Source organism: Electrona antarctica, assembly GCF_951216825.1.
Source record: "Electrona antarctica genome assembly, chromosome: 17".
Classification (NCBI taxonomy): domain Eukaryota; kingdom Metazoa; phylum Chordata; class Actinopteri; order Myctophiformes; family Myctophidae; genus Electrona; species Electrona antarctica.
The window spans coordinates 237,962-307,680 of record NC_136798.1 but is presented as its reverse complement, the minus strand read 5'-3'; the positions used below and the strand labels follow the sequence as shown (position 1 = coordinate 307,680).

At 46.3% G+C, this 69,719-nt stretch overlaps 1 protein-coding gene across 1 annotated transcript; it reads left to right on the top strand.

Annotated features, from left to right (window-relative positions):
- The first annotated feature begins 12,506 nt into the window (after positions 1 to 12,506).
- On the top strand, positions 12,507 to 36,641 carry fam189a2 (family with sequence similarity 189 member A2). The gene is made up of 12 exons (XM_079526058.1): positions 12,507 to 12,912; positions 16,161 to 16,217; positions 20,767 to 20,877; positions 21,210 to 21,329; positions 23,384 to 23,491; positions 27,666 to 27,802; positions 30,855 to 31,008; positions 31,567 to 31,609; positions 31,890 to 31,963; positions 33,434 to 33,557; positions 34,780 to 35,165; positions 35,958 to 36,641. Exons 1-12 carry the CDS (start codon positions 12,688 to 12,690, stop codon positions 36,330 to 36,332), a joined length of 1,914 nt encoding a protein of 637 aa, XP_079382184.1. The 5' UTR covers positions 12,507 to 12,687; the 3' UTR covers positions 36,333 to 36,641.
- Positions 36,642 to 69,719: the final 33,078 nt, after the last annotated feature.

Here is a 69,719-nt window from a genome sequence, read left to right as displayed (position 1 = left end):
TGCAGATCATTCAGTGGAGAGAGACCAAAGCATGCAGATCATTCAGTGGAGGGAGACCAAAGCATGCAGATCATTCAGTGGAGAGAGACCAAAGCATGCAGATCATTCAGTGGAGAGAGACCAAAGCATGCAGATCATTCAGTGGAGAGAGACCAAAGCATGCAGATCATTCAGTGGAGAGAGACCAAAGCATGCAGATCATTCAGTGGAGAGAGACCAAAGCATGCAGATCATTCAGTGGAGAGAGACCAAAGCATGCAGATCATTCAGTGGAGAGAGACCAAAGCATGCAGATCATTCAGTGGAGAGAGACCAAAGCATGCAGATCATTCAGTGGAGAGAGACCAAAGCATGCAGATCATTCAGTGGAGAGAGACCAAAGCATGCAGATCATTCAGTGGAGAGAGACCAAAGCATGCAGATCATTCAGTGGAGAGAGACCAAAGCATGCAGATCATTCAGTGGAGAGAGACCAAAGCATGCAGATCATTCAGTGGAGGGAGACCAAAGCAACCTGACCCTGAGACACATGAGAGACTTACAACGTGAAATAAGCCAGCTTAAGAGAGACAAAGCAGGTAAGAATATTAGTTTATTATTAGTATTGATTGATAACATAATTATTGTCATAACAAATGCGAGTAAAGTCCCCATATTGATTGATTAATAGATAGATAGATAGATAGATAGATAGAGTAGTTCAGCATACAGTATCACTATCAACTATAAACTATAAATAAATAAACATATATATTTATATATTGATAAAACTCCCATGTTTGATATTTAGTCATGTCTGATATAAAACTATACAACTGTGTTTAGTACAAATACTGTGTTTGTCATCTTTTCATCTCTGCAGATCATTCTTCTAAGAATGAGTTACTGACCAACCTGACCAGCCTGACCAGCCTGACCAACCTGACCAACCTGACCAACCTGACCAACCTGACCAACCTGACCAACCTGACCAACCTGACCAACCTGACCAGCCTGACCAGCCTGACCAACCTGACCAGCCTGACCAGCCTGACCAGCCTGACCAGCCTGACCAGCCTGACCAACCTGACCAACCTGACCAGCCTGACCAGCCTGACCAACCTGACCAGCCTGACCAGCCTGACCAGCCTGACCAGCCTGACCAGCCTGACCAACCTGACCAACCTGACCAGCCTGACCAGCCTGACCAACCTGACCAGCCTGACCAACCTGACCAACCTGACCAACCTGACCAACCTGACCAACCTGACCAGCCTGACCAACCTGACCAACCTGACCAGCCTGACCAGCCTGACCAACCTGACCAACCTGACCAGCCTGACCAGCCTGACCAACCTGACCAGCCTGACCAGCCTGACCAACCTGACCAGCCTGACCAACCTGACCAACCTGACCAACCTGACCAACCTGACCAGCCTGACCAGCCTGACCAGCCTGACCAGCCTGACCAACCTGACCAGCCTGACCAACCTGACCAACCTGACCAACCTGACCAGCCTGACCAACCTGACCAACCTGACCAACCTGACCAGCCTGACCAGCCTGACCAACCTGACCAGCCTGACCAGCCTGACCAGCCTGACCAACCTGACCAACCTGACCAACCTGACCAGCCTGACCAGCCTGACCAACCTGACCAGCCTGACCAACCTGACCAACCTGACCAACCTGACCAGCCTGACCAACCTGACCAGCCTGACCAGCCTGACCAACCTGACCAGCCTGACCAACCTGACCAGCCTGACCAACCTGACCAGCCTGACCAACCTGACCAGCCTGACCAACCTGACCAGCCTGACCAACCTGACCAGCCTGACCAACCTGACCAGCCTGACCAACCTGACCAGCCTGACCAGCCTGACCAGCCTGACCAACCTGACCAGCCTGACCAACCTGACCAGCCTGACCAACCTGACCAGCCTGACCAACCTGACCAGCTTGCAAAGTGAAATAGACCAGCTGAAGAGAGACAACACAGGTGTGTGAGATTACAATCCTTTTTGAAGGAATACTAATTAATATATTATTATTGCTTTTCAGTTGCTACTCAGTAACTTATTTTTGAGTGGTGTAAACCACTCCTACGACTGGCTTTGTTAGTTTACGTGTCTGTCTGTCTGTCTGTCTGTCTGTCTGTCTGTCTGTCTGTCTGTTCGTAAAAAATGAGCATGGTTGCTACGGTCACCCAGTTCACCCGGGTATGATTTCATTACGTCAGACATTACGTCAAACCACAGCTGATCAGGCTATATAAGACCTTACACCACTCACTTCACACGGGTGTGATTATTTTATATTTAATCTAATATAAAGTCAAATATAAAATTCCATTTTAATTGAGTCTAATATAATACTACAGTTTATTGATTAATCATTTGATGTTTAGTGGTGTGGTGCCACAGTGGGGGACAGGAGGTTGGATGCAGCTGTTATTACAGATCTAAACTGTGTTTAGTGGTGCGGTGCCACAGTGAGGGACAGGAGGTTGGATGCAGCTGTTATTACAGCTGTTATTACAGATCTAAACTGTGTTTAGTGGTGCGGTGCCACAGTGGGGGACAGGAGGTTGGATGCAGCTGTTATCACAGATCTAAACTGTGTTTAGTGGTGCGGTGCCACAGTGGGGGACAGGAGGTTGGATGCAGCTGTTATTACAGATCTAAACTGTGTTTAGTGGTGCGGTGCCACAGTGGGGGACAGGAGGTTGGATGCAGCTGTTATTACAGATCTAAACTGTGTTTAGTGGTGCGGTGCCACAGTGAGGGACAGGAGGTTGGATGCAGCTGTTATTACAGATCTAAACTGTGTTTAGTGGTGCGGTGCCACAGTGAGGGACAGGAGGTTGGATGCAGCTGTTATTACAGATCTAAACTGTGTTTAGTGGTGTGGTGCCACAGTGAGGGACAGGAGGTTGGATGCAGCTGTTATTACAGATCTAAACTGTGTTTAGTGGTGCGGTGCCACAGTGAGGGACAGGAGGTTGGATGCAGCTGTTATTACAGATCTAAACTGTGTTTAGTGGTGCGGTGCCACAGTGGGGGACAGGAGGTTGGATGCAGCTGTTATTACAGATCTAAACTGTGTTTAGTGGTGCGGTGCCACAGTGGGGGACAGGAGGTTGGATGCAGCTGTTATTACAGATCTAAACTGTGTTTAGTGGTGCGGTGCCACAGTGAGGGACAGGAGGTTGGATGCAGCTGTCATTACAGATCTAAACTGTGTTTAGTGGTGCGGTGCCACAGTGGGGGACAGGAGGTTGGATGCAGCTGTTATTACAGATCTAAACTGTGTTTAGTGGTGCGGTGCCACAGTGAGGGACAGGTTGGATGCAGCTGTTATTACAGATCTAAACTGTGTTTAGTGGTGCGGTGCCACAGTGGGGGACAGGAGGTTGGATGCAGCTGTTATTACAGATCTAAACTGTGTTTAGTGGTGCGGTGCCACAGTGGGGGACAGGAGGTTGGATGCAGCTGTTATTACAGATCTAAACTGTGTTTAGTGGTGCGGTGCCACAGTGAGGGACAGGAGGTTGGATGCAGCTGTTATTACAGATCTAAACTGTGTTTAGTGGTGCGGTGCCACAGTGAGGGACAGGAGGTTGGATGCAGCTGTTATTACAGATCTAAACTGTGTTTAGTGGTGTGGTGCCACAGTGGGGGACAGGAGGTTGGATGCAGCTGTTATTACAGATCTAAACTGTGTTTAGTGGTGCGGTGCCACAGTGAGGGACAGGAGGTTGGATGCAGCTGTTATTACAGATCTAAACTGTGTTTAGTGGTGCGGTGCCACAGTGGGGGACAGGAGGTTGGATGCAGCTGTTATTACAGATCTAAACTGTGTTTAGTGGTGCGGTGCCACAGTGGGGGACAGGAGGTTGGATGCAGCTGTTATATTACAGATCTAAACTGTGTTTAGTGGTGCGGTGCCACAGTGGGGGACAGGAGGTTGGATGCAGCTGTTATTACAGATCTAAACTGTGTTTAGTGGTGCGGTGCCACAGTGGGGGACAGGAGGTTGGATGCAGCTGTTATTACAGATCTAAACTGTGTTTAGTGGTGCGGTGCCACAGTGGGGGACAGGAGGTTGGATGCAGCTGTTATTACAGATCTAAACTGTGTTTAGTGGTGTGGTGCCACAGTGGGGGACAGGAGGTTGGATGCAGCTGTTATTACAGATCTAAACTGTGTTTAGTGGTGCGGTGCCACAGTGGGGGACAGGAGGTTGGATGCAGCTGTTATTACAGATCTAAACTGTGTTTAGTGGTGCGGTGCCACAGTGGGGGACAGGAGGTTGGATGCAGCTGTTATTACAGATCTAAACTGTGTTTAGTGGTGCGGTGCCACAGTGAGGGACAGGAGGTTGGATGCAGCTGTTATTACAGATCTAAACTGTGTTTAGTGGTGTGGTGCCACAGTGGGGGACAGGAGGTTGGATGCAGCTGTTATTACAGATCTAAACTGTGTTTAGTGGTGCGGTGCCACAGTGGGGGACAGGAGGTTGGATGCAGCTGTTATTACAGATCTAAACTGTGTTTAGTGGTGCGGTGCCACAGTGGGGGACAGGAGGTTGGATGCAGCTGTTATTACAGATCTAAACTGTGTTTAGTGGTGCGGTGCCACAGTGAGGGACAGGAGGTTGGATGCAGCTGTTATTACAGATCTAAACTGTGTTTAGTGGTGCGGTGCCACAGTGAGGGACAGGAGGTTGGATGCAGCTGTTATTACAGATCTAAACTGTGTTTAGTGGTGCGGTGCCACAGTGAGGGACAGGAGGTTGGATGCAGCTGTTATTACAGATCTAAACTGTGTTTAGTGGTGCGGTGCCACAGTGAGGGACAGGAGGTTGGATGCAGCTGTTATTACAGATCTAAACTGTGTTTAGTGGTGCGGTGCCACAGTGAGGGACAGGAGGTTGGATGCAGCTGTTATTACAGATCTAAACTGTGTTTAGTGGTGCGGTGCCACAGTGGGGGACAGGAGGTTGGATGCAGCTGTTATTACAGATCTAAACTGTGTTTATTGGTGCGGTGCCACAGTGGGGGACAGGAGGTTGGATGCAGCTGTTATTACAGATCTAAACTGTGTTTAGTGGTGCGGTGCCACAGTGGGGGACAGGAGGTTGGATGCAGCTGTTATTACAGATCTAAACTGTGTTTAGTGGTGTGGTGCCACAGTGGGGGACAGGAGGTTGGATGCAGCTGTTATTACAGATCTAAACTGTGTTTAGTGGTGTGGTGCCACAGTGGGGGACAGGAGGTTGGATGCAGCTGTTATTACAGATCTAAACTGTGTTTAGTGGTGCGGTGCCACAGTGAGGGACAGGAGGTTGGATGCAGCTGTTATTACAGATCTAAACTGTGTTTAGTGGTGCGGTGCCACAGTGGGGGACAGGAGGTTGGATGCAGCTGTTATTACAGATCTAAACTGTGTTTAGTGGTGCGGTGCCACAGTGGGGGACAGGAGGTTGGATGCAGCTGTTATTACAGATCTAAACTGTGTTTAGTGGTGCGGTGCCACAGTGAGGGACAGGAGGTTGGATGCAGCTGTTATTACAGATCTAAACTGTGTTTAGTGGTGTGGTGCCACAGTGGGGGACAGGAGGTTGGATGCAGCTGTTATTACAGATCTAAACTGTGTTTAGTGGTGCGGTGCCACAGTGGGGGACAGGAGGTTGGATGCAGCTGTTATTACAGATCTAAACTGTGTTTAGTGGTGCGGTGCCACAGTGGGGGACAGGAGGTTGGATGCAGCTGTTATTACAGATCTAAACTGTGTTTAGTGGTGTGGTGCCACAGTGGGGGACAGGAGGTTGGATGCAGCTGTTATTACAGATCTAAACTGTGTTTAGTGGTGCGGTGCCACAGTGGGGGACAGGAGGTTGGATGCAGCTGTTATTACAGATCTAAACTGTGTTTAGTGGTGCGGTGCCACAGTGGGGGACAGGAGGTTGGATGCAGCTGTTATTACAGATCTAAACTGTGTTTAGTGGTGCGGTGCCACAGTGAGGGACAGGAGGTTGGATGCAGCTGTTATTACAGATCTAAACTGTGTTTAGTGGTGCGGTGCCACAGTGAGGGACAGGAGGTTGGATGCAGCTGTTATTACAGATCTAAACTGTGTTTAGTGGTGCGGTGCCACAGTGAGGGACAGGAGGTTGGATGCAGCTGTTATTACAGATCTAAACTGTGTTTAGTGGTGCGGTGCCACAGTGAGGGACAGGAGGTTGGATGCAGCTGTTATTACAGATCTAAACTGTGTTTAGTGGTGCGGTGCCACAGTGAGGGACAGGAGGTTGGATGCAGCTGTTATTACAGATCTAAACTGTGTTTAGTGGTGCGGTGCCACAGTGGGGGACAGGAGGTTGGATGCAGCTGTTATTACAGATCTAAACTGTGTTTATTGGTGCGGTGCCACAGTGGGGGACAGGAGGTTGGATGCAGCTGTTATTACAGATCTAAACTGTGTTTAGTGGTGCGGTGCCACAGTGGGGGACAGGAGGTTGGATGCAGCTGTTATTACAGATCTAAACTGTGTTTAGTGGTGTGGTGCCACAGTGGGGGACAGGAGGTTGGATGCAGCTGTTATTACAGATCTAAACTGTGTTTAGTGGTGTGGTGCCACAGTGGGGGACAGGAGGTTGGATGCAGCTGTTATTACAGATCTAAACTGTGTTTAGTGGTGCGGTGCCACAGTGAGGGACAGGAGGTTGGATGCAGCTGTTATTACAGATCTAAACTGTGTTTAGTGGTGCGGTGCCACAGTGGGGGACAGGAGGTTGGATGCAGCTGTTATTACAGATCTAAACTGTGTTTAGTGGTGCGGTGCCACAGTGAGGGACAGGAGGTTGGATGCAGCTGTTATTACAGATCTAAACTGTGTTTAGTGGTGCGGTGCCACAGTGAGGGACAGGAGGTTGGATGCAGCTGTTATTACAGATCTAAACTGTGTTTAGTGGTGCGGTGCCACAGTGAGGGACAGGAGGTTGGATGCAGCTGTTATTACAGATCTAAACTGTGTTTAGTGGTGCGGTGCCACAGTGGGGGACAGGAGGTTGGATGCAGCTGTTATTACAGATCTAAACTGTGTTTAGTGGTGCGGTGCCACAGTGGGGGACAGGAGGTTGGATGCAGCTGTTATTACAGATCTAAACTGTGTTTAGTGGTGCGGTGCCACAGTGGGGGACAGGAGGTTGGATGCAGCTGTTATTACAGATCTAAACTGTGTTTAGTGGTGCGGTGCCACAGTGGGGGACAGGAGGTTGGATGCAGCTGTTATTACAGATCTAAACTGTGTTTAGTGGTGCGGTGCCACAGTGAGGGACAGGAGGTTGGATGCAGCTGTTATTACAGATCTAAACTGTGTTTAGTGGTGCGGTGCCACAGTGGGGGACAGGAGGTTGGATGCAGCTGTTATTACAGATCTAAACTGTGTTTAGTGGTGCGGTGCCACAGTGGGGGACAGGAGGTTGGATGCAGCTGTTATTACAGATCTAAACTGTGTGTAGTGGTGCGGTGCCACAGTGGGGGACAGGAGGTTGGATGCAGCTGTTATTACAGATCTAAACTGTGTTTAGTGGTGCGGTGCCACAGTGGGGGACAGGAGGTTGGATGCAGCTGTTATTACAGATCTAAACTGTGTTTAGTGGTGCGGTGCCACAGTGGGGGACAGGAGGTTGGATGCAGCTGTTATTACAGATCTAAACTGTGTTTAGTGGTGCGGTGCCACAGTGGGGGACAGGAGGTTGGATGCAGCTGTTATTACAGATCTAAACTGTGTTTAGTGGTGCGGTGCCACAGTGGGGGACAGGAGGTTGGATGCAGCTGTTATTACAGATCTAAACTGTGTTTAGTGGTGCGGTGCCACAGTGGGGGACAGGAGGTTGGATGCAGCTGTTATTACAGATCTAAACTGTGTTTAGTGGTGCGGTGCCACAGTGGGGGACAGGAGGTTGGATGCAGCTGTTATTACAGATCTAAACTGTGTTTAGTGGTGTGGTGCCACAGTGGGGGACAGGAGGTTGGATGCAGCTGTTATTACAGATCTAAACTGTGTTTAGTGGTGTGGTGCCACAGTGGGGGACAGGAGGTTGGATGCAGCTGTTATTACAGATCTAAACTGTGTTTAGTGGTGCGGTGCCACAGTGAGGGACAGGAGGTTGGATGCAGCTGTTATTACAGATCTAAACTGTGTTTAGTGGTGCGGTGCCACAGTGGGGGACAGGAGGTTGGATGCAGCTGTTATTACAGATCTAAACTGTGTTTAGTGGTGCGGTGCCACAGTGGGGGACAGGAGGTTGGATGCAGCTGTTATTACAGATCTAAACTGTGTTTAGTGGTGTGGTGCCACAGTGAGGGACAGGAGGTTGGATGCAGCTGTTATTACAGATCTAAACTGTGTTTAGTGGTGCGGTGCCACAGTGGGGGACAGGAGGTTGGATGCAGCTGTTATTACAGATCTAAACTGTGTTTAGTGGTGCGGTGCCACAGTAGGGGACAGGAGGTTGGATGCAGCTGTTATTACAGATCTAAACTGTGTTTAGTGGTGCGGTGCCACAGTGAGGGACAGGAGGTTGGATGCAGCTGTTATCACAGATCTAAACTGTGTTTAGTGGTGCGGTGCCACAGTGAGGGACAGGAGGTTGGATGCAGCTGTTATTACAGATCTAAACTGTGTTTAGTGGTGCGGTGCCACAGTGGGGGACAGGAGGTTGGATGCAGCTGTTATTACAGATCTAAACTGTGTTTAGTGGTGTGGTGCCACAGTGGGGGACAGGAGGTTGGATGCAGCTGTTATTACAGATCTAAACTGTGTTTAGTGGTGCGGTGCCACAGTGGGGGACAGGAGGTTGGATGCAGCTGTTATTACAGATCTAAACTGTGTTTAGTGGTGCGGTGCCACAGTGGGGGACAGGAGGTTGGATGCAGCTGTTATTACAGATCTAAACTGTGTTTAGTGGTGCGGTGCCACAGTGGGGGACAGGAGGTTGGATGCAGCTGTTATTACAGATCTAAACTGTGTTTAGTGGTGTGGTGCCACAGTGGGGGACAGGAGGTTGGATGCAGCTGTTATTACAGATCTAAACTGTGTTTAGTGGTGCGGTGCCACAGTGAGGGACAGGAGGTTGGATGCAGCTGTTATTACAGATCTAAACTGTGTTTAGTGGTGTGGTGCCACAGTGGGGGACAGGAGGTTGGATGCAGCTGTTATTACAGATCTAAACTGTGTTTAGTGGTGCGGTGCCACAGTGAGGGACAGGAGGTTGGATGCAGCTGTTATTACAGATCTAAACTGTGTTTAGTGGTGCGGTGCCACAGTGAGGGACAGGAGGTTGGATGCAGCTGTTATCACAGATCTAAACTGTGTTTAGTGGTGCGGTGCCACAGTGAGGGACAGGAGGTTGGATGCAGCTGTTATTACAGATCTAAACTGTGTTTAGTGGTGCGGTGCCACAGTGAGGGACAGGAGGTTGGATGCAGCTGTTATTACAGATCTACTGAAAGGAAAACCTGGGAGGAAAGCAGAGAAGAATGTCTGAAGACAGGGGCAGATCTGGTGGTCATTAACAGCCAAGAAGAACAGGTTAGTGGGTGCGTGCGTCATGTCACGTGCGTGCGTGTGTTTCCATGTGATGTAATTCTATGATTACAGTGAAGACCTGAATGTATTGGAGAAAATTAATCATGTTTCAATCATTGTCAAATGATCAGGTATTCATCAGAGGACTGATCGTGGGGGATCATTGGCCTGATCGTGATCGGTCATGGATTGATCTGACCAGGACTGAGGACAAATGGACGTGGGTGGATGGAACACCACTGACAACACAGTGAGACATTTTAGAAGTGTTTCTATTGTCATTCTATCAACGTCACTGACTGGTGAGTGGGTGTGTTTTTAATTAATGGACTCTGTTTATTCTGCAGGTTCTGGAGCAGAGGATGGCCTCATAGTTATAACGCCTATAACTGAATGGTATAATGGGTTATGTTCTACTGAAAGAACCTGGATCTGTGAGAAGACATGTTTCTCTTAACTTCATAGGTGAAACAGCAGCTTATCGTGTTCTGCGTGGTCAAGTAGGACAGCAGTAGTCATTTTGATTAGTAGTGAAAATGAGGAAACATTCAAATGTCATTGTACAGAAGTACAAGCTGCTGTACAACTCATAAAATTAATACAAATTACAAACCGTCAACTCCTGTGTCTTAATGGGTTATCATTTTTTCTTTTTAATCTCACATTTGAATCCCACAATTACCTTAATAATGTGCTTTGTATTTTGTACTTTTGAACATACACAAAAGATATAACTAGTACTTCTATGAAAGCAGTGCAAGTAGGTCAGTATATTTGCCATTACTCGGGTGTAGTTCATCATTCCTGTGAGCTTGTGTTTGTGTGAAATTGATTCATTTATAAAACTAGACGGGTGTGCTCAGCAGAGCGCAGATCTCTGCCTGAAGGCGTGTCCTGCTCCATCTTTCTGTGTGTGGAATCATGTGATGACAATGTTTTGGGGTTATGCATGCGCACACACACACGTGCACACGCTCATACACACACTCTTGGACATTTATCAAAATAAATAAGTGAATGGATGAAATCTATCCTATCTATAAATGCGTCTCCGTCTGCGTTGATGCACGTAACTCGAGAACCGTTGGCCCCACCGACTTCACATTCGACACACGCGTTCCACACCCCCGCAGGGAGTGCAGTGCCCGGCCTCGAGTCGGTCGGACGGACGCACGGTTCTACAGAACCACCACAAAAGGCTCTGGTCAGGCTCTGCCAGTGGGCCTAATCAGCCTAAATCCCCTCACCTGTGCAATTTCCAGCCTCTGCCTCAGCCAATTGATTGCCATGGCAACCCCACACTTGCCAATTGATTACTTAAAATGGGTGCTATGACAACAGGTATTTCATACTAGATCTCCATATACAGTATGGGCACAAAAGAGACACAGACAGATAGTTAAAACGGGTGCTATGGCAAGTTGACAACGGGTATTATTAGGTTCCCAAGTTGCATCGTTCCCAAGTAGGCCGGTGGCCGACGGGCACGTACAGGTCTAGTATCTATAAAAGCGCCACGTCTCTGTCTGTGAGAACCGTTCCACTTCAAATTCGACACACGCGTTCCATCCACACCCCCACAGGGAGTTCAGTGCCCGGTTTCGAGTCGGTCGGACCCACGCTTGTCCAGAACCGCCACAAACGGCCTCTGCCCCGGGCTCTGGACTGCAGGGCTCCTGCCCAGGGTCCATATATGGAGCTGGCCTGTTCTGACATCATTCTGACGTCTGCATAGACTCCATATATGGGCATAAAAGGGACACAGACATAATATCTGGGTGGGGCATGCATTTCCAACTTGCATCGTTCCAAGTAGGCCAGTGCCCAACGGGCACCGCTCTAGAGGCTCTGGACAGGGCCCAAATTAGCCTATTGATCTTATCACACCTGATCACCCTATAGATCTCCATATATGTAGCTGGCTTGTTCTGACATCTGCATAGACTCCATATTTGGGCATGCCTGACAAAGATATATATGGGCATAAAAGTGCCACAGACATAATAACTGGGTGGGGCATGCATTTCCAACTTGCATCGTTCCAAGTAGGCCTTTCCCAACGGTCTAGTGGTTATAATACTAGACGGGCACTAAGTGGCCACTTTAGGATCCTTTATACAGGTCTCTGCCCAGGACAAATGCGATTAAGAAAACAGTAATGCACAGAGCCATTCCATATCGGCTACGGGAATGTGCATGTTTGACTCTAACAAGAAAAGAAAGAAGGAATAGAATAGAATAGAATAGAATAGAATAGAATAGAATAGAAAATTAAGGAATGAATAATCATATATGTAGGCTATAATTAGATTAGGTTGTTATTTTTTTGGCATTTTCAGACGGACAAACCTGTTTTTATCATTCTTATTTTAATAAATAACAATAGATAACGACACAAAATACCAACTAAGTAAGTAACGTATTAATTAATTTGTTAATTAAAAGGATATATATAATATTAGTCTCGTCCTTCAACTCAGACTGGAAGGAAAGGGAAGGGAGTCCAATTCCATCATCAGGGAATCACATTTCGTCACAACACGTGAACACGAGGTGAGTCGGTGACATGAGTGTCTATTTTAAAACGTTGCCTGCTATTAAAAACACAACCCTCCTCCTCCTCCTCGGTCACCATGTGGGGAAACCAGAGCCTGTTTACCGTTCAGCGCTCACATCCGGTTTAGAGCCCGCCCACCGTATTCGGTACTTAACAGGGGGGCTATTTCCGTATCCTGTCCGGAGCGGATGTGCAAACCGTATAGCGAATGGGTCTCCTCCACCGGTCCAGCCGGAGCCTCACGTGACAGATCGTGGCAGATCTACAAGCCCACAACGCGTCGCTGAAGCGACGCGTTGTGGGCTTGTAGATCTGCAAACCCTGTGGCGGAACACCGTCGTACGGCGGAATGACCATGACGTGCCTGACTTGACACAGTCGGCAAGAACTCAAATCTGACCTGGAGTAAGAAAAACAAAGCAGAACTGAAATAAAAACATGCTACATAAATAAATGATGTAGACCACATATACAATGAGAGAAAAACAAAGACAAATACATTTTTAAATAATTGTTTTTTGGGAGCTCCTTTACTTTTACAGTCCGTGTTTTCGCATGGTGGACTGCTGCGGTGGTGGTGGTGGTGGTGGTGGATCATGCCCTCTTCCTCCGGCTCCCCGGCGGCTCTTCGCGCCGCGCCTGGCCGGCCGCGGGCTCCTCTCCCTGGGCGTGCTGCAGCTGCTGCTCGGCCTGAGCGCCGTGGCTCTGTCCTGCGGCGCGCTGTCCGTCAGCGACTCCCAGCCCGTGAGACGCGCCTGTCCCCTCTGGGCCGGATCCTCTGTGAGTTCACTTGTTGTTGTTGTTGTTGTTATCGCACGTGGAATTAAATTCGTATATTTAACTGTTATTAACATAACACCACGGCACGGCCCACCCCTTTTCCCCCCTCACTGTATATGTTTCTTTTCCCTTTTTACCTCCTTTCTGATGAATTCCTGTTCTGTTCTTTGACTATAATAGAAGTGTCTATTTGTACGTCTCTAAATGTTTTGATGAATTGAACATGGTAGACCCTATTGTAAACAAGTGTAATGCTTAATTGGGTCGTCCACTCACAGTTAACAGTCTTTGTATTGAGTTTGTGCTTGAAATGTACTGTAATTCTGCAAACTGTTAATACATATTTCAATCAATCAATCAATCAATCAGATATAGTAGTAGCCTATTAAATCATCTCGTAAGTTTAACGTAAATTATACTACACTAAACCACCCAGCATCACCATGCACTTTTACTTTTCACTCTGTTAAATATCTGTTTTAAAATATATTTACTTTTTTTTTTTACTTTCTTGGGCTTGGCACATGGGCGTGCACATTTAAGGGAAATCATTGCTGCTTATTTATAACAATAATAATAATAATAATAATAATAATAATAATAATAATAATAATGGATTGCATTTTTTTATTGCATTTTTATAGCGCTTTACATTCATCCATGCATTGGGATAATATTAAACAATCATATCCTGCATTTAATGAAGTTACAATATTCAGTGAAATTCTTGGAAAATCCTTTCCAAGAATGACATGGAAGAGACAGCATGACACATTGTTGCAAAATAAATCAAATTAAGGAAATCTCCTTATTATACTTAAGAACTTATTTTATTTTTAAATGGTCATAAAATGAGTTAAAATTAGCAAACGTTTGGGTCCTAGCTGAGACATGCCAAGGCCTGTTACACTTATTACATAATCAAACGTTTGGGTCCTAGCTGAGACATGCCAAGGCCTGTTACACTACGTTTGGGTCCTAGCTGAGACATGCCAAGGCCTGTTACACTTATTACATAATCAAACGTTTGGGTCCTAGCTGAGACATGCCAAGGCCTGTTACACTTATTACATAATCAAACGTTTGGGTCCTAGCTGAGACATGCCAAGGCCTGTTACACTACGTTTGGGTCCTAGCTGAGACATGCCAAGGCCTGTTACACTTATTACATAATCAAACGTTTGGGTCCTAGCTGAGACATGCCAAGGCCTGTTACACTTATTACATAATCAAACGTTTGGGTCCTAGCTGAGACATGCCAAGGCCTGTTACACTTATTACATAATCAAACGTTTGGGTCCTAGCTGAGACATGCCAAGGCCTGTTACACTACGTTTGGGTCCTAGCTGAGACATGCCAAGGCCTGTTACACTACGTTTGGGTCCTAGCTGAGACATGCCAAGGCCTGTTACACTACGTTTGGGTCCTAGCTGAGACATGCCAAGGCCTGTTACACTACGTTTGGGTCCTAGCTGAGACATGCCAAGGCCTGTTACACTACGTTTGGGTCCTAGCTGAGACATGCCAAGGCCTGTTACACTACGTTTGGGTCCTAGCTGAGACATGCCAAGGCCTGTTACACTACGTTTGGGTCCTAGCTGAGACATGCCAAGGCCTGTTACACTACGTTTGGGTCCTAGCTGAGACATGCCAAGGCCTGTTACACTACGTTTGGGTCCTAGCTGAGACATGCCAAGGCCTGTTACACTACGTTTGGGTCCTAGCTGAGACATGCCAAGGCCTGTTACACTACGTTTGGGTCCTAGCTGAGACATGCCAAGGCCTGTTACACTTATTACATAATCAAACGTTTGGGTCCTAGCTGAGACATGCCAAGGCCTGTTACACTTATTACATAATCAAACGTTTGGGTCCTAGCTGAGACATGCCAAGGCCTGTTACACTTATTACATAATCAAACGTTTGGGTCCTAGCTGAGACATGCCAAGGCCTGTTACACTACGTTTGGGTCCTAGCTGAGACATGCCAAGGCCTGTTACACTACGTTTGGGTCCTAGCTGAGACATGCCAAGGCCTGTTACACTACGTTTGGGTCCTAGCTGAGACATGCCAAGGCCTGTTACACTACGTTTGGGTCCTAGCTGAGACATGCCAAGGCCTGTTACACTACGTTTGGGTCCTAGCTGAGACATGCCAAGGCCTGTTACACTTATTACATAATCAAACGTTTGGGTCCTAGCTGAGACATGCCAAGGCCTGTTACACTTATTACATAATCAAACGTTTGGGTCCTAGCTGAGACATGCCAAGGCCTGTTACACTTATTACATAATCAAACGTTTGGGTCCTAGCTGAGACATGCCAAGGCCTGTTACACTACGTTTGGGTCCTAGCTGAGACATGCCAAGGCCTGTTACACTACGTTTGGGTCCTAGCTGAGACATGCCAAGGCCTGTTACACTTATTACATAATCAAACGTTTGGGTCCTAGCTGAGACATGCCAAGGCCTGTTACACTTATTACATAATCAAACGTTTGGGTCCTAGCTGAGACATGCCAAGGCCTGTTACACTTATTACATAATCAAACGTTTGGGTCCTAGCTGAGACATGCCAAGGCCTGTTACACTTATTACATAATCAAACGTTTGGGTCCTAGCTGAGACATGCCAAGGCCTGTTACACTTATTACATAATCAAACGTTTGGGTCCTAGCTGAGACATGCCAAGGCCTGTTACACTTATTACATAATCAAACGTTTGGGTCCTAGCTGAGACATGCCAAGGCCTGTTACACTTATTACATAATCATCTAATCGTAATTATTTGAGATAATCACAACTATTTGTTTTGCCATAATCATCATAATTGTTTGCATGTTTGAAACAATGTTCATACATTTTCAAACATTTTCTAAAAGTAGCAAAAACTGGCTGATCTACAAGCTTACAAATACAAGTACCGGTATAACATTATTAAATATGTCAGAAATGTCTCTGTTTGTCTTTAGTTATCTGTCACTGCCCTGTGCAACTCTGGTTTACAAAGCCTAAAACTTTATTCATATGTTCCAATGTTCAATAACAAAAAAGACAATTGTATGACAGTTAATCGTCAACTTAAATTGTTTAATTGCGACAGTCGTCTTATTGTTGTCCTGTGTGTGTGTGTGTGTGTGTGTGTGTGTGTGTGTGTGTGTGTGTGTGTGTGTGTGTGTGTGTGTGTGTGTGTGTGTGTGTGTGTGTGTGTGTGTGTGTGTGTGTGTGTGTGTGTGTGTGTGTGTGTAGGTCATTCTCTCAGGGATCGTAGGGCTGACAACATGGAGGAGACCCGTACTGTTGCTGGTAAGACACATGATGCTCATATCTACCTTACTGCTTGATTGACTGAAGTAGCCTATGTATTAACAGTTTGCAGAATTACAGCTCAACTCAATACAAAAACGGTCAACTGTGAGTGGACGACCCAATAAAGCAATTTCAATTCAAAGGGCTTTATTGGCATGAGAAAACATACGTTTACATTGCCAAAGCACAATACAACAATACAATCAAAAGCACTACGCTTGTTTACAAGAGGGTCCACCATGTTCAATTCATTTAGAGACATACAAATATACACTTCTATATAGCCAAAAAACAGGAAATCATCACCATAAACTTTATGGTGATAGTGATTTTCCCTGTTTACCTCCTTTATGGCAGGTAAAAATTTTCACACATGCTCATATCTACCTTATGGCAGTGGCTCAGGGGTAGAGTTCGATCCCTGTGGGCTCCCCCAGAGTTAGTGTCGAAGTGTCCTTGAGCAAGACTCTGAACCCCTAATTGCTCCCGATGTGCTGGTTGGTGCCTTGCATAGTTTCCGCTGCCATCGGTGTATGAATGTGTGTGTGAATGTAATGGTGTGTGAATGTGTGTGTATGGGTGAATGTAATGCACTATGTGTGAAGCGCCTTGGATAAAGGCGCTATATAAATGCACCATTTACCATTTTACTGCTGCTGGTCAGACACATGCTCATATCGGGTGTCCACTCATAATTCTGACGTCCCATTATTCCGACATTTCTATAGTTTAGTGTGATTTGTCACCAAGAGTTGGCTTTGTCCTTCTGCAATACCTCTTGTCAACCAGTAGGTGTCCTACCTGACCACATCTAAATGTCTCAATAGAAGAGGGCCAAGCTAAACATGTCAGTATTATTTTTATTTTGTAAACGGAGACTACATGATGACTAGTCTGAATGAATCACACAGTAAAAAGACACATCTCCATCTATGAGGCCAAAACCTCAAATGAACAAAAACACTGTGATTAATGAAGTTACACAATGAGTCTTCATTCTCAACATGTGAAGAGAACATGTTGAACAGATTATCATGGGTGAATAAACACTGATTGATGAAGTTACACAATGAGTCTTCATTCTCAACATGTGAAGAGAACATGTTGAACAGATTATCATGGGTGAATAAACACTGATTGATGAAGTTACACAATGAGTCTTCATTCTCAACATGTGAAGAGAACATGTTGAACAGATTATCATGGGTGAATAAACACTGATTAATGACGTTACACAATGAGTCTTCATTCTCAACATGTGAAGAGAACATGTTGAACAGATTATCATGGGTGAATAAACACTGATTAATGACGTTACACAATGAGTCTTCATTCTCAACATGTGAAGAGAACATGTTGAACAGATTATCATGGGTGAATAAAGAGAACATGTTGAACAGATTATCATGGGTGAATAAAGAGAACATGTTGAACAGATTATCATGGGTGAATAAAGAAGAGAACATGTTGAACAGATTATCATGGGTGAATAAAGAGAACATGTTGAACAGATTATCATGGGTGAATAAAGAAGAGAACATGTTGAACAGATTATCATGGGTGAATAAAGAGAACATGTTGAACAGATTATCATTCTCAACATGTGAAGAGAACATGTTGAACAGATTATCATGAGAACATGTTGAACAGAGAACATGTTGAACAGATTATCATGGGTGAATAAATCAGTTCAACATGTGAAGAGAACATGTTGAACAGATTATCATGGGTGAATAAATCAGTTCAACATGTGAAGAGAACATGTTGAACAGATTATCATGGGTGAATAAAGAGAACATGTTGAACAGATTATCATGGGTGAATAAAGAGAACATGTTGAACAGATTATCATGGGTGAATAAAGAGAACATGTTGAACAGATTATCATGGGTGAATAAAGAGAACATGTTGAACAGATTAAACATGTTGAACAGAGAACATGTTGAACAGATTATCATGGGTGAATAAACATAGAGAACATGTTGAACAGATTATCATGGGTGAATAAAGAGAACATGTTGAACAGATTATCATGGGTGAATAAAGAGAACATGTTGAACAGAGAACATGTTGAACAGATTATCATGGGTGAATAAAGAGAACATGTTGAACAGATTATCATGGGTGAATAAAGAACATAGAGAACATGTTGAACAGATTATCATGAGAACATGTTGAACAGAGAACATGTTGAACAGAGAACATGTTGAACAGATTATCATGGGTGAATAAAGAGAACATGTTGAACAGATTATCATGGGTGAATAAACAGATTATATAGGGTGATAACAGATTATCATGGGTGAATAAACAGATTATATAGGGTGATAACAGATTATCATGGGTGAATAAACAGATTATATAGGGTGATAACAGATTATCATGGGTGAATAAACAGATTATATAGGGTGATAACAGATTATCATGGGTGAATAGAGAGAACATGTTGAACAGATTATCATGGGTGAATAAAGAACATAGAGAACATGTTGAACAGAGAACATGTTTTACAGAGAACATGTTGAACAGAGAACATGTTGAACAGATTATCATGGGGTTAGGGTTAGGGTTAGGGTTAGCCCTAACCCTAACCAGAGAACATGTTGAACAGATTATCATGAGAGAGATAGAGAACATAGAGATAGAGAACATGTTGAACAGAGAACATGTTGAACAGAGAACATGTTGAACATGTTGAACATGTTGAACATGTTGAACATGTTGAACAGATAACATGTTGAACATGTTGAACATGTTGAACATGTTGAACATGTTGAACAGATCATGGGTGAATAAATCAGTATGTGGTTAATATAATACCAGTGGTGGAAAAAGTACTCAATTGTTTTACTCAAGTAAAAGTACAACATTCTGCTTAAACACCAAAAGGGGTTCCCGCCCAAAGTGGGTTAAGCAGGGGCTTGATTGAATACTTTTAGACAGAAATGTCAACAGCACAGGCCAAGTACAGTATAAGTAATGTTTTTGTGTCCAATGTAGTTATGTTAACAGTTGATAAAGTTAACATAACTATAACTAAATGCATTTGAAATTCAATAAAAAGGTTACTTTTCAGGATTCCAATTCAAAAATAGCAAAAATAGCTGATCTACAAGCTCAAAACGCGCCGCATTGTGACGTGTTTTGAGCTTGTAGATCGGCTATTTTTGCTACGACAGTAATATGCACTGTAGCCCTCTGGTGTGAGTGTGGAAATATATTGGCCCTCGTCAAGGTTGCCCACCCCTGCTTTAGATATTATCGTTTCAGGTCAGGTGGAAACTTTATTATGTCCAAAACTGTTACTTTGCAGGATTCAAATTTAAAAAGTTAGTTCCAGACCCACAGGAACGCACCCAGGGGGCCGCCCCGCGTCCGGAACGGTTGAGAAATGAAGTGTGGGGGTGCCTCTACTGTACCCTCTACTGTACTGTACTGTCACTGTACTGTACTGGCACACCCGAAATCACCATATATACAGTTAATATGTGCGTGTGTGTTTGTGTGTGTGTTAGGTTGCGCACAGGTGGTGAAGAACAACCAGCCACCCACACACACACAGCTCCGTAAGGGAGTGGTTGCACCACTCAAAAAATGACACGATGGGAACTATGTTTTTTACTTGTAAAACTGTGACTTGACAATAAAGTTGACGTTGATTCGGATTCTTTGCGCCACGTTTAATGGGCTCTCCTACTCTTTGTGGTTCTTCTCTTGGTTCAGGTCAATGTGTTCGTGCTCCTCTCAGTGATGTGTGTTCTTCTCTTGGTTCAGGTCAATGTGTTGGTGCTCCTCTCAGTGATGTGTGTTCTTCTCTTGGTTCAGGTCAATGTGTTCGTGCTCCTCTCAGTGATGTGTGTTCTTCTCTTGGTTCAGGTCAATGTGTTCGTGCTCCTCTCAGTGATGTGTTGTTCTTCTCTTGGTTCAGGTCAATGTGTTCGTGTTCCTCTCAGTGATGTGTGTTCTTCTCTTGGTTCAGGTCAATGTGTTCGTGTTCCTCTCAGTGATGTGTGTTCTTCTCTTGGTTCAGGTCAATGTGTTCGTGCTCCTCTCGGTGATGTGTGTTCTTCTCTTGGTTCAGGTCAATGTGTTCGTGTTCCTCTCAGTGATGTGTGTTCTTCTCTTGGTTCAGGTCAATGTGTTCGTGCTCCTCTCAGTGATGTGTTGTTCTTCTCTTGGTTCAGGTCAATGTGTTGGTGCTCCTCTCGGTGATGTGTTGTTCTTCTCTTGGTTCAGGTCAATGTGTTCGTGTTCCTCTCGGTGATGTGTTGTTCTTCTCTTGGTTCAGGTCAATGTGTTCGTGTTCCTCTCGGTGATGTGTTGTTCTTCTCTTGGTTCAGGTCAATGTGTTCGTGCTCCTCTCAGTGATGTGTTGTTCTTCTCTTGGTTCAGGTCAATGTGTTCGTGCTCCTCTCAGTGATGTGTTGTTCTTCTCTTGGTTCAGGTCAATGTGTTCGTGCTCCTCTCAGTGATGTGTGTTCTTCTCTTGGTTCAGGTCAATGTGTTCGTGCTCCTCTCAGTGATGTGTGTTCTTCTCTTGGTTCAGGTCAATGTGTTCGTGCTCCTCTCGGTGATGTGTGTTCTTCTCAACCTGTCTGCGTTCATCCTGTGCTGCCAGGGAGCCCAGCTGGTGTCCAGCATGAACTCCTGCACACTGGTGAGTCTGTGCGTGCGTGCGTGCGTGCGTGCGTGCGTGCGTCTGTGCGTGCGTGTGTCTGTGCGCGCAGACCATGTAGTGTGGACCATGTAGGACCTACATGGTCCACACTACATGGTCTGCACGAATGTGACTTGTGTTAAGTCTACATAGCTTACATTGTAGGCTATGTAGACCTAACACAACATGTTGTTGGTGACATGTTGTTGGTGACATGTCTTGTGTTGTTGGTGACATGTTGTTATTGACATGTTGTTGGTGACATGTCTTGTTCTGTTGGTGACATGTTGTTGGTGACATGTTGTTTGTGTCGTTTGTAACATGTCTTCCAGAGTGACACGGGGGACGTGTGTCACTGCTGTTCCCTCAGCCTGACGTCAGAATGTCCAGAAGACGAGCTGCTTCTCATGTCCGCTGGAAGCTCCTGCAGCACCATGAGAATGCTGCTCAAGGTACGTCCTGCTGGAATATATTGAAATTGTATTTAATTAAGAAGATAGCCCCTTGAGATGCATCATCTCGTTTTAGAGGGGGTCCTCGGGCACAACACAATGAATACAGTACATAGACAAAACAATACATACACTTACAACATCAAGAAAACATAGAGGCTCTCCAGTCCACTCAAAACACTACATCCAGACCAGAAACAAATGCACTTACAAAATACTAATAATAGTGATACTAATAATTAGGCATATACCGATACTTGTATCGGAATGCCCTCCGATATGCCCTTATTTGGTCATATCGGAATCGGCAAGTACGCCCCGCACCAATCCGATACCACATTTTATTTAATCACGTAATGAGCGCAGCACGGTGAGACGGGGCCGCCGGTATTGAAAACGTGCATCTCCAGCCGTAGGTGTGAACGGCTTTGCCGACGTGCGAATGGGGGACAATTTAAAACAAAGGCGGCTTGCTGTAGTTTGCGACTAACATAAATTTGCATGCACAAGGGCTGCCTGCCAAGTAGACTATCTTTTGTTGTTTTTCTTTCTCCCCCTCTCTTCGAAGTTAGACTGGACAAATAAACTCTAAACTGACTGACTGGGACACGGTGGACTGACGCTCATAGTAACTTGTGCCGTGGGTGGAACGGGTGGAAAAGTTTGGTTACATTTTAATGCATCTGTCAATAATGCTTGTATTAAACCCAAATGCGATACCTTTGCATCATGTCTGCACCGAGTCGAAACAACACGGGAGCCGTCAGCTGCTAGCCTGGCGCGGCCAGACTCATAGCGAGGATTCACTGACGCTTCCTCGTAGCGTAGTTATAATATCTCCCGCAGATCGATTGAATAGTCTCACATAATACGTGACGTATTCCAATGTGCATCAGTGCATGCAACTTCTCAATCTATCGTTGCTGAAAAGGCAGAGCTACAAGCTCACAACGCAGTGCAACCAGACGCGGTGTGAGCTTGTAGACTGGCTAGTACGATGATGTATACATTACGCATTTAAAGTGACGGTACACAATTAACAGTTCCCTCTGTCTTTTAGAAAGGTACTGTATAAGAAGGCCCTAGTAAAATGTAGTGCAAAGGGATGCCTTGGTTGGTTAAAATAAAGAGAAGAGTATTAAAATATAATAAGCATATATATAATATGCATAGTGTGTGTGTGTGTGTGTGTGTGTGTGTGTGTGTGTGTGTGTGTGTGTGTGTGTGTGTGTGTGTGTGTGTGTGTGTGTGTGTGTGTGTGTGTGTGTGTGTGTGTGTGTGTGTGTGTGTGTTTGCATGCAAAGTGGAACATCACCAGGGCTAAACTTCACGTTATTCTACGTGATAACGCAACCAACATGAGTACATGTACTTTACACTTTAAAAAATCGGCTAACACATAAATTGTTGGATCGGAATCGGATCGGAAACGAAAAAAGGGTATCGGGACATCCCTACTAATAATGATAATGAAACAAAACAAAAAAGATAAAAATAATAATCAAGCATTAAAGTACACACCTCTCCCCAACCAGTACATCAATAAATCAAATAAAAAAAAATCAGAAACGAGTACAAATGCGTTTCAGGTCTGCAAGCAAAGAGGCCTTGAAACTTAAATGATCATGTAATTGATCTCAAAGAGACAGACAACTTGTTCCAATCAGATGGACCTTTAAACTGAAAAGCACATCTCCCAATTCCATTAGATGTTGTGGGTACGGAAAAATAAAGATGTTGGGTGTGTCTAAGAGGGTATCTGGCGTTATATGTAACTAAGCTCCTGCAGCTCCTTGAGCAAGGTACTGTAGGTCCTACGCTATACGGGTAAACACTGGCATTCCCAAGCGCGCTATTCCGACGCACCGCCATTCTGACTCGCTCAACACTAAGGGCCGATTCATACTCCTATTTTAGAGACCTTTATATACTCTATATTATTATATTACATTATTATTACATTTTAATCTAATTAATTACACAAATTACTCAATTACTCAAATAATTTGATGGCCCAAAATATATTTGTATTATTTATTTTTTTGTGCTTGCAGAAGGTTCTGTTTGGGCTGTCTGCGCTGAATGCTCTGTCCACTGCTGTGTGTCTGGTGGCTGCCGGCCTCAGATACCTGCAGATGTTCACCACCAGACCACCACGGACGGTAGGTAGGCCTCAGATACCTGCAGATGTTCACCACCAGACCACCACGGACGGTAGGTAGGCCTCAGATACCTGCAGATGTTCACCACCAGACCACCATGGGCGGTAGGTAGGCCTCAGATACCTGCAGATGTTCACCACCAGACCACCATGGACGGTAGGTAGGCCTCAGATACCTGCAGATGTTCACCACCAGACCACCATGGACGGTAGGTAGGCCTCAGATACAGATGTTCACCACCAGACCACCATGGACGGTAGGTAGGCCTCAAATACCTGCAGATGTTCACCACTAGACCACCATGGACGGTAGGTAGGCCTCAGATACAGATGTTCACCACCAGACCACCACGGACGGTAGGTAGGCCTCAGATACCTGCAGATGTTCACCACTAGACCACCATGGACGGTAGGTGGGCCTCAGATACAGATGTTCACCACCAGACCACCATGGGCGGTAGGTGGGCCTCAGATACAGATGTTCACCACCAGACCACCATGGACGGTAGGTAGACCTCAGATACAGATGTTCACCACCAGACCACCATGGGCGGTAGGCAGGCCTCAGATACAGATGTTCACCACCAGACCACCACGGACGGTAGGTAGGCCTCAGATACAGATGTTCACCACCAGACCACCATGGACGGTAGGTAGGCCTCAGATACAGATGTTCACCACCAGACCACCATGGGCGGTAGGTAGGCAGGCCTCAGATACAGATGTTCACCACCAGACCACCATGGATGGTAGGTAGGCCTCAGATACAGATGTTCACCACCAGACCACCACGGACGGTAGGTAGACCTCAGATACCTGCAGATGTTCACCACCAGACCACCATGGACGGTAGGTAGGCCTCAGATACAGATGTTCACCACCAGACCACCATGGACGGTAGGTAGGCCTCAGATACAGATGTTCACCACCAGACCACCATGGACGGTAGGTAGGCCTCAGATACAGATGTTCACCACCAGACCACCATGGGCGGTAGGTAGGCCTCAGATACCTGCAGATGTTCACCACCAGACCACCACGGACGGTAGGTAGACCTCAGATACCTGCAGATGTTCACCACCAGACCACCACGGACGGTAGGTAGGCCTCAGATACAGATGTTCACCACCAGACCACCGACATCAATACAGCATGTTATCCTATCCTATGGTACCGACATCAATACAGCATGTTATCCTATCCTGTGGTACCGACATCAATAGAGCGTCGCAGTCCCGCCCCCTACCATGGCCCAGGAAATGAATCCCAATGCATTTTTCCCATAGACATTTCAAAAAGTATTTATTTAAAGACGGTTACGCCGCGGACAAAGCCAACTCGAGTCGTGACAACTCATGACAACACAAACAATATTTTGGACCAAACAAATAATTACATAGAAGAAAAACAACAAACCGTTTTTTTCTTCTTTCTAATTATTTGTTCGGCCCAAAAAATTGTGTTTGTTGTCATGATTTGTCACGACTCGAGTTGGCTTTGTCCGCGGCGTTAAACGTCTTTAAATAAATACTTTCGGAAATGTCTATGAGGAAAATGAACGGAGAATCATTTCCTGGGCCCTGGTAGGGGGCGGGACTGGGCCCTGGTAGGGGGCGGGACTGGGCCCTGGGGGCGGGACTGGGCCCTGGTAGGGGGGGCGGGACTGGGCCCTGGTAGGGGGCGGGACTGGGCCCTGGTAGGGGGCGGGACTGGGCCCCTTATAGGGGGCGGGACTGGGCCCTGGTAGGGGCCGGGACTGGGCCCTGGTAGGGGGCGGGACTGGGCCCTGGTAGGGGCCGGGACTGGGCCCTGGTAGGGGGCGGGACTGGGCCCTGGTAGGGGGCGGGACTGGGACTGGGCCCTGGTAGGGGGCGGGACTGGGCCCCGGTAGGGGGCGGGACTGGGCCCCGGTAGGGGGCGGGACTGGGCCCCGGTAGGGGGCGGGACTGGGCCCCGGTAGGGGCCGGACTGGGCCCCGGTAGGGGGCGGGACTGGGCCCCGGTAGGGGGCGGGACTGGGACCCGGTAGGGGGCGGGACTGGGACTGGGCCCCGGTAGGGGGCGGGACTGGGCCCCGGTAGGGGGCGGGACTGGGCCCCGGTAGGGGGCGGGACTGGGCCCCGGTAGGGGGCGGGACTGGGCCCCGGTAGGGGGCGGGACTGGGCCCCGGTAGGGGCCGGGACTGGGCCCCGGTAGGGGCCGGGACTGGGCCCCGGTAGGGGGCGGGACTGGGCCCCGGTAGGGGCCGGGACTGGGCCCCGGTAGGGGCCGGGACTGGGCCCCGGTAGGGGCCGGGACTGGGCCCCGGTAGGGGGCGGGACTGGGACCCGGTAGGGGGCGGGACTGGGACTGGGACCCGGTAGGGGGCGGGACTGGGCCCCGGTAGGGGGCGGGACTGGGCCCCGGTAGGGGGCGGGACTGGGCCCCGGTAGGGGGCGGGACTGGGCCCCGGTAGGGGGCGGGACTGGGACCCGGTAGGGGGCGGGACTGGGACCCGGTAGGGGGCGGGACTGGGCCCCGGTAGGGGGCGGGACTGGGCCCCGGTAGGGGGCGGGACTGGGCCCCGGTAGGGGGCGGGACTGGGCCCCGGTAGGGGGCGGGACTGGGCCCCGGTAGGGGGCGGGACTGGGACCCGGTAGGGGGCGGGACTGGGACCCGGTAGGGGGCGGGACTGGGACCCGGTAGGGGGCGGGACTGGGCCCCGGTAGGGGGCGGGACTGGGCCCCGGTAGGGGGCGGGACTGGGCCCCGGTAGGGGGCGGGACTGGGCCCCGGTAGGGGGCGGGACTGGGACCCGGTAGGGGGCGGGACTGGGCCCCGGTAGGGGGCGGGACTGGGCCCCGGTAGGGGGCGGGACTGGGCCCCGGTAGGGGGCGGGACTGGGCCCCGGTAGGGGGCGGGACTGGGACTGGGACCCGGTAGGGGGCGGGACTGGGCCCCGGTAGGGGGCGGGACTGGGCCCCGGTAGGGGGCGGGACTGGGCCCCGGTAGGGGGCGGGACTGGGCCCCGGTAGGGGGCGGGACTGGGACTGGGACCCGGTAGGGGGCGGGACTGGGCCCCGGTAGGGGGCGGGACTGGGCCCCGGTAGGGGGCGGGACTGGGCCCCGGTAGGGGGCGGGACTGGGCCCCGGTAGGGGGCGGGACTGGGCCCCGGTAGGGGGCGGGACTGGGACCCGGTAGGGGGCGGGACTGGGCCCCGGTAGGGGGCGGGACTGGGCCCCGGTAGGGGGCGGGACTGGGCCCCGGTAGGGGGCGGGACTGGGCCCCGGTAGGGGGCGGGACTGGGCCCCGGTAGGGGGCGGGACTGGGACCCGGTAGGGGGCGGGACTGGGACCCGGTAGGGGGCGGGACTGGGCCCCGGTAGGGGGCGGGACTGGGACCCGGTAGGGGGCGGGACTGGGACTGGGACCCGGTAGGGGGCGGGACTGGGCCCCGGTAGGGGGCGGGACTGGGCCCCGGTAGGGGGCGGGACTGGGCCCCGGTAGGGGGCGGGACTGGGCCCCGGTAGGTGGCGGGACTGGGCCCCGGTAGGGGGCGGGACTGGGCCCCGGTAGGGGGCGGGACTGGGCCCCGGTAGGGGGCGGGACTGGGACCCGGTAGGGGGCGGGACTGGGCCCCGGTAGGGGGCGGGACTGGGACCCGGTAGGGGGCGGGACTGGGACCCGGTAGGGGGCGGGACTGGGCCCCGGTAGGGGGCGGGACTGGGACCCGGTAGGGGGCGGGACTGGGCCCCGGTAGGGGGCGGGACTGGGCCCCGGTAGGGGGCGGGACTGGGCCCCGGTAGGGGGCGGGACTGGGCCCCGGTAGGGGGCGGGACTGGGCCCCGGTAGGGGGCGGGACTGGGCCCCGGTAGGGGGCGGGACTGGGCCCCGGTAGGGGGCGGGACTGGGCCCCGGTAGGGGGCGGGACTGGGCCCCGGTAGGGGGCGGGACTGGGCCCCGGTAGGGGGCGGGACTGGGCCCCGGTAGGGGGCGGGACTGGGCCCCGGTAGGGGGCGGGACTGGTCTCATGGTGGTTCAAGTGCAGAAGAAATAAGTGCCTGATATGAAAAGGGTTGAAAAACCACTGAAATAATTGATCGATTATATTTGATTAACCGACGTCCCTTTATTGTTGTTGTTGTTGTTGTTGTTGTTGTTGTTGTTGTTGTTGTTGTTGTTGTTGTTGTCGTGACAGACGGAGGAGTCGAGGGTCACCGTAGAGGACGGGATGGAACCGGACGCTCTTCCCGACCCGGATGAGTTTGTGGCCCCGGCCCCTCCCCCCTCCTACTTCTCCATGTTCTACTCCTACACGCCCCGCCTGGCTCGCAGGTAACTAGTTCTACTCCTACACGCCACGCCTGGCTCGCAGGTAACTAGTTCTACTCCTACACGCCCCGCCTGGCTCGCAGGTAACTAGTTCTACTCCTACACGCCCCGCCTGGCTCGCAGGTAACTAGTTCTACTCCTACACGCCACGCCTGGCTCGCAGGTAACTAGTTCTACTCCTACACGCCCCGCCTGGCTCGCAGGTAACTAGTTCTACTCCTACACGCCACGCCTGGCTCGCAGGTAACTAGTTCTACTCCTACACGCCACGCCTGGCTCGCAGGTAACTAGTTCTACTCCTACACGCCACGCCTGGCTCGCAGGTAACTAGTTCTACTCCTACACGCCACGCCTGGCTCGCAGGTAACTAGTTCTACTCCTACACGCCACGCCTGGCTCGCAGGTAACTAGTTCTACTCCTACACGCCACGCCTGGCTCGCAGGTAACTAGTTCTACTCCTACACGCCACGCCTGGCTCGCAGGTAACTAGTTCTACTACTACACGCCCCGCCTGGCTCGCAGGTAACTAGTTCTACTCCTACACGCCACGCCTGGCTCGCAGGTAACTAGTTCTACTCCTACACGCCACGCCTGGCTCGCAGGTAACTAGTTCTACTACTACACGCCCCGCCTGGCTCGCAGGTAACTAGTTCTACTCCTACACGCCACGCCTGGCTCGCAGGTAACTAGTTCTACTCCTACACGCCCCGCCTGGCTCGCAGGTAACTAGTTCTACTCCTACACGCCACGCCTGGCTCGCAGGCAACTAGTTCTACTCCTACACGCCCCGCCTGGCTCGCAGGCAACTAGTTCTACTCCTACACGCCACGCCTGGCTCGCAGGTAACTAGTTCTACTCCTACACGCCCCGCCTGGCTCGCAGGTAACTAGTTCTACTCCTACACGCCCCGCCTGGCTCGCAGGTAACTAGTTCTACTCCTACACGCCACGCCTGGCTCGCAGGCAACTAGTTCTACTCCTACACGCCACGCCTGGCTCGCAGGTAACTAGTTCTACTCCTACACGCCACGCCTGGCTCGCAGGTAACTAGTTCTACTCCTACACGCCACGCCTGGCTCGCAGGTAACTAGTTCTACTCCTACACGCCCCGCCTGGCTCGCAGGTAACTAGTTCTACTCCTACACGCCCCGCCTGGCTCGCAGGTAACTAGTTCTACTCCTACACGCCACGCCTGGCTCGCAGGCAACTAGTTCTACTCCTACACGCCCCGCCTGGCTCGCAGGTAACTAGTTCTACTCCTACACGCCACGCCTGGCTCGCAGGTAACTAGTTCTACTCCTACACGCCACGCCTGGCTCGCAGGTAACTAGTTCTACTCCTACACGCCACGCCTGGCTCGCAGGTAACTAGTTCTACTCCATTTGTCACCCCTGTGTCAATTATCTAATGTGATTCTGGGCTCTCCAAACCCTACGCCAACCTGGTCAGAGCAACGGACTTGAACTCATGCTTCCTGCATGACTGAGTGTCCAAGTCGCTCCTTTACACCTGACAGGGGGGAGTTTCCCTGGTTGGACGTAGCGCGTGGAAGGAACATGTTAATCCAGGATTACTGCATGTTTTTGTGAGGGTACCTACCCTAGGGGACAACTAGTTCTACTCCCAGTGATACAAATAGGTTTTCAATGTCTTTTAAATGAGTCCCAGGGACATTTTATGAGTCCCTGCACTTCAACGACGTTAGGAGTCATATTTTGCCATTTTTACAAATTGAAGCATTTATCTCCCATTTCATTTTATATGGTTATAATGTGGTTATATTCATGTAGAATAAACTAGAATAAAAAACAGTACAGTAGTACAGTAGTGCATCCCGTGGATGCAGAGGTCATTGTTTTATTGCGGCCCTTAACTATAAACTGCGTTTTGGGATGCAAAATGCACCCTATTTTAATATCTGTACTCCTACACGCCACGCCTGGCCCGCAGGTAACTAGTTTTATGTTTAAACACTCCATGTCTGGCTCACAGGTAAATGATGTGTAGTTTGCGGAGTTAGTTCAGGCAGCCATACTCGAGGGGGTTCATGCCATGCTCAAAGGCGCATACATGTACTCAAGGGGTTAACATGCTGCATTACTATGCGAGTGTGTGCAAGTCCCACACGTCATTCGCTGATGTGGCAGTCAGCTGATCACTTGGGCGGGAGTTGTTCCCTGGAACAACATGTTTCCGGGGGGGGGTGGTCCCTGGAACAACATGTTTCCGGGGAGAGGGGTCCCTGGAACAACATGTTTCCGGGGGGAGGGGTCCCTGGAACAACATGTTTCCGGGGGGAGGGGTCCCTGGAACAACATGTTTCCAGATGGGTGTCGGTGGCCAATTATTACATGTAATTTTTGGGGTCCTTGACATGAAATAGTTTGAGATCCACTGATATAGAAACATTGTTTTTTTCTAAAAACTGTCTGATTTAGAAATCTTTTTTTTTTAGAATCAGCCTCAGGTCTAAATGGGTTAAAGAGATTTTGTTCTGATTGGGGTAATTTATGTTATGCCATAAATAACACATTCAGAGGATTAATATTACTCTATTGTGCCTCTCTTGCGCCCCCTGGTGCAGAGCTGTGGTGCAAAGCTTTGTCTACAATCTCTACATTAACTAGCGGAATTGAGTGTCAAGTGTTACTGTGTTACTTCACTCTAATGTATTGTGTGTGTGTGTGTGTGTGTGTGTGTGTGTGTGTGTGTGTGTGTGTGTGTGTGTGTGTGTGTGTGTGTGTGTGTGTGTGTGTGTGTGTGTGTGTGTGTGTGTGTGTGTGTGTGTGTGTGTGTGTGTGTGTGTGTGTGTGTGTGTGTGTGTGTGCGTGCGTGCGTGCGTGCGTGCGTGCGTGCGTGCGTGCGTGCGTGCGTGCGTGCGTGCGTGCGTGCGTGCGTGCGTGCGTGCGTGCGTGCGTGCGTGCGTGCGTGCGTGCGTGCGTGCGTGCGTGCGTGCGTGCGTGCGTGCGTGCGTGCGTGCGTGCGTGCGTGCGTGCGTGCGTGCGTGCGTGTCATGTGCGTGCGTGCGTGCGTGCGTGTCATGTGCGTGCGTCAGAATGTTCGGGGACAGTGCCGTCGTCCCTCACACCTCCGGGGGGGTCAGGATGAAAGGGGCGGAGCTCTTCCCTCCCTCGGACCCGCCCCCTCCCTACGAGGAGGTTGCTGGTAGCTCCGCCCACAATGCCGCCACCACCACCACCGTCACACAGGTGATTACCTTTTATGGTCGCGATGTTGTTTTCTGAAATGATCAAAATAGCCGATCTACAAGCTCAAAACGCGTCGCACTGCGATGCGTTTTGAGCTTGTAGATCGGCTTTTTTTTACAATATTTGAATTGAAATTATTTTTGGCTATTTTTTAATTAGAATCCTGAAAAGTATAATGTTTATTTAATTTCAAATGTATATTTAGTTATACTTATGTTAACTCTTCTTTAATATTTCAACATAAAAAAAAAAAAAGAAAACAAAAAATATATATCATGGGGGGCAAAATCGGTGGTAAATGTGGGTATTATTTAAAAAAAGAAAATCCTAAAAAAAAAAGAGAGAATTTGGGAACTTCTCCTTTGGTCCACCCATTCCTGGGACATTGTGGGATTACGGGATTTATTTTTTACCCTCTATCACTAAACCTGTGTGAAATTTGAGGTGATGTTCTTCACCCTCTTGTTTCTGTACGTTATATGCATTTCATATGTTATATGTTATATTTCATATTTTATATTCATTATATTGTATTATGTTATTCTGTTCTGTTTTCAGGAGACAGAGCTGAGTACGACCACATGTAACACCCCTGTCAGAGGTAGGGTATGCACGCACTCGCACGCTCACACACACACATGCACGCACGCTCACACACACACATGCACGCACGCTTACACACACACACACACACACACACACACACACACACACACACACACACACACACACACACACACACACACACACACACACACACACACTCACTCAATAACAGTGCCAGACAAGCTTACAATTTACTTCTCTCCATGTGTGTGTGTGTGTGTGTGTGTGTGTGTGTGTGTGTGTGTGTGTGTGCGCGCGTGCGTGTGTGCGTGCAGGTCCAGTGTCAGACGCCTGTCTCCAGACAGTGTTGGAGGTATCGGGGGGGTCACTGCCCCCCGCTCCTCACAAGGTCATTATACTTTAGGATGTTCCATTCACTTTTATTTCATTTTTATTTCATGTTTGCCTGTTTTAATTACTTTTTAACCCATTTAGACCTGAGGAAGATTCTACAAATGTCTTTTAAATCATGACAGTTTCCTGAAAAACCCATGTTTCTATGTCAGTGGAACCCCATCTGAAAATATGTTGTTCCAGGGACCTTCCAGAAGCAAAGATTGAGTTAAAAACGTTTGCTGTGAAAGAATATATATTTGCGCCACATCTTCGCGATTTTTCAAAAATAGCAGACCTACAAGCTCTTAGCGTGGCACTCGGTGCCGCGCTACGAGCTTGTAGGTCTGCTAAAGTATAACATAATGCTTAAAACACCAAAAGGGGTTCCCTGCCCAAAATGGGTTAAAGTGGGCATGCTAGTTTGGCTTAGTTTTCATTTTGTGAAAAGGCTTTGTTTTAGTTTATTAAAGTTCCTATTATAGCTCAGACAATATGTTAATAGATACTGACAAAGACTAAAATGTTTTCTCTCTGATTTGAGTTAGAGTTTAAGTTTTGTAAACACAAAACTGCTGTTAGTTATCGTGTAAAGCCTCGTTTTTGTTTTTATTTCGGTTAACTAAAGCGTCTTTTTGCCAGCTGCTTTAAAAGCGCCTGGACTACATGTGCTACTACCACTAGTAGCGACCGTAGTGGTGGACACTTTTTCATGATTGGCTGCCTCGTCTCTAGGCTGCCTCTAAGCCAATGGGAGACTTAACCATAAAACTAGGGTTGCACGATATAATCAGAATAGGCCATATTGGCCATAAATGCCATATCGCTATCGGAACGGTCTCGAAATAATACAGATTATTTCATCGGTTTTCACCAGCCAAAAAGTAAATAAATTAAAATTTGTAAAATAATTCATCAATAAGTTAAATATAAATCAAAGGTTTCTAGTACCTCTAGTCTAGAACAAAAGCCAAATCAAATATGATGAGTAAAAATAAACTTTATTGAAAACAGACACTTGAAAAAGAGTATAGGCTTTTTATTGATTGAATTAATACTTTATTAACAGGCTTTGGGCCAATCAGCCCCTATAGGGCCTATAGGCTTGTTTCCATTGTGGTCCTCTGTATAATATCGGAATCGGTCAGAATCGGTATCGGCAGATATGACCCTGCAAATAATCGTGCACTCCTTATTGGTCATAAAACCCATACTCTGAACGCCACAACTTATTATTATTATTATTTTATTATATTATACTGTAGATGTTCATAAAGGAGAGCTTTCTGCACCTGTCGGTTTCAGGGAGGTACTGACTCTGTCCTCTCGCCCCCAGCGCCACCTGTCGGTTTCAGGGAGGTACTGACTCTGTCCTCTCGCCCCCAGCGCCACCTGTCGGTTTCAGGGAGGTACTGACTCTGTCCTCTCGCCCCCAGCGCCACCTGTCGGTTTCAGTGAGGTACTGACTCTGTCCTCTCGCCCCCAGCGCCAGCAGCAGCAGGCTGGTCCAGGAGGACAGCAGAGAACTGTGGCGTCCCTGCCCCACCAGAGGGCGCCACAGATGCGCCGATCCAACAGCGACCCTCTGCTAACAGACATCACAACTAAAGGTCTGTGTTAGGCAGTGTTGATTTCGTCGACTAATACTATGACAAAAATGTTCGTCGACTACCATTTTTCACTACAGTAAATGACTGGCAAATGAGATCCAGTGTAAGTAAAAGACTAGTCATGTTACACTTGGTTGCATGCTGAAAATAGCCGATCTACAATCTATTTTCAGCAAGTATAAAATCAGCCATTACGACGGCATCAAGGCCCGCCAAAAATACTATTAGTCGACTAAATCAACTGTACTACTACAACACTACAACATTCCAGGTGACTGAAATGTGACTAAAACTAAATGAAAACTATTCAAGAGACTGACTAAAACTAAAATCAAAATCTGCTGTCAACATCAACACTGGTGTTAGGGCTGCAACAGTTCATCTATGGGAAGAAAATCACACCCGTGTGAAGTGAGGGGCGCTCTTATCATCGTACATCATCATGACGTAAATTCTCCATTCATTGTCAATGGGCATTTCATCTTTGTGTAGGACAGAAATAGCTGATTTGCTCATCCACATATGACTTAAATTCTCCATTAATTGTCAAATTTACACTAATAGCTGAATATAGGAGGGGCTAGCGCCTCAAAATTATTGAATTTCAGTCCACAAATTTGTTTTCAAATGGTGGAAATAGCCGATCTACAAGCTAAAACTACATTTAATTCAGTGTAGGCAAGGCAAGGCATGGCAGTTTTATCTGTATAGCACATTTCAACAACACGACGGCAATTCTATAATCTTTACACAGAACATCAAGCAAAGGAAACGGTTACAGTGCAGAAGAGAAAGGAAACGGTTACAGTGCAGAAGAGAAAGGGAAAAAAGGTCTTCTGGGCAGGAACCCTTTTTTGGTGTTTCAAGCATTATGTTATACTTTAGCTATTGAAAAATAGCAGATCTACAAGCTCATAGCGCGGCACAGAGTGCCGCTCTACGAGCTTGCAGATCTGCTATTTTTGAAGAATCATGAAACTTTGGCGCAAATTTGAAATACATATTCTTTCAGAGCGAACATATTTTCAGATGGGGGTCGGCGGCCAATTACATATAATTTTGGGACCCCCACCCCAGAAGCAAAGAGTTGAGTTAAAAACGTTTGCTCTGAAAGAATATATATAAAGATTTGTGCCACATTTTCGCGATTTTTCAAAAATACCAGACCATACCATACCACTCTCAATCTAAATCTGGTGTGTTCCTCTCTGCCCATGTGTAGCGCCGGTGGTGACCCCAGACGGCCCCCATCATCACCATCACGCCCGTGTGACCGCCGACTCGGCCACCCAGACGTCCCACCCCACGCTGCTGGTCGCCGCCCCCCCGTCCAGGAACGACGGCGGAACCGGCGGTTCGGTATCGGTGCGCCTGCGTCCACAGCGGCTGCTGCAGAGGAGGCCCTCGTCCATGGTGGACTACCAGAGCTACCGGCACACCCAGAGGCTGGTCAGCAGGTTCCTGGAGCAGGAGGAGCCCGCCGGCGCCCCCTACCTGCGGGGCCTGGACCCCGAGGTCCACAGGCTGGTGGACAGCATCCGCACCGTGCTGAGGCTGGACCAGCAGCACATGGAGGAGGTGCTGCGGTCCGCCCGGTACCTGGAACAGGTGGGATGTCCAGTCAGTCAGCCAATCAACCAATCAATCAATCAATCAATGGGTCTTTATTGACATCACATTTACAAGTAATAAGTGCTGAGTATATTCGTATTTGTGAAAGGCTCGAAGTGCATGGAAGAATTGCCAGTGCTGTGGTGTAGGTTTTTTTCAGACGGTATACCATACTCATTCCGTGCGTGACATGTGCACGTTTATATGCTATCGCTATACGCTGGCACGTTTATATGCTATCGCTATACGCTGGCACGTTTATATGCTATCGCTATACGCTGGCACGTTTATATGCTATCGCTATACGCTGGCACGTTTATATGCTATCGCTATACGCTGGCACGTTTATATGCTATCGCTATACGCTGGCACGTTTATATGCTATCGCTATACGCTGGCACGTTTATATGCTATCGCTATACGCTGGCACGTGGCCAATGATTAGCAGAAGGCTCAACATTTTAGGCCCGATTAATGGCCATGAAACAACCTCCCCCCATATTAGAGCTGCCCAAACCATTGACATTCTTAAAACACACCTTTTTCCCCTGGCTTTCAATGTGAACTGATTTTAACCTACTTAGGCACTACTGTACAGTAGGCCACTATCCATGTCTCTCGTTGGTTTCTATATTCAGTTTTTTATGCTTGATGTATCTTTTGTTGTGAAGCACTTATAACGTGCTATATAAATAAAGGTTGATTTCATTTGATTTTGATTTTGATTTGATGAAAAATAAAAGAGAGAGAGAGAAACAAAAGTAAACTCGGCTCCTCCCCTTTTTCCAGGCGTTTACCGAATCGGAGACGACAGCGACGGGCGGTCCCAGCCGTGCCCGTCAGCCAATCGTCAGAGAGGTCCCGCCTCCCCCTCCTCCGTCTCAGACGCTGCCCCTCCCCCACCTGAGGAAACGAGCCGGCCTGCTGCACCTGCGCAGCTGCGGAGACCTCAGCTCCTTCACCTGCTCCGAGGCGGGCGGGGGGGTGCCCCCCCCGGAGCCACCCAGGAGGGCCACCCTGAGGGGCAGGGGGTCCTCCTCCTCCAGAGGGGCCCCCCCAGAGTGGCCCGCCGCCGCGGCCACGCTCCGGCCGGGCTCCTCGCGCCGCGAGCTTCACGAGCGACCGCACAGCCTGATCGGGATCTTCCGAGAGACGATACTTTGATGCTGATGAGACGTGTTTTTTTTTGCACCAAAATGTTTGTGTGACTTTAACCCATTTTGACCTGAGGACGATTCTACAAAATGCCTTCTGACAGTTTTCTGAAAAAAAAAACCATGTTTCTGCATGTGTCAGTCGTTCTCAAACATTTTCATGTCAAGGACCCCCAGAATTTTTCATTTTTGGCCACCGACCCCCACCTGAAAATATGTTGTTCCAGGGACGCCCCCAGAAGCAAAGATTTGAGTTAAAAACGTTCGCTCTGAAAGAATATATATTCCAAGATTTGTGTCACATTTTCACGATTTTTCAAAAAATAGCAGACCTACGGATTGTGCAAGCTCGTAGCGCGGCACCGAGTGCCGCGCTACGAGCTTGCACAATCCGTCCGGGAACACCTACATAAGGTATAAGTATTTCAGAAGATTAAGAGCAGCATAAAAAAAATAACAAGATGATGTTCAAAGTGTATTATGGTTGATCAAAGTAAAAACCCTGATTCTTATTTCTATTTTTCTGTTTATGCCTAATGCAATTTCAACTATTTATGTAACATTCTTATCTTATCTTGGTGAGAGCAGGAGTGGACCTGGTGAGACATAGGAGGGGCCCGGACAGGAGTCAACCCACAGAGCCTAGAGTCCTTCCACGCGCCAGATTGATGCGATCCTCCCGCATACCCAGTCCCAGGCAGAGTAGTTCAGGAGGAACGGATTGTGTGGCCCTGGTTTTTCCCTAATGGAAGGTCGTATGTCCTTAGACCTTCAGCTCCGTTGCAGCAAGTCCAGTCCAGTGTGTCATTGTCTAGGTCAATTAAGCCACCATCGTTGATCCCCATCCGATGGCCGGTATATGGGGCAGCAGGTCAGCACGTGTTCCACAGTCTGTAGTGGATCCCCACATGCACAGTGGACACTGTGTGTGAGACCCCACAGTGGACACTGTGTGTGAGACCCCACAGTGGACACTGTGTGTGAGACCCCACAGTGGACACTGTGTGTGAGACCCCACAGTGGACACTGTGTGTGAGACCCCACAGTGGACACTGTGTGTGAGACCCCACCTCTGCATGGCTGCACCGAAACATCCCAGGATGCCACACCTGTCCTCAGGCGGTTGAGGGTTGTCCGTACTCCTTACGGGGGAGGTGCTGAGAGACAGTGATCTGCTTTTAGCAAAGCTATACACCTTGAAAAGTACAGTCATAACTCAAGTGTACACTTAAACTGTGTGTTGGTTTGTTTACTGTTTTACTGTTGAGTGAGACCCACAGTTTGGGAAACACTGCATTAGATCAAAGTGTCTCCCAGATAGAAGGGAGGGAAACAGATTGTTTTAAATGCTGGCTATAAAGTAGAAAACAGGAGGACAAAAAAAAGGAAGAGCTGTTATGTTATAATTTGATATTTTTTGTGTGTGTAAATTATGTAATTACTGAGCTGTCTGGGTGCTATAAATATTGATATGACTATTAAAATTGCATTGCTATATCACACAAAGGATGTTGTTGTATTACTGTTGTATATGGTAGATAATATATTAAAAGTGGGTTTCAGGTGTGGTAATCTTTAGGCTACACTCTAGTGAACGGTCAGCCCAGTACAGTAGGCCTATTAAGTATATTAACAGATCCCTGATTGATCCACCATAGTAATTCACCAAATCACCAAGACTGCAAAGCATTAAAACGTTTCCTTTGGAAAGTCAGAAAGTGATCTATTAGACGTGCAAAATAAAAATAAAATCAGCCAATTTATACACACTATGTTACCTTTTCTGTGGTCAAGAAAACGCATTTTACCTGTCGGTGCTGCTGCTGCTCGGGTCTTCATGTATAGCCTAGTTGTGGCGTAAACACTAAATCCAGGCCAAAATCGCGAGATAGTCAGCTAGTCATTAATTACAGAAGTATTTCACAGACCTTGATTTGATTGTTCGCTGTGATAAAGGAACTAAAAGGTGATCATGAATGAAGAACAGCAGAGGGAAAAAAGTAAACACAAGTCAGTTGGCAGCCACAGCCCATTGACACCCACGTTGTGGCCAGAAATGTCATTCCGTTTATTACACATTTCTAGTTTCTCAGTTACATTAACCTTGATTTTACAATATAAATCGGGGGTCCCCGAGATAGAAATGCCATTAAATGGGGGTCCGTAGCCTAATGCAAAAATAACACTCACAAAAACAAGTAAATGTTGGAAATGTATCAGAGGGGCCTTGAACTCGCGATGTTGTGAAGTTTGGACTGAAAGACCAACATGGAGTCCACTAGACCACTGAGGATGCTGCCAGTTTGGGGATCAGGCCCTGTATTGACTATTTAAGCCATGACGTCAGCCGCTCTTCCACAGCCACTTCCGGGTCTTACTCTAAGGAAACTTCCACGTCACATATGTTCTTTGTCAGTTAATGTACAGTTACATTAATAATTCGAGTTGAAAGCTTTAAGACCCATTTTAACCCTCAATGGCTTCCTTTCTGAAAAATAACGTAATTGTAAAAAGATTCACGCGTTGCTAGTATTTACAATGAGAAGCGGACGGGAGCTGGTGAGGACGTAACCCGGACGTAACGTAGTAGGACTACAAATGACTACAACAAACTAGCAAAAACTCGTGGGCGGAGCCTCACACCGGAAGGAAGTGACGCCCCCCCTCAAATAGGGCGCAGACGCATTGATGCGGGTTTGTTCACAGTTTGTTGAAAGTGCCACGTCACCCATCGTGCTCGTCGTCTGCAGGTAAATAATTATTGTTATTTAATACTTAACGCTGTTTTCGCTTATGACGTTACTACTACTTTGTAAAACCGTGTTCCAGTAGAACCAAGAAACATTCTTTGGAACTAGCGGGGAATCGAACCCTGGCACTCATGATTACAAGGTGCAGAGACTAACCATTCAGCTACAGTAATATATAAGCATTATCAACACATTACTTGATATGTTATTTATATGTTATGTTACTGCTAATGATGCATTGTGGTGGTGTACCCGTGTGGTTAGAGTCCGGCGTTTTGTTAACATCAGGGGCAGGGCCCGGCCTCTCGTCCCCGTCGAGGCAGTAGAGTCTTATACCTATTTACCAACCAAACAAACGAAATGTTTTCACATCTAGTCGAGGTCCATTATTTATTCAGCATTTGAGCCACGACCACCATTTTATGATATTCATAGACTCTCACAATGGTGGCCAGTGGCTCAAATGGGTCTGAGAGGCTAAATGTCACCAAATGGTGGTCCGTGGCTCAAATGCTGAATAAATAATCGACTAGATGTGAAAAGAGTATTGTTTGTTTGGTTGGTGAAAGGACAAACATTCTGTGAAATTGGCGGGAAGCAAACAAAAGATTATTTGGAATTGGCGGGAATCGAACCCAGGGCCTCATGTTAGCGCAGCGCAGTCCTTAACCACTCTGCAACAGTAATATATATAAAAATCATCAGCAATGTACAAACAAACGATCATAAGTAGCAATCTTCTACATTCTGTAGTTTTTTGGAAATTAAGCAGATGCTTAACAACAATTAAACTGTTGAGTGTAAAGATCTACTATTGGGGTCCATTTGGTTACCTAAATTAAATTGCTCTGTATTGTGACAGTAATCATTGCTATAGTGTGTGTTCAGTAACAGTGTTAAATAGCTCTATAGTGTGACCGTAATCATTGCATCAGGAACGCAGTCAGGATACAGATTAAACAAGTGGAATTGTAATGTAATGTAATGTAACAGACAAAATGAGAACTGGAACATTAAGCTCATAAATAGCTACTTGCTCCTGATTGGCTGAAGTTTTGTCACCTACCTGATTTTTTTTTAACCCTTTACTATTTATTAAAGAGCTGGAGAGACAGGAATATTCCTGTTACTGAACACACACTATAGCAATGATTACTGTCACAATATAGAGCTATTTAACGATGTTACTGAACACACACTCTATAGCAATGATTACTGTCTCAATATCTATTTAACACTGTTACTGAACACACACTATAGCAATTATTACTGTCACAATAACTTTGTAATGCTACTGACGTTTGTGTACAACATTTGAGCTGACAGGCCTTTTTTATGTCAATCAATCAAGTCACCTTAATTCAAGTGATAGATTATATACAGGGGCATGCCATGTGGTCTACCTGCACAGCCTTTGTGATCTACTGGTAGATCACGATGTACCTTTTGGGCACCCCTGCAATACAGGATTCCTGTCCAGAATTGTTTTATTAAATATAGAGGGTTGAAGTCGTTCTGAATTTATGTGTTTTTCTGTCTTTCTTTCTTAGGACGGAGATCACGGTAGACGCCGTTGGAAGGCTCTAGCCAGCAAGCCAGCCAGTGTAGAAAGTCAGGCTGCCAAGCCAGCGCACTTCAGCCATTGTAGCCAAGGGTTAGGGTTAGTCAGCTCAGCCAGGCCTCTCTCGAGGCCTAGCTCTCTGTCTGCCTGGCCCGGTCTGCCCCGGTTTGCCTTGCAGCAACAGAACCAGCCAGCCTGGCAAGCCAGCCAGCTCAGAATGCGAGCTCAGCAAGCCAGCGAAGCGAAAATCTTTACAAGCCCAGACTCAGGATGCCAAGCAGACAGCCAGGGTCTCCTACCTGACAGCCAACAGTCAGCCAGACCAGACCCGCATTTGCAGCAAGCCAGGCTCTCAGCCCTAACAGTGCAGTGCCTTTGATTAGTCATCCAAGCCAAAGGGTAGGGTTTGACTGCCCAGGCCTGTAGTGCCCTTGATTAGTCATCCAAGCCAAAGGGTAGGGTTTGACTGCCCAGGCCTGTAGTGCCCTTGATTAGTCATCCAAGCCAAAGGGTAGGGTTTGACTGCCCGGGCCCAGTGCAGTGCCCTTGATTAGTCATCCAAGCCAAAGGGTAGGGTTTGACTCCCCGGGCCTCCTGCCAGCTGCCAATGCTTTCCTGCGACCCTTCCTGCTTGCCAAGGTCTGCCACAAACTGTCTGTCCTGTCCTGGCCTGAAACTGTTTTTTTCTGAGTCTGGGCTTGTAATAATTTTCGCTGCGCTGGCTTGCTGAGCTCGCATTCTGAGCTCGCATTCTGAGCTGGCTGGCTTGCCAGGCCGGCTGGTTCTGTTGCTGCAAGGCAGGGCGGGGCAGACCTGGCCAGGCAGACAGAGAGCCAGGCCTCGAGAGAAGCCTGGCTGAGCTGACTAACCCTAACCCTTGGCTGCCTCGGCCGGCCTACCTGCATGCCTGCCTCGGCCTGCTTGCTTGCTTGCCTGCATGCTTGCCTGTCTGGTCCTGCCTGCCTGCCTGCCTGCCTGCAACTTGAATGAGGTGTGTAAACACTTATTTTACGGGTGTGGGTGTTGACCGTGGCTTTTGTGTTCTCCAGTTGTTTCTTGAAGGAGAGTGTTCTGTCCAGTGTAACTCCAAGTTACATGGGGTGGGTATGGTTAGGTTTTTGACCATCCCAAGTGACGCTCAGTTCTTTTTTCGCGTCTCGGTTCCTCAGGTGGAAGCTGCATCGTTGGGTTTTTGATGGGTGACTCAATCTTCTGGAAGTCTGCTTGTTGGGTGGTAATGCAGAGGTCGTCGGCGTAGATTAAACGCTGGCATTCTGTGGGTAGTGGTTGGTCATTTGTTGGTCATTTAACTGGACATAGAAGCGCCTGTTGTTGAGGAGGCTTTTGATGACTTGACACAGGTCCAGGTCACCAGTCATGTCCAGTAGTTTCCTGACCATTGTGCGGTGTTGGACAGTGTTGTAGGCAGCAGAGAGATCTATGAATGCTGCTCCAGTTATTTGTTTTCCTTCAAACCCATCCTCAATGTGTTGGGTGAGGTTGAGCTCTGTCCAGCACAGGAGCGGCCGGGACGGAAACCAGCTTGGTCTTTAGTCAGCTTGGTGTCTATGAGTGGCATGAGGCGTTGGAGTAGCAGCCTCTCATAGAGCTTGTAGGTGATGCAGAGGAGGGAAATGGGTCGGTAGCTCTTTGGGGATGATGGGTCTTTGCCAGGTTTGTGGCTTGTAACCACTTTGGCCTTTCTCCAGACAGAAGGGATGGTTTTCTGTGCCATGCATGTGTTCAGCATCCCCACGAGCCAGGTCTTTGCGTTAGGTCCCAGGTGTTGTATAATTTCTGCCAGTATGTCATCAATCCCTGCTGCTTTTCCGGGTTTCCACTTTCCCATTGCAGTTTCGAGTTCTTCTAGGCCGAAGGGTTTGAGGGCTGGTTGATTGTGGTTCGTCTGATACCACTGTGCGATGGTATTCTCCTGTGGGTCGGCGGCGGTGTTGGTTACGACTGTTGGCCACAAGTTGTGATGCAACAGAGTTTGCTGTTACCGTTGTGAATTATGGGTTGTGTGGTCTTTGCCAAGACGGTGGATTGTGGCCCATGCCTTCCTGCTGTTATTTGTCATGTTGGTGTTCTCTATATCTTTTCGTCCTGGGCATGACGTTAAACTGTTCCGTTCAAGAGGACCGGCGACCCTCGAATGTAAACAGCCACGAAAGGAAACTATGTGTGTGTGAGGTGTTCTCTATCATTTCATTCCAGACTTTCCTTCGTTCATCCCCAACTTCACTGTCTATCTCCTGTGTTCTCCATTCATCTTGAGCGATACACAGTCGGCTGATGAGTGGGGGGGAGGTGCCGGCTAGCACATAAAGGCACGGGACAGGTGTTGTCTTGACGCATCCCGTGATGATGCGACAGGTGTCAACCAATTTGGTGTGACGTGATCGGCTCCAGCTTGAGCAGGCATACTCTGCTGTAGAGAAAGACAGGGCCATGGCAGTTGCACGGATTGTTTGTGGGTCTGCGCCCCACTTGGAGTTCACTAGTTTTCACAGGATTTTATTGTGGGTGTTGACCGTGGCTTTTGTGTTCTCCAGGTGTTTTTTGAAGGAGTGTCCTGTCCAGTGTAACTCCAAGATACATGGGGTGGGTATGGTTGGAGAGTTTGTGACCATCCCAAGTGAAGCTCAGTTCTTTTTTCGCGTCTCGGTTCCTCATGTGGAAGCTGCATAGTTGCCGGCTAGCGCATAAAGGCACGGGACATGTGTTGTCTTGACGCATCCCGTGATGATGCGACAGGTGTCATTTAGGGCTGTGTCGACCAATTTGGTGTGACGTGATCGGCTCCAGCTTGAGCAGGCATACGCTCAGTTCTTTTTTCGCGTCTCGGTTCCTCATGTGGAAGCTGCATAGTTGGGTTTGTGTGTGTCTTTCTTTTTCTGTCTTTCTTTCTTAGGACGGAGATCAAGGTAGACGCCGTTGGAAGGCTCAACACAAGCCGAGGCCCCTAGAGATCCATCCCAAAGCTTCCCTCAGGGAGCCCAGCTAGCCAGCAAGCCCGCCCAGTCAGCCAATGTAGAAAGTCAGGCTGCCAAGCCAGCGCACATCAGCCCTTGCAACCAGCCATTGCAGCCAACCTTGCTCAGTCAGCTCAGCCAGGCCTCTCTCGCGGCCTGGCTCTCTGTCTGCCTGGCCCGGTCTGCCCCGCCTTGCCTTGCAGCAACAGAACTAGCCGGCCTGGCAAGCCAGCCAGCTCAGAATGCGAGCCCAGCAAGCCATCAAAGCGAAAACTTTTACAAGCCCAGACTCAGGGTGCCCAGACAGCCTGTGCAGCCAACAGCCAACCAGCCCAGACCAGCATTTGCAGCAAGCCAGGATCCAACCCTTGCAGCGCAGCCTTAGGCCGGATAGTCCCCCTGACTGCACTTTGTTGCTTAACTGTGCCTTGCCTGCTTGCCTCGGTCTGCCACAAACTGTCTGTCCTGGCCTGCCTGTCTGAAACTGGCTCGCCTGCCTGCGTGCTTGCCTGCCTGCGTTCTCTGGGCTCAGATTCTGAGCTGGCTGGCTTGCCAGGCCGGCTGGTTCTGTTGCTGCAAGGCAAGGCGGGGCAGACCGGGCCAGGCAGACAGAGAGCCAGGCCGCGAGAGAGGCCTGGCTGAGCTGACTGAGCAAGGCTGGCTGCAATGGCTGGTTGCAAGGGCTGATGTGCGCTGGCTTGGCAGCCTGACTTTCTACACTGGCTGACTGGCGGGCTGGCTGGCTGGCTGCGTTGGCTGACTGGGCGGGCTTGCTGGCTAGCTGGGCTCCCTGAGGGAAGCTTTGGGATGGATCTGCCTGCCTGCCTGCCTGCCTGCCTGCCTGCCTGCCTGCCTGCCTAAGCCTGCCTGCCTGCCTGCCTGCCTGCCTGCCTGCCTGCCTGCAACTTGAACGAGGTGTGTAAACATTTATTTCACGGGTATGGGTGTTGACCTTGGCTTTTGTGTTCTCCAGGTGTTTTTTGAAGGAGAGTCCTGTCCAGTGTAACTCCAAGTTACATGGTGTGTGTATGGTTGGAGAGTTTGTGACCATCCCAAGTGACGCTCAGTTCTTTTTTCGCGTCTCGGTTCCTCAGGTGGAAGCTGCATAGTTGGGTTTTTGATGGGTTGGGTTTCAGGTGGTTGTATTGTAGTAGCTTGACATTTCTTGGAGGGCACTTTCAAGGACAGACTCAATCTTCTGGAAGTCTGCTTGTTGGGTGGTAATGCAGAGGTCGCCGGCGTAGATGAAACGCTGGCATTCTGTGGGTAGTGGCTGGTCGTTTGTGTAGATATTGAAAAGGAGGGGGGCGAGCACGCTACCTTGTGTGAGGCCGTTCTTTTGGGCTTTCCATTTACTCCTCTGGTCATTTAACTGGACATAGAAGCGCCTGTTGTTGAGGAGGCTTTTCCTGACCATTGTGCTGTGTTGGACAGTGTCATAGGCAGCAGAGTGATCTCTGAATGCTGCTCCAGTTATTTGTTTTCCCTCAAACCCATCCTCAATGTGTTGGGTGAGGTTGAGCTCTGTCCAGCACAGGAGCGGCCGGGACGGAAACCAGCTTGGTCTTTAGTCAGCTTAGTGTTTGAGTGGCATGAGGCGTTGGAGTAGCAGCCTCTCATAGAGCTTGTAGGTGATGCAGAGGAGGGAAATGGGTCGGTAGCTCTTTGGGGATGATGGGTCTTTGCCAGGTTTGTGGCTTGTAACCACTTTGGCCTTTCTCCAGACAGAAGGGATGGTTTTCTGTGCCATGCATGTGTTCAGCATCCCCACAAGCCAGGTCTTTGCGTTAGGTCCCCGGTGCTGCCAGTATATCATCAATCCCTGCTGCTTTTCTGGGTTTCAACTTTCCCATTGCAGTTTCGAGTTCTTCTAGGTCTTAGGGTTTGGTTTGAGGGCTGGCTGATTGTGGTTGGCTTGTTGTCGAGTGGTATGGCATTACTTTATCGCAGATCTTGCATCTCACTTTTTTATTATCTTCAGGTAACTGCTCAAAGTGTTTCCACACTTTTGAGGTCCTCTTCTTATTCAAAGGCTGTGGCATTGTGCGTGTTGTGTTTGTGCTTCTTCCTTATGTAGCTTGACTAGGACTAGACTAGAGGCTTCGTTCATGCAGGCTTCCTGGTTTGAGTCATTAGCCAGATTGAGCACAGCAGGTGAGATTGAGATTCTGGAGTCTATCAGGCCAGCGCACTGTGCTATTCAAGGCACAGGCAGTGGCACACAGTGCCACACACACACACCACATGCACACGTGCCAAAAAGGTTTTAAAAGGGGGGGGTGTTCAGTCGACTATCAGTGGACTAACAGCAAATGTATTCATATTAATTTCGACTATACAAATCCTTAGTCGGGGACAGCACTAGCACACACACACGCACGCACACATGCACCTACACACGCACAGGCGCACATGCGCATGCACACGCTAACCAAATGTAACTCTGAGAGTGTAACACATGTAACCAAATGGACCCTTACAGGTCTGTAATTCTGAGAGTGTAACACATGTAACCAAATGGACCATCCATTACATGTCTAACTCTGAGAGTGTAACACATGTAACCAAATGGACACTTACAGGTCTTTAACTCTGAGAGTGTAACACACATGTAACCAAATGGACCCTTACAGGTCTGTAACTCTGAGAGTATATATGGTGGCCGACGGGCACGTACAGGTCTAGTGTAACCAAATTGACCATTTGGTCCATGTCTGTATGTCTGAGTGTAACACATGTAACCAAATGGACCCTTACAGGTCCAACACTGGTTATCGAAGCGTGCACACACACACACACGCACGCACGTGTAACCAAATGGATCCTTACAGGTCCAACACTGTTTTTTAATAATCATCGAATGAAATGTTGGAGGTCGGCAAGAGAAAGTTTAAAAAATCATAGCAAACTAGAAAAAGTGCCACTCGGGGCACAGGTCGATCTCCACCAGTGCAGGTCAAGTTATGGCCTCCTGGTGGCGCTATTATAGGCCAATGTGAAAAGGGTGGAATATATTCCTCAGCCTAGTAGGAAAGTCTGTGAAAGATTTCACGTAAATTGCACGCTGCGTTCATGATTTGAGGCTTTTTGTTCAAAACGGGCAAATCCTGCAAACTTTGAAAGCCAATGTTAGCCAATTATGATGGAATAAGAAATATGGGACAGATCCGTCTTGAACACATGAATATAGAGATGGTGTGTAATGAGATGCGGGATTTTTGGACACAATCTGGAGGAGTAATATAAAATAAAAAAAATCAAAAGTCGGCCTCCTGGTGGTGCTATAACAGTCCGTTCTGGAAAATTTGGGGCAGAGGTTCATCGTTGGCATCCAGGGATTGTGTGTGCAAATTTTGGCATCGACCGGGTTAATGGTGCCGGAGATTAGCTGTTAACAAACTGACGGACACTCACACACGGACCCCATGCCTTTGGCCTGGGGAGAAAAATGTTAGTTTTGTGCTTCTGTGTTTTTCTTCTTTATATACCGTTATTAATTATTGCCTACAATGTAAATTGTGAAATTACTTTACTGTTGAAATTTACATTTCAATGAATGGACCTGTACAACAAAACAAAAACTAAGGCACTGGTTGTGGTACTTCTGGTTTACCGGAATGGGGTTCAACTCCCTGCAGTGTTCTGCTCAATGTTGTATTTACATGGTTCCTTTTTTTCCCCTGTTCATTGTGTTGCCTTTTCATAGATAGCCCCCAGGTTCTTTACTGTGTTTGCACTCCCCACAGTTGGGTTACCAACTATTTATTATTTATTATTTCTGTTCACTAGAACTAGACAGGCACATACAGGTATTTTACACGGCTGCCATCTTGCCAGCAAGGTGCTACCTAGGTGCAACTTCCCATAGACAGCCCATTCATCCAAACAGAAGTCCTATTTAATTGTATTAAATGACGTCAAATGGTAAAATGGTAAATGGTGCATTTATATAGCGCCTTTATCCAAGGCGCTTTACATAGATTGTGCATTACATTCACCCATTCACACACCGATGTCGGAGGAAACCATGCAAGGTACCAACCAGCACATCAGGAGCAGTGTCTTGCTCAAGGACACTTTGACACTAACTCTGGGGGAGCCCACAGGGTTCGAACTGGCAACCTTGCGGTTACCATCCAGCCACTCTACCCCTGAACCACCGCCGCCAGCCCTCAAACTCACCAACATTGCAGCTGTACGAAAAGCTTGAATTATCATCTTACTATCTGCAAAGTGTTCCACTGATACTGGTGAAGGTCATTGATATTGGTCATGGTCATTGAACGGTGCGCTATAGTGCGCGATTCTTCATCGTTGTTGAGGATTTGAAAAATGTGAAAATCGCGGAAAAGCGAAAGGCTATAGTCCATGGTGTCGGAGGGAATACTATATGTCGTTTTTTACAATTTCAGAGGATTTGAAAAAAAGGTGAAAAGCGAAAGGCTATAGTTCATGGTCTCGGAGGGCATACTATAGTATGTCGTTTTTCACGATTTCGGAGGATTTAAAAAAAGGTGAAAATCAAGGAAAAGCGAAAGGCTATAGTCCATGGTTTCGGAGGGCATACTATAGTATGTCGTTTTTCACGATTTCGGAGGATTTAAAAAAAGGTGAAAATCCAGGAAAAGCGAAAGGCTATAGTCCATGGTGTCGGAGGGAATACTATTGTATGTCGTTTTTCACGATTTCGGAGGATTTCAAAAAAGGTGAAAATCAAGGAAAAGCGAAAGGCTATAGTCCATGGTGTCGGAGGGAATACTATAGTATGTCGTTTTTTACAATTTCAGAGGATTTGAAAAAAAGGTGAAAATCGCGGAAAAGCGAAAGGCTATAATTCATGGTCTCGGAGGGCATACTATAGTATGTCGTTTTTTACGATTTCGGAGGATTTAAAAAAAAGGTGAAAATCGCAGAAAAGCGAAAGGCTATAGTCCATGGTCACGGATCGCATACTGGTCAAGGTAATTTATACTGGTCAAGGTAATTTATACTGTTCAAGGTAATTTATACTTGTCAAGGTCATTTATACTGCTCAAGATCATTGCTATTGGTCAAGGTCATTGAGCGGCACACTATAGTGCGCGATTCTTCATCATAGTGCGCGATTCTTCATCATTGTTGAGGATTTGAAAAAAGGTGAAAATCAAGGAAAAGTGAAAGGCTACAGTCCATGGTCTCGGAGGGCATACTGGTCAAGGTCATTTATACTGGTCAAGGTCATTTACTAGTCTTATGAATGTAATTTATACTGGTCAAGGTAATTTAACTGGTCAAGGTCATTTATACTGGTCATGGTCATTTACTAGTCTTATGAAGGTCATTTCTACTGCTCAAGGTCATTGATATTGGTCAAGGTCATTGAGCGCCGCGTTGGGACGTGAAAAGGCTATAGTCCATGGTTTCGGAGGGCATGCTAAAGTATGTCGTTTTTCCCGATTTCGGAGGATTTGAAAAAAAGGTGAAAATCCTTTCATTTATACTGGTGAAGGTCATTTGCTAGTCTTCTGAATGTCATCTATACTGGTCAAGGTCATTTATACTGGTCAAGATCATTGATACTGTTCAAGGTCATTTATACTGGTCAATGTCATTGATGAGGATTTGAAAAAAACGTGAAAATCCCGGAAAAGCGACAGGCTATAGTCCATTGTGTCGGAGGGCTTACTATAGGGTGCCATTTTTCACGATTTCGGAGGATTTGAAAAAAAGGTGAAAATATAGGAAAGCGAAAGGCTATAGTCCATGGTGTCGGAGGGCATGCTATAGGGTGCCATTTTTCACGATTTGAAAAAAGGGTGAAAATCACGGAAAAGCGAAAGGCTATAGTCCATGGTGTCCGAGGGCATACTATAGGGTGCCATTTTTCACGATTTCGGAGGATTTGAAAAAAAGGTGAAAATATCGGAAAAGCGACAGGCTATAGTCCATCGTCTTGGAGCGCATGCTATAGGGTGTCATTTTTCATGATTTCGGAGGATTTGAAAAAAAGGTGAAAATCACGGAAAAGCGACAGGCTATAGTCCATGGTCTCGGAGGGCATATTATAGTATGTCGTTTTTTACGATTTCGGAGGATTTGAAAAAAAGGTGAAAAGCGAAAGGCTATAGTCCATGGTCTCGGAGGGCATACTGGTCAAGGTCATTTATACTGGTCAAGGTCATTTACTAGTCTTATGAGTGTCATTTATACTGGTCAAGGTAATTTATACTGGTCAAGGTAATTTATACTGGTCAAGGTCATTTACTAGTCTTATGAAGGTCATTTTTACTGCTCAAGCTCATTGATATTGGTCAAGGTCATTGGTCCATGTTCTCGGAGGGCATGCTATCGTGTGCAGTTTTTTCCAGATTTCAGAGGATTTGAAAAAAAGGTGAAAATCGCGGAAAAGCGACATGCTATAGTCCATGGTCTCGGAGGGCATAGTATAGTATGTCGTTTTTTCACGATTTCGGAGGATTTGAAAAAAAGGTGAAAATATCGGAAAAGCGACAGGCTATAGTCCATCGTCTCGGAGCGCATGCTATAGGGTGCCATTTTTCACGATTTCGGAGGATTTGGAAAAAAGGTGAAAATATCGGAAAAGCGACAGGCTATAGTCCATGGTCTCGGAGGGCATAGTATAGTATGTTGTTTTTTCCCGATTTCGGAGGATTTGAAAAAAAGGTGAAAATATCGGAAAAGCGACAGGCTATAGTCCATCGTCTCGGAGCGCATGCTATAGGGTGCCATTTTTCACGATTTCGGAGGATTTGAAAAAAAGGTGAAAATATCGGAAAAGCGACAGGCTATAGTCCATGGTCTCGGAGGGCATAGTATAGTATGTCGTTTTTTCACGATTTCGGAGGATTTGAAAAAAAGGTGAAAATATCGGAAAAGCGACAGGCTATAGTCCATCGTCTTGGAGCGCATGCTATAGGGTGTCATTTTTCATGATTTCGGAGGATTTGAAAAAAAGGTGAAAATCACGGAAAAGCGACAGGCTATAGTCCATGGTCTCGGAGGGCATATTATAGTATGTCGTTTTTTACGAATTCGGAGGATTTGAAAAAAAGGTGAAAAGCGAAAGGCTATAGTCCATGGTCTCGGAGGGCATACTGGTCAAGGTCATTTATACTGGTCAAGGTCATTTACTAGTCTTATGAATGTCATTTATACTGGTCAAGATAATTTATACTGGTCAAGGTAATTTATACTGGTCAAGGTCATTTACTAGTCTTATGAAGGTAATTTTTACTGCTCAAGATCATTGATATTGGTCAAGGTCATTGGTCCATGTTCTCGGAGGGCACGCTATCGTGTGCAGTTTTTTCCCGATTTCAGAGGATTTGAAAAAAAGGTGAAAATCGCGGAAAAGCGACAGGCTATAGTCCATGGTCTCGGAGGGTATAGTATAGTATGTCGTTTTTTCACGATTTCGGAGGATTTGAAAAAAAGGTGAAAATATCGGAAAAGCGACAGGCTATAGTCCATCGTCTCGGAGCGCATGCTATAGGGTGCCATTTTTCACGATTTCGGAGGATTTGGAAAAAAGGTGAAAATATCGGAAAAGCGACAGCCTATAGTCCATCGTCTTGGAGCGCATGCCATAGGGTACCATTTTTCACAATTTCGGAGGATTTGAAAAAAAGGTGAAAATATCGGAAAAGCGACAGGCTATAGTCCATCGTCTTGGAGCGCATGCCATAGGGTGCAATTTTTCACGATTTCGGAGGATTTGAAAAAAAGGTGAAAATATCGGAAAAGCGACAGGCTATAGTCCATGGTCTCGGAGGGCATAGTATAGTATGTCGTTTTTTCACGATTTCGGAGGATTTGAAAAAAGGTGAAAATCGCGGAAAAGCGAAAGGCTATAGTCCATGGTCTCGGAGAGCATAGTATAGTATGTCGTTTTTTCCCGATTTCAGAGGATTTGAAAAAAAGGTGAAAATCGCGTAAAAGCGAAAGGCTATAGTCCATCGTCTCGGAGCGCATGCTATAGGGTGCCATTTTTCACGATTTCGGAGGATTTGAAAAAAAGGTGAAAATATCGGAAAAGCGACAGGCTATAGTCCATCGTCTCGGAGCGCATGCTATAGGGTGCCATTTTTCACGATTTCGGAGGATTTGAAAAAAAGGTGAAAATATCGGAAAAGCGACAGGCTATAGTCCATCGTCTTGGAGCGCATGCTATAGGGTGTCATTTTTCATGATTTCGGAGGATTTGGAAAAAAGGTGAAAATATCGGAAAAGCGACAGGCTATAGTCCATCGTCTTGGAGCGCATGCCATAGGGTGGAATTTTTCACGATTTCGGAGGATTTGAAAAAAATGTGAAAATATCGGAAAAGCGACAGGCTATAGTCCATCGTCTCGGAGCGCATGCTATAGGGTGTCATTTTTCACGATTTCGGAGGATTTGGAAAAAAGGTGAAAATATCGGAAAAGCGACAGGCTATAGTCCATCGTCTTGGAGCGCATGCCATAGGGTGCAATTTTCACGATTTCGGAGGATTTGGAAAAAAGGTGAAAATATCGGAAAAGCGACAGGCTATAGTCCATCGTCTCGGAGCGCATGCTATAGGGTGCCATTTTTCACGATTTCGGAGGATTTGAAAAAAAGGTGAAAATATCGGAAAAGCGACAGGCTATAGTCCATCGTCTCGGAGCGCATGCTATAGGGTGCCATTTTTCACGATTTCGGAGGATTTGAAAAAAGGTGAAAATCGCGGAAAAGCGAAAGGCTATAGTCCATCGTCTCGGAGCGCATGCTATAGGGTGCCATTTTTCACGATTTCGGAGGATTTGAAAAAAAGGTGAAAATATCGGAAAAGCGACAGGCTATAGTCCATCGTCTTGGAGCGCATGCCATAGGGTGCAATTTTTCACGATTTCGGAGGATTTGAAAAAAAGGTGAAAATATCGGAAAAGCGACAGGCTATAGTCCATGGTCTCGGAGGGCATGGTATAGTATGTCGTTTTTTCCCGATTTCAGAGGATTTGAAAAAAAGGTGAAAATATCTGAAAAGCGACAGGCTATAGTCCATGGTCTCGGAGGGCATAGTATAGTATGTTGTTTTTTCCCGATTTCGGAGGATTTGAAAAAAAGGTGAAAATATCGGAAAAGCGACAGGCTATAGTCCATCGTCTCGGAGCGCATGCTATAGGGTGCCATTTTTCACGATTTCGGAGGATTTGGAAAAAAGGTGAAAATATCGGAAAAGCGACAGGCTATAGTCCATCGTCTTGGAGCGCATGCTATAGGGTGCCATTTTTCACGATTTCGGAGGATTTGAAAAAAAGGTGAAAATATCGGAAAAGCGACAGGCTATAGTCCATCGTCTTGGAGCGCATGCTATAGGGTGCCATTTTTCACGATTTCGGAGGATTTGAAAAAAAGGTATAAATATCGGAAAAGCGACAGGCTATAGTCCATGGTCTCGGAGGGCATGGTATAGTATGTCGTTTTTTCCCGATTTCAGAGGATTTGAAAAAAAGGTGAAAATATCGGAAAAGCGACAGGCTATAGTCCATGGTCTCGGAGGGCATAGTATAGTATGTCGTTTTTTCACGATTTCGGAGGATTTGAAAAAAAGGTGAAAATATCGGAAAAGCGACAGGCTATAGTCCATCGTCTCGGAGCGCATGCTATAGGGTGCCATTTTTCACGATTTCGGAGGATTTGGAAAAAAGGTGAAAATAACGGAAAAGCGACAGGCTATAGTCCATCGTCTTGGAGCGCATGCTATAGGGTGCCATTTTTCACGATTTCGGAGGATTTGAAAAAAAGGTGAAAATATCGGAAAAGCGACAGGCTATAGTCCATCGTCTTGGAGCGCATGCTATAGGGTGCCATTTTTCACGATTTCGGAGGATTTGAAAAAAAGGTATAAATATCGGAAAAGCGACAGGCTATAGTCCATGGTCTCGGAGGGCATGGTATAGTATGTCGTTTTTTCCCGATTTCAGAGGATTTGAAAAAAAGGTGAAAATATCGGAAAAGCGACAGGCTATAGTCCATGGTCTCGGAGGGCATAGTATAGTATGTTGTTTTTTCCCGATTTCGGAGGATTTGGAAAAAAGGTGAAAATATCGGAAAAGCGACAGGCTATAGTCCATCGTCTTGGAGCGCATGCTATAGGGTGCCATTTTTCACGATTTCGGAGGATTTGAAAAAAAGGTGAAAATATCGGAAAAGCAACAGGCTATAGTCCATCGTCTTGGAGCGCATGCTATAGGGTGCCATTTTTCACGATTTCGGAGGATTTGAAAAAAAGGTATAAATATCGGAAAAGCGACAGGCTATAGTCCATGGTCTCGGAGGGCATGGTATAGTATGTCGTTTTTTCCCGATTTCAGAGGATTTGAAAAAAAGGTGAAAATATCGGAAAAGCGACAGGCTATAGTCCATGGTCTCGGAGGGCATAGTATAGTATGTTGTTTTTTCCCAATTTCGGAGGATTTGAAAAAAAGGTGAAAATATCGGAAAAGCGACAGGCTATAGTCCATCGTCTTGGAGCGCATGCTATAGGGTGCCATTTTTCACGATTTCGGAGGATTTGGAAAAAAGGTGAAAATATCGGAAAAGCGACAGGCTATAGTCCATGGTCTCGGAGGGCATGGTATAGTATGTCGTTTTTTCCCGATTTCAGAGGATTTGAAAAAAAGGTGAAAATATCGGAAAAGCGACAGGCTATAGTCCATGGTCTCGGAGGGCATAGTATAGTATGTTGTTTTTTCCCGATTTCGGAGGATTTGAAAAAAAGGTGAAAATATCGGAAAAGCGACAGGCTATAGTCCATCGTCTTGGAGCGCATGCTATAGGGTGCCATTTTTCACGATTTCGGAGGATTTGGAAAAAAGGTGAAAATATCGGAAAAGCGACAGGCTATAGTCCATCGTCTCGGAGCGCATGCTATAGGGTGCCATTTTTCACGATTTCGGAGGATTTGGAAAAAAGGTGAAAATATCGGAAAAGCGACAGGCTATAGTCCATCGTCTTGGAGCGCATGCTATAGGGTGCCATTTTTCACGATTTCGGAGGATTTGAAAAAAAGGTGAAAATATCGGAAAAGCGACAGGCTATAGTCCATCGTCTTGGAGCGCATGCTATAGGGTGCCATTTTTCACGATTTCGGAGGATTTGAAAAAAAGGTATAAATATCGGAAAAGCGACAGGCTATAGTCCATGGTCTCGGAGGGCATGGTATAGTATGTCGTTTTTTCCCGATTTCAGAGGATTTGAAAAAAAGGTGAAAATATCGGAAAAGCGACAGGCTATAGTCCATGGTCTCGGAGGGCATAGTATAGTATGTCGTTTTTTCACGATTTCGGAGGATTTGAAAAAAAGGTGAAAATATCGGAAAAGCGACAGGCTATAGTCCATCGTCTCGGAGCGCATGCTATAGGGTGCCATTTTTCACGATTTCGGAGGATTTGGAAAAAAGGTGAAAATATCGGAAAAGCGACAGGCTATAGTCCATCGTCTTGGAGCGCATGCTATAGGGTGCCATTTTTCACGATTTCGGAGGATTTGAAAAAAAGGTGAAAATATCGGAAAAGCGACAGGCTATAGTCCATCGTCTTGGAGCGCATGCTATAGGGTGCCATTTTTCACGATTTCGGAGGATTTGAAAAAAAGGTATAAATATCGGAAAAGCGACAGGCTATAGTCCATGGTCTCGGAGGGCATGGTATAGTATGTCGTTTTTTTCCGATTTCAGAGGATTTGAAAAAAAGGTGAAAATATCGGAAAAGCGACAGGCTATAGTCCATGGTCTCGGAGGGCATAGTATAGTATGTTGTTTTTTCCCGATTTCGGAGGATTTGAAAAAAAGGTGAAAATATCGGAAAAGCGACAGGCTATAGTCCATCGTCTTGGAGCGCATGCTATAGGGTGCCATTTTTCACGATTTCGGAGGATTTGGAAAAAAGGTGAAAATATCGGAAAAGCGACAGGCTATAGTCCATGGTCTCGTAGGGCATGGTATAGTATGTCGTTTTTTCCCGATTTCAGAGGATTTGAAAAAAAGGTGAAAATATCGGAAAAGCGACAGGCTATAGTCCATGGTCTCGGAGGGCATAGTATAGTATGTTGTTTTTTCCCGATTTCGGAGGATTTGAAAAAAAGGTGAAAATATCGGAAAAGCGACAGGCTATAGTCCATCGTCTTGGAGCGCATGCTATAGGGTGCCATTTTTCACGATTTCGGAGGATTTGGAAAAAAGGTGAAAATATCGGAAAAGCGACAGGCTATAGTCCATCGTCTCGGAGCGCATGCTATAGGGTACCATTTTTCACGATTTCAGAGGATTTGGAAAAAAGGTGAAAATATCGGAAAAGCGACAGGCTATAGTCCATCGTCTCGGAGCGCATGCTATAGGGTGCCATTTTTCACGATTTCGGAGGATTTGGAAAAAAGGTGAAAATATCGGAAAAGCGACAGGCTATAATCCATCGTCTTGGAGCGCATGCTATAGGGTGCCATTTTTCACGATTTCAGAGGATTTGAAAAAAAGGTGAAAATATCGGAAAAGCGACAGGCTATAGTCCATCGTCTTGGAGCACATGCTATAGGGTGCCATTTTTCATGATTTCGGAGGATTTGAAAAAAAGGTGAAAATCACGGAAAAGCGACAGGCTATAGTCCATGGTCTCGGAGGGCATAGTATAGTATGTCGATTTTTCCCGATTTCAGAGGATTTGAAAAAAAGGTGAAAATATCGGAAAAGCGACAGGCTATAGTCCATCGTCTTGGAGCGCATGCTATAGCGTGTCATTTTTCATGATTTCGGAGGATTTGAAAAAAAGGTGAAAATCACGGAAAAGCGACAGGCTATAGTCCATGGTCTCGGAGGGCATATTATAGTATGTCGTTTTTTACGAATTCGGAGGATTTGAAAAAAAGGTGAAAAGCGAAAGGCTATAGTCCATGGTCTCGGAGGGCATACTGGTCAAGGTCATTTATACTGGTCAAGGTCATTTACTAGTCTTATGAATGTCATTTATACTGGTCAAGATAATTTATACTGGTCAAGGTAATTTATACTGGTCAAGGTCATTTACTAGTCTTATGAAGGTAATTTTTACTGCTCAAGATCATTGATATTGGTCAAGGTCATTGGTCCATGTTCTCGGAGGGCACGCTATCGTGTGCAGTTTTTTCCCGATTTCAGAGGATTTGAAAAAAAGGTGAAAATCGCGGAAAAGCGACAGGCTATAGTCCATGGTCTCGGAGGGTATAGTATAGTATGTCGTTTTTTCACGATTTCGGAGGATTTGAAAAAAAGGTGAAAATATCGGAAAAGCGACAGGCTATAGTCCATCGTCTCGGAGCGCATGCTATAGGGTGCCATTTTTCACGATTTCGGAGGATTTGGAAAAAAGGTGAAAATATCGGAAAAGCGACAGGCTATAGTCCATCGTCTTGGAGCGCATGCCATAGGGTGCAATTTTTCACGATTTCGGAGGATTTGAAAAAAAGGTGAAAATATCGGAAAAGCGACAGGCTATAGTCCATCGTCTCGGAGCGCATGCTATAGGGTGCCATTTTTCACGATTTCGGAGGATTTGGAAAAAAGGTGAAAATATCGGAAAAGCGACAGGCTATATAGTCCATCGTCTTGGAGCGCATGCCATAGGGTGCAATTTTTCACGATTTCGGAGGATTTGGAAAAAAGGTGAAAATATCGGAAAAGCGACAGGCTATAGTCCATCGTCTCGGAGCGCATGCTATAGGGTGCCATTTTTCACGATTTCGGAGGATTTGAAAAAAGGTGAAAATCGCGGAAAAGCGAAAGGCTATAGTCCATGGTCTCGGAGGGCATAGTATAGTATGTCGTTTTTTCACGATTTCGGAGGATTTGAAAAAAGGTGAAAATCGCGGAAAAGCGAAAGGCTATAGTCCATGGTCTCGGAGAGCATAGTATAGTATGTCGTTTTTTCCCGATTTCAGAGGATTTGAAAAAAAGGTGAAAATCGCGGAAAAGCGAAAGGCTATAGTCCATGGTCTCGGTGGGCATAGTATAGTATGTCGTTTTTTCACGATTTCGGAGGACTTGAAAAAAAGGTGAAAATATCGGAAAAGCGACAGGCTATAGTCCATCGTCTTGGAGCGCATGCTATAGGGTGCCATTTTTCACGATTTCGGAGGATTTGGAAAAAAGGTGAAAATATCGGAAAAGCGACAGGCTATAGTCCATCGTCTTGGAGCGCATGCTATAGGGTGCCATTTTTCACGATTTCGGAGGATTTGAAAAAAAGGTGAAAATATCGGAAAAGCGACAGGCTATAGGGTGCCATTTTTCACGATTTCGGAGGATTTGAAAAAAAGGTGAAAATATCGGAAAAGCGACAGGCTATAGTCCATCGTCTTGGAGCGCATGCTATAGGGTGCAATTTTTCACGATTTCGGAGGATTTGAAAAAAAGGTATAAATATCGGAAAAGCGACAGGCTATAGTCCATGGTCTCGGAGGGCATGGTATAGTATGTCGTTTTTTCCCGATTTCAGAGGATTTGAAAAAAAGGTGAAAATATCGGAAAAGCGACAGGCTATAGTCCATCGTCTTGGAGCGCATGCTATAGGGTGCCATTTTTCACGATTTCGGAGGATTTGGAAAAAAGGTGAAAATATCGGAAAAGCGACAGGCTATAGTCCATCGTCTTGGAGCGCATGCTATAGGGTGCCATTTTTCACGATTTCGGAGGATTTGAAAAAAAGGTGAAAATATCGGAAAAGCGACAGGCTATAGGGTGCCATTTTTCACGATTTCGGAGGATTTGAAAAAAAGGTGAAAATATCGGAAAAGCGACAGGCTATAGTCCATCGTCTTGGAGCGCATGCTATAGGGTGCAATTTTTCACGATTTCGGAGGATTTGAAAAAAAGGTATAAATATCGGAAAAGCGACAGGCTATAGTCCATGGTCTCGGAGGGCATGGTATAGTATGTCGTTTTTTCCCGATTTCAGAGGATTTGAAAAAAAGGTGAAAATATCGGAAAAGCGACAGGCTACAGTCCATGGTCTCGGAGGGCATAGTATAGTATGTTGTTTTTTCCCGATTTCGGAGGATTTGAAAAAAAGGTGAAAATATCGGAAAAGCGACAGGCTATAGTCCATCGTCTTGGAGCGCATGCTATAGGGTGCCATTTTTCACGATTTCGGAGGATTTGGAAAAAAGGTGAAAATATCGGAAAAGCGACAGGCTATAGTCCATGGTCTCGGAGGGCATGGTATAGTATGTCGTTTTTTCCCGATTTCAGAGGATTTGAAAAAAAGGTGAAAATATCGGAAAAGCGACAGGCTATAGTCCATGGTCTCGGAGGGCATAGTATAGTATGTTGTTTTTTCCCGATTTCGGAGGATTTGAAAAAAAGGTGAAAATATCGGAAAAGCGACAGGCTATAGTCCATCGTCTTGGAGCGCATGCTATAGGGTGCCATTTTTCACGATTTCGGAGGATTTGGAAAAAAGGTGAAAATATCGGAAAAGCGACAGGCTATAGTCCATCGTCTTGGAGCGCATGCTATAGGGTGCCATTTTTCACGATTTCAGAGGATTTGAAAAAAAGGTGAAAATATCGGAAAAGCGACAGGCTATAGTCCATCGTCTTGGAGCACATGCTATAGGGTGCCATTTTTCATGATTTCGGAGGATTTGAAAAAAAGGTGAAAATCACGGAAAAGCGACAGGCTATAGTCCATGGTCTCGGAGGGCATAGTATAGTATGTCGATTTTTCCCGATTTCAGAGGATTTGAAAAAAAGGTGAAAATATCGGAAAAGCGACAGGCTATAGTCCATCGTCTTGGAGCGCATGCTATAGCGTGTCATTTTTCATGATTTCGGAGGATTTGAAAAAAAGGTGAAAATCACGGAAAAGCGACAGGCTATAGTCCATGGTCTCGGAGGGCATATTATAGTATGTCGTTTTTTACGAATTCGGAGGATTTGAAAAAAAGGTGAAAAGCGAAAGGCTATAGTCCATGGTCTCGGAGGGCATACTGGTCAAGGTCATTTATACTGGTCAAGGTCATTTACTAGTCTTATGAATGTCATTTATACTGGTCAAGATAATTTATACTGGTCAAGGTAATTTATACTGGTCAAGGTCATTTACTAGTCTTATGAAGGTAATTTTTACTGCTCAAGATCATTGATATTGGTCAAGGTCATTGGTCCATGTTCTCGGAGGGCACGCTATCGTGTGCAGTTTTTTCCCGATTTCAGAGGATTTGAAAAAAAGGTGAAAATCGCGGAAAAGGCTATAGTCCATGGTCTCGGAGGGTATAGTATAGTATGTCGTTTTTTCACGATTTCGGAGGATTTGAAAAAAAGGTGAAAATATCGGAAAAGCGACAGGCTATAGTCCATCGTCTCGGAGCGCATGCTATAGGGTGCCATTTTTCACGATTTCGGAGGATTTGGAAAAAAGGTGAAAATATCGGAAAAGCGACAGGCTATAGTCCATCGTCTTGGAGCGCATGCCATAGGGTGCAATTTTTCACGATTTCGGAGGATTTGAAAAAAAGGTGAAAATATCGGAAAAGCGACAGGCTATAGTCCATCGTCTCGGAGCGCATGCTATAGGGTGCCATTTTTCACGATTTCGGAGGATTTGGAAAAAAGGTGAAAATATCGGAAAAGCGACAGGCTATATAGTCCATCGTCTTGGAGCGCATGCCATAGGGTGCAATTTTTCACGATTTCGGAGGATTTGGAAAAAAGGTGAAAATATCGGAAAAGCGACAGGCTATAGTCCATCGTCTCGGAGCGCATGCTATAGGGTGGCATTTTTCACGATTTCAGAGGATTTGAAAAAAGGTGAAAATCACGGAAAAGCGACAGGCTATAGTCCATGGTCTCGGAGGGCATAGTATAGTATGTCGATTTTTCCCGATTTCAGAGGATTTGAAAAAAAGGTGAAAATATCGGAAAAGCGACAGGCTATAGTCCATCGTCTCGGAGCGCATGCTATAGGGTGCCATTTTTCACGATTTCGGAGGATTTGAAAAAAAGGTGAAAATATCGGAAAAGCGAAAGGCTATAGTCCATCGTCTTGGAGCGCATGCTATAGGGTACCATTTTTCACAATTTCGGAGGTTTTGAAAAAAAGGTGAAAATATCGGAAAAGCAACAGGCTATAGTCCATGGTCTCGGAGGGCATAGTATAGTATGTCGTTTTTTCACGATTTCGGAGGATTTGAAAAAAAGGTGAAAATATCGGAAAAGCGACAGGCTATAGTCCATGGTCTCGGAGGGCATAGTATAGTATGTTGTTTTTTCCCGATTTCGGAGGATTTGAAAAAAAGGTGAAAATATCGGAAAAGCGACAGGCTATAGTCCATCGTCTTGGAGCGCATGCTATAGGGTGCCATTTTTCACGATTTCGGAGGATTTGGAAAAAAGGTGAAAATATCGGAAAAGCGACAGGCTATAGTCCATCGTCTTGGAGCGCATGCTATAGGGTGCCATTTTTCACGATTTCGGAGGATTTGAAAAAAAGGTGAAAATATCGGAAAAGCGACAGGCTATAGGGTGCCATTTTTCACGATTTCGGAGGATTTGAAAAAAAGGTGAAAATATCGGAAAAGCGACAGGCTATAGTCCATCGTCTTGGAGCGCATGCTATAGGGTGCAATTTTTCACGATTTCGGAGGATTTGAAAAAAAGGTATAAATATCGGAAAAGCGACAGGCTATAGTCCATGGTCTCGGAGGGCATGGTATAGTATGTCGTTTTTTCCCGATTTCAGAGGATTTGAAAAAAAGGTGAAAATATCGGAAAAGCGACAGGCTACAGTCCATGGTCTCGGAGGGCATAGTATAGTATGTTGTTTTTTCCCGATTTCGGAGGATTTGAAAAAAAGGTGAAAATATCGGAAAAGCGACAGGCTATAGTCCATCGTCTTGGAGCGCATGCTATAGGGTGCCATTTTTCACGATTTCGGAGGATTTGGAAAAAAGGTGAAAATATCGGAAAAGCGACAGGCTATAGTCCATGGTCTCGGAGGGCATGGTATAGTATGTCGTTTTTTCCCGATTTCAGAGGATTTGAAAAAAAGGTGAAAATATCGGAAAAGCGACAGGCTATAGTCCATGGTCTCGGAGGGCATAGTATAGTATGTTGTTTTTTCCCGATTTCGGAGGATTTGAAAAAAAGGTGAAAATATCGGAAAAGCGACAGGCTATAGTCCATCGTCTTGGAGCGCATGCTATAGGGTGCCATTTTTCACGATTTCGGAGGATTTGGAAAAAAGGTGAAAATATCGGAAAAGCGACAGGCTATAGTCCATCGTCTTGGAGCGCATGCTATAGGGTGCCATTTTTCACGATTTCGGAGGATTTGAAAAAAAGGTGAAAATATCGGAAAAGCGACAGGCTATAGGGTGCCATTTTTCACGATTTCGGAGGATTTGAAAAAAAGGTGAAAATATCGGAAAAGCGACAGGCTATAGTCCATCGTCTTGGAGCGCATGCTATAGGGTGCCATTTTTCACGATTTCGGAGGATTTGGAAAAAAGGTGAAAATATCGGAAAAGCGACAGGCTATAGTCCATGGTCTCGGAGGGCATGGTATAGTATGTCGTTTTTTCCCGATTTCAGAGGATTTGAAAAAAAGGTGAAAATATCGGAAAAGCGACAGGCTATAGTCCATGGTCTCGGAGGGCATAGTATAGTATGTTGTTTTTTCCCGATTTCGGAGGATTTGAAAAAAAGGTGAAAATATCGGAAAAGCGACAGGCTATAGTCCATCGTCTTGGAGCGCATGCTATAGGGTGCCATTTTTCACGATTTCGGAGGATTTGGAAAAAAGGTGAAAATATCGGAAAAGCGACAGGCTATAGTCCATCGTCTTGGAGCGCATGCTATAGGGTGCCATTTTTCACGATTTCGGAGGATTTGAAAAAAAGGTGAAAATATCGGAAAAGCGACAGGCTATAGGGTGCCATTTTTCACGATTTCGGAGGATTTGAAAAAAAGGTGAAAATATCGGAAAAGCGACAGGCTATAGTCCATCGTCTTGGAGCGCATGCTATAGGGTGCAATTTTTCACGATTTCGGAGGATTTGAAAAAAAGGTATAAATATCGGAAAAGCGACAGGCTATAGTCCATGGTCTCGGAGGGCATGGTATAGTATGTCGTTTTTTCCCGATTTCAGAGGATTTGAAAAAAAGGTGAAAATATCGGAAAAGCGACAGGCTACAGTCCATGGTCTCGGAGGGCATAGTATAGTATGTTGTTTTTTCCCGATTTCGGAGGATTTGAAAAAAAGGTGAAAATATCGGAAAAGCGACAGGCTATAGTCCATCGTCTTGGAGCGCATGCTATAGGGTGCCATTTTTCACGATTTCGGAGGATTTGGAAAAAAGGTGAAAATATCGGAAAAGCGACAGGCTATAGTCCATGGTCTCGGAGGGCATGGTATAGTATGTCGTTTTTTCCCGATTTCAGAGGATTTGAAAAAAAGGTGAAAATATCGGAAAAGCGACAGGCTATAGTCCATGGTCTCGGAGGGCATAGTATAGTATGTTGTTTTTTCCCGATTTCGGAGGATTTGAAAAAAAGGTGAAAATATCGGAAAAGCGACAGGCTATAGTCCATCGTCTTGGAGCGCATGCTATAGGGTGCCATTTTTCACGATTTCGGAGGATTTGGAAAAAAGGTGAAAATATCGGAAAAGCGACAGGCTATAGTCCATCGTCTTGGAGCGCATGCTATAGGGTGCCATTTTTCACGATTTCAGAGGATTTGAAAAAAAGGTGAAAATATCGGAAAAGCGACAGGCTATAGTCCATCGTCTTGGAGCACATGCTATAGGGTGCCATTTTTCATGATTTCGGAGGATTTGAAAAAAAGGTGAAAATCACGGAAAAGCGACAGGCTATAGTCCATGGTCTCGGAGGGCATAGTATAGTATGTCGATTTTTCCCGATTTCAGAGGATTTGAAAAAAAGGTGAAAATATCGGAAAAGCGACAGGCTATAGTCCATCGTCTTGGAGCGCATGCTATAGCGTGTCATTTTTCATGATTTCGGAGGATTTGAAAAAAAGGTGAAAATCACGGAAAAGCGACAGGCTATAGTCCATGGTCTCGGAGGGCATATTATAGTATGTCGTTTTTTACGAATTCGGAGGATTTGAAAAAAAGGTGAAAAGCGAAAGGCTATAGTCCATGGTCTCGGAGGGCATACTGGTCAAGGTCATTTATACTGGTCAAGGTCATTTACTAGTCTTATGAATGTCATTTATACTGGTCAAGATAATTTATACTGGTCAAGGTAATTTATACTGGTCAAGGTCATTTACTAGTCTTATGAAGGTAATTTTTACTGCTCAAGATCATTGATATTGGTCAAGGTCATTGGTCCATGTTCTCGGAGGGCACGCTATCGTGTGCAGTTTTTTCCCGATTTCAGAGGATTTGAAAAAAAGGTGAAAATCGCGGAAAAGGCTATAGTCCATGGTCTCGGAGGGTATAGTATAGTATGTCGTTTTTTCACGATTTCGGAGGATTTGAAAAAAAGGTGAAAATATCGGAAAAGCGACAGGCTATAGTCCATCGTCTCGGAGCGCATGCTATAGGGTGCCATTTTTCACGATTTCGGAGGATTTGGAAAAAAGGTGAAAATATCGGAAAAGCGACAGGCTATAGTCCATCGTCTTGGAGCGCATGCCATAGGGTGCAATTTTTCACGATTTCGGAGGATTTGAAAAAAAGGTGAAAATATCGGAAAAGCGACAGGCTATAGTCCATCGTCTCGGAGCGCATGCTATAGGGTGCCATTTTTCACGATTTCGGAGGATTTGGAAAAAAGGTGAAAATATCGGAAAAGCGACAGGCTATATAGTCCATCGTCTTGGAGCGCATGCCATAGGGTGCAATTTTTCACGATTTCGGAGGATTTGGAAAAAAGGTGAAAATATCGGAAAAGCGACAGGCTATAGTCCATCGTCTCGGAGCGCATGCTATAGGGTGGCATTTTTCACGATTTCAGAGGATTTGAAAAAGGGTGAAAATCACGGAAAAGCGACAGGCTATAGTCCATGGTCTCGGAGGGCATAGTATAGTATGTCGATTTTTCCCGATTTCAGAGGATTTGAAAAAAAGGTGAAAATATCGGAAAAGCGACAGGCTATAGTCCATCGTCTCGGAGCGCATGCTATAGGGTGCCATTTTTCACGATTTCGGAGGATTTGAAAAAAAGGTGAAAATATCGGAAAAGCGAAAGGCTATAGTCCATCGTCTTGGAGCGCATGCTATAGGGTACCATTTTTCATTCACAATTTCGGAGGTTTTGAAAAAAAGGTGAAAATATCGGAAAAGCAACAGGCTATAGTCCATGGTCTCGGAGGGCATAGTATAGTATGTCGTTTTTTCACGATTTCGGAGGATTTGAAAAAAAGGTGAAAATATCGGAAAAGCGACAGGCTATAGTCCATCGTCTTGGAGCGCATGCTATAGGGTGTCATTTTTCATGATTTCGGAGGATTTGAAAAAAAGGTGAAAATCACGGAAAAGCGACAGGCTATAGTCCATGGTCTCGGAGGGCATATTATAGTATGTCGTTTTTTACGAATTCGGAGGATTTGAAAAAAAGGTGAAAAGCGAAAGGCTATAGTCCATGGTCTCGGAGGGCATAGTATAGTATGTCGTTTTTTCACGATTTCGGAGGATTTGGAAAAAAGGTGAAAATATCGGAAAAGCGACAAGCTATAGTCCATCGTCTCGGAGCGCATGCTATAGGGTGCAATTTTTCACGATTTCGGAGGATTTGAAAAAAGGTGAAAATCGCGGAAAAGCGAAAGGCTATAGTCCATCGTCTTGGAGCGCATGCTATAGGGTGCCATTTTTCACGATTTCAGAGGATTTGAAAAAAAGGTGAAAATATCGGAAAAGCGACAGGCTATAGTCCATCGTCTTGGAGCGCATGCTATAGGGTGCCATTTTTCATGATTTCGGAGGATTTGAAAAAAAGGTGAAAATCACGGAAAAGCGACAGGCTATAGTCCATGGTCTCGGAGGGCATAGTATAGTATGTCGTTTTTTCACGATTTCGGAGGATTTGAAAAAAGGTGAAAATATCGGAAAAGCGACAGGCTATAGTCCATCGTCTTGGAGCGCATGCTATAGGGTGCCATTTTTCACGATTTCAGAGGATTTGAAAAAAAGGTGAAAATATCGGAAAAGCGACAGGCTATAGTCCATCGTCTTGGAGCACATGCTATAGGGTGCCATTTTTCATGATTTCGGAGGATTTGAAAAAAAGGTGAAAATCACGGAAAAGCGACAGGCTATAGTCCATGGTCTCGGAGGGCATAGTATAGTATGTCGATTTTTCCCGATTTCAGAGGATTTGAAAAAAAGGTGAAAATATCGGAAAAGCGACAGGCTATAGTCCATCGTCTCGGAGCGCATGCTATAGGGTGCCATTTTTCACGATTTCGGAGGATTTGAAAAAAAGGTGAAAATATCGGAAAAGCGACAGGCTATAGTCCATGGTCTCGGAGGGCATAGTATAGTATGTCGTTTTTTCACGATTTCGGAGGATTTGAAAAAAAGGTGAAAATATCGGAAAAGCGACAGGCTATAGTCCATCGTCTTGGAGCGCATGCTATAGGGTGTCATTTTTCATGATTTCGGAGGATTTGAAAAAAAGGTGAAAATCACGGAAAAGCGACAGGCTATAGTCCATGGTCTCGGAGGGCATATTATAGTATGTCGTTTTTTACGAATTCGGAGGATTTGAAAAAAAGGTGAAAAGCGAAAGGCTATAGTCCATGGTCTCGGAGGGCATACTGGTCAAGGTCATTTATACTGGTCAAGGTCATTTACTAGTCTTATGAATGTCATTTATACTGGTCAAGATAATTTATACTGGTCAAGGTAATTTATACTGGTCAAGGTCATTTACTAGTCTTATGAAGGTAATTTTTACTGCTCAAGATCATTGATATTGGTCAAGGTCATTGGTCCATGTTCTCGGAGGGCACGCTATCGTGTGCAGTTTTTTCCCGATTTCAGAGGATTTGAAAAAAAGGTGAAAATCGCGGAAAAGCGACAGGCTATAGTCCATGGTCTCGGAGGGTATAGTATAGTATGTCGTTTTTTCACGATTTCGGAGGATTTGAAAAAAAGGTGAAAATATCGGAAAAGCGACAGGCTATAGTCCATCGTCTCGGAGCGCATGCTATAGGGTGCCATTTTTCACGATTTCGGAGGATTTGGAAAAAAGGTGAAAATATCGGAAAAGCGACAGGCTATAGTCCATCGTCTTGGAGCGCATGCCATAGGGTGCAATTTTTCACGATTTCGGAGGATTTGAAAAAAAGGTGAAAATATCGGAAAAGCGACAGGCTATAGTCCATCGTCTCGGAGCGCATGCTATAGGGTGCCATTTTTCACGATTTCGGAGGATTTGGAAAAAAGGTGAAAATATCGGAAAAGCGACAGGCTATATAGTCCATCGTCTTGGAGCGCATGCCATAGGGTGCAATTTTTCACGATTTCGGAGGATTTGGAAAAAAGGTGAAAATATCGGAAAAGCGACAGGCTATAGTCCATCGTCTCGGAGCGCATGCTATAGGGTGCAATTTTTCACGATTTCGGAGGATTTGAAAAAAGGTGAAAATATCGGAAAAGCGACAGTCTATAGTCCATCGTCTCGGACCGCATGCTATAGGGTGCCATTTTTCACGATTTCGGAGGATTTGAAAAAAGGTGAAAATCGCGGAAAAGCGACAGGCTATAGTCCATGGTCTCAGGGGGTATAGTATAGTATGTCGTTTTTTCACGATTTCGGAGGATTTGAAAAAAAGGTGAAAATATCTGAAAAGCGACAGGCTATAGTCCATCGTCTCGGAGCGCATGCTATAGGGTGCCATTTTTCACGATTTCGGAGGATTTGGAAAAAAGGTGAAAATATCGGAAAAGCGACAGCCTATAGTCCATCGTCTTGGAGCGCATGCCATAGGGTACCATTTTTCACAATTTCGGAGGATTTGAAAAAAAGGTGAAAATATCGGAAAAGCGACAGGCTATAGTCCATCGTCTCGGAGCGCATGCTATAGGGTGCCATTTTTCACGATTTCGGAGGATTTGAAAAAAAGGTGAAAATATCGGAAAAGCGACAGGCTATAGTCCATGGTCTCGGAGGGCATAGTATAGTATGTCGTTTTTTCACGATTTCAGAAGATTTGAAAAAAAGGTGAAAATATCGGAAAAGCGACAGGCTATAGTCCATGGTCTCGGAGGGCATAGTATAGTATGTCGTTTTTTCACGATTTCAGAAGATTTGAAAAAAAGGTGAAAATATCGGAAAAGCGACAGGCTATAGTACATCGTCTCGGAGCGCATGCTATAGGGTGCCATTTTTCACGATTTCGGAGGATTTGGAAAAAAGGTGAAAATATCGGAAAAGCGACAGGCTATAGTCCATCGTCTTGGAGCGCATGCCATAGGGTGCAATTTTTCACGATTTCGGAGGATTTGAAAAAAAGGTGAAAATATCGGAAAAGCGACAGGCTATAGTCCATCGTCTCGGAGCGCATGCTATAGGGTGCCATTTTTCACGATTTCAGAGGATTTGAAAAAAAGGTGAAAATATCGGAAAAGCGACAGTCTATAGTCCATCGTCTCGGACCGCATGCTATAGGGTGCCATTTTTCACGATTTCGGAGGATTTGAAAAAAGGTGAAAATCGCGGAAAAGCGACAGGCTATAGTCCATGGTCTCAGGGGGTATAGTATAGTATGTCGTTTTTTCACGATTTCGGAGGATTTGAAAAAAAGGTGAAAATATCTGAAAAGCGACAGGCTATAGTCCATCGTCTCGGAGCGCATGCTATAGGGTGCCATTTTTCACGATTTCGGAGGATTTGGAAAAAAGGTGAAAATATCGGAAAAGCGACAGGCTATAGTCCATCGTCTTGGAGCGCATGCCATAGGGTACCATTTTTCACAATTTCGGAGGATTTGAAAAAAAGGTGAAAATATCGGAAAAGCGACAGGCTATAGTCCATCGTCTCGGAGCGCATGCTATAGGGTGCCATTTTTCACGATTTCGGAGGATTTGAAAAAAAGGTGAAAATATCGGAAAAGCGACAGGCTATAGTCCATGGTCTCGGAGGGCATAGTATAGTATGTCGTTTTTTCACGATTTCAGAAGATTTGAAAAAAAGGTGAAAATATCGGAAAAGCGACAGGCTATAGTCCATCGTCTCGGAGCGCATGCTATAGGGTGCCATTTTTCACGATTTCGGAGGATTTGGAAAAAAGGTGAAAATATCGGAAAAGCGACAGGCTATAGTCCATCGTCTTGGAGCGCATGCCATAGGGTGCAATTTTTCACGATTTCGGAGGATTTGAAAAAAAGGTGAAAATATCGGAAAAGCGACAGGCTATAGTCCATCGTCTCGGAGCGCATGCTATAGGGTGCCATTTTTCACGATTTCGGAGGATTTGGAAAAAAGGTGAAAATATCGGAAAAGCGACAGGCTATATAGTCCATCGTCTTGGAGCGCATGCCATAGGGTGCAATTTTTCACGATTTCGGAGGATTTGAAAAAAAGGTGAAAATATCGGAAAAGCGACAGGCTATAGTCCATCGTCTCGGAGCGCATGCTATAGGGTGCCATTTTTCACGATTTCGGAGGATTTGAAAAAAGGTGAAAATCGCGGAAAAGCGAAAGGCTATAGTCCATCGTCTTGGAGCGCATGCTATAGGGTGCCCTTTTTCACGATTTCGGAGGATTTGAAAAAAATGTGAAAATATCGGAAAGACGACAGGCTATAGTCCATCGTCTTGGAGCGCACGCTATAGGGTGCCATTTTTCACGATTTCAGAGGATTTGAAAAAAAGGTGAAAATATCGGAAAAGCGACAGGCTATAGTCCATCGTCTTGGAGCGCATGCTATAGGGTGCCATTTTTCATGATTTCGGAGGATTTGAAAAAAAGGTGAAAATCACGGAAAAGCGACAGGCTATAGTCCATGGTCTCGGAGGGCATAGTATAGTATGTCGTTTTTCCCCGATTTCAGAGGATTTGAAAAAAAGGTGAAAATCGCGGAAAAGCGACAGGCTATAGTCCATGGTCTCGGAGGGCATAGTATAGTATGTCGTTTTTCCCCGATTTCGG

What these genes read in the sequence shown, in the direction of transcription:
- fam189a2 (XM_079526058.1), top strand. Translation starts at nt 12,688, where the DNA reads ATGGTGGACTGCTGCGGTGGTGGTGGTGGTGGTGGTGGATCATGCCCT. An exon ending in GGAGACCCGTACTGTTGCTG is followed by an intron (nt 16,218 to 20,766) that starts GTAAGACACATG and finishes CTCTTGGTTCAG; the next exon opens with GTCAATGTGTTCGTGCTCCT. An exon ending in ATGTAACACCCCTGTCAGAG is followed by an intron (nt 31,610 to 31,889) that starts GTAGGGTATGCA and finishes GTGTGCGTGCAG; the next exon opens with GTCCAGTGTCAGACGCCTGT.